Consider the following 69,488-nt stretch of genomic DNA (forward strand, 5'->3'; position numbering starts at 1 on the left):
TCGCAGTGCCCTCAATGTCCAGAGTTGCAAACACAACCGAGATACTAAACACCGAAACCACTTGATATTCTGTCTGCCCTTTGTCCTTGGGTATGTCCATTTTATTGTTCCTACTGAAAGGAGCGATATCATTCCTTTTAAGTTTGTTTTTCAAATTGGCCAAAGTCCTGCCGTTCCAGCGATAGGACTAAACTCTTCGTTGGGGTTGTTCTGTTTTGGACTAGCAACAGGTTGAGTGATAAGAGTAGAGGACAGAAGGAGAGATCATTGCATGACAGCTTGAGGAATGGGGAGAGAAGGAGGCAGCGACTGCGGCGCGGCGCAGGCTGGGAAGGGACCTGCAGAGCCATCCATCGGGCTTTAGGGGTCGTCTCCAAACCTTAGGAAGGAGGTCACACTGACGAAGCTACTTTAGATTTGACTCCGCCTTGTTGAATTTGGGACTAGGGTTGGAAGCTGAGAGAAGACCTTGGCGAGAGCCAGACCTAACAGAAGCGGGGCGGGGCGGGGCGGGGCGGGGCGGGGCGGGGCGGAGAAAGAGGGGGCAGGACCAAAAAGAGAGGGCTCATTACCAGTGCCGCTGCTTCTCACCTTGCGCACCAGCGTGCAGTCACAGTTTACACAGCTCCGCTGAAGCCAGAAAGCACCAGCACCATGCCCATGACACTGGGTTACTGGGATATCCGTGGGGTGAGAGCGGGGTCTGACAGCCGAGTGCGATGGGAACGTCGGGCGGGCGGGAATGTGCTGAGTAGTTGGCAGCCGGTCCAGGAAATGGATCCCCCTTGCTGGATTCCACAGCCTGTACTTCTCAGAGCTCTAGATGTTTGAGATTAGTCTCTCTCCCTCTCCCCGTCCCCACCGTGTGTGCGAACTGTAAGATCATGGGTAAGGATTAAAATATAGAGACATAGTCAGGGGTGTGCCTCTCTGATCAGCCGTATCTTCTAGTTGTGCCACGCCGTCCGCCTGTTCTTGGAATACACTGATTCAAGCTATGAGGAGAAGAGATACACCATGGGGAATGGTAATGACACCCTCTTAGACTCTTGCTTCTGATTGGTGGCACTCAGGAGTCCCTGTGCCTGGCCCCTTGTTGCCCAGATCTGTGGGCCTCTTTCAGTTAGAACTAGAGTTCAACTAGACCTTCAAAAAACCCTGAGTAGGCAGTCTGGTCTTAAAATGCAGAGCTATGACTTTTTCTCTATTTGTAAATTAGCATTTGTCTAAACTTCTTGTAAACCTTAGGCCTGCAAGGCCCACAGTTCCAGACACTCTTCCCTCCTGTTACCTTGGAATACACACTCAGTGTGAGGTTGCAGATTCCCTGCCTGGGGGTGGGGGTGGGGTGGGGGCTTGCCTGACTCCTATAGGAGGGTAGGAACTAGGGTGATTTCTTTTTCAACTCTTGCCACTACAGCTCCCGACTTTGACCGAAGCCAGTGGCTGAATGACAAATTCAAGCTGGGCCTGGACTTTCCCAATGTAGGTGCAGGGAAGGGAGGTTTGGGGAAGACATGGCGTCCTCACCTCATCTCTTTGCCTGGATGAGAGGGTTTGGGGTCAGAGCTTCTGCTCTCCTGCTCCCATTCCTGGTGGCTGCACAGGATGATGGGCTGTGTCCCAGCTCTTCCATTCAGTGTGCACTGTGCTCGTGGAGGGTTTCCCATGTCAGGCACACTGAGTGCCAGGTCCCATGTCTGTCCTCACCCAGAGAAGGAATGCCGGGTCCTCATATCCCACCTGACTGTCCCTGCTTGTCTTTTCAGCTGCCCTACTTAATTGATGGATCGACCAAGATCACTCAGAGCAACGCCATCCTGCGCTACATTGCCCGCAAGCACAACCTGTGTGAGTGGGGCCTCCCTGGGCTTGGCTGGCAGGTGTGTGTGTGTGTGCTGAGATTCGCTGTGTGTGCTGCAGGTGGGGAGACAGAGGAGGAGAGGATTCGTATTGACATTTTGGAGAACCAGGCCATGGACACCCGCTTCCAGCTTGCGATGGTCTGCTACAGCCCTGAGTTTGTGAGTCCCCAGTGGATGGGGAAGACAGGGTTTGGAGTTAAAGTCCTAAGTTCACATCTGTATCGGTCAAGGTCAGCATTTGAGTCTAGCAGTGCTGATTCTCTAAGCCCTTACTTATCCCAGCAACCAAGTGGCCTTCATGACTCCAGAATCTTGCCAAATAGCCACTGTGGGTCAGTTTCTACCACTTCTAGGATATGGCTTGGATTCCACAAGCTAGAAGTTCAGTTTTTAAACATTTGAGCATGTAGTGTTTTGCTTCTTTGATGGCACTGGCCATCCGAGTCCAGAGTGTGGCAGGTGTATGGGCACCTCCTAAGCACCTCTGAGTCTGATCCCCAGGATCTGATTTGGGCCATAAGTGTTGTATTTGTTATTCTTTTTAAAGTGGTGGGTGGGAGACCACGGTGGGCCAGAGGCCTCCGCTGGTCAGTGGGTGACCCCAAGCCTAGGCGGGTCTCCTTGGAGGGTAAGAGACACACAGATACACCATGCAGAGTTTGTGTATAGAATTTATTTAGTGGGTTATGGAAGGAAAGGGGAAGAGGGAGAGGGGGAGAGAAAAAAGAGAGGGGGGAGAAGAGAGAGAGGCAGCAGCCATCTCTTCAGAAGAGAAACAGAAAGGGGGAGTGGGCGGGGTTTGTCTCTTAAGGGGACAGGGTAACCAAGTGACAGGACAGGTCATGACAGTATTCCCATCTGACTTTTCATCCTCCAACACGTGGGACCTGGTGCCCAGAGGGCTCTGATCAGCAGAGATGAGCTCATTGAAAGTCAGGAAGCTGACTCAGGGCCAGTCTTGAGGGGGTGCATGCTCTCCCCTCCATTCCTGTGAAGTCAAACTCTTTGCCAGGGAGCCTGTATTGGAGGGTGGTGACCAGTTTTTACCCCCCCCCCCCCAACCCACTTCAGGAGAAACAGAGGCCAGAGTACTTAGCGGGTCTTCCTGAGAAGTTGAAGTTCTACTCGGAGTTCCTGGGCAAGCGGCCATGGTTTGCAGGGGACAAGGTAAAGAGAGGGAGGAGGGGGAAGGAGCTGCTTTCCTCCCAGGCTTCAGATCCTTTCTCACTGACTCTCAATTCCTGCAGATCACCTATGTGGATTTTCTCGCTTACGATATTCTTGACCAGCAACGACTGTTTGAGCCCAACTGCTTGGAAGCCTTCCCCAACCTGAAGGACTTTGTGGCCCGCTTTGAGGTGATGTCTTGATCCTCCTCTTTCTTAGATGTCTTTCCCTTCCCCCTTTCCAGGGTGATTTCCTAATCTTTTAATTTAAAAGAGTAATTAGCATTTTCTGAGCACTGGTTTTCTGTGAGGCTCTGTGCTCAACGCTTGATAGTTATAGGATCAAATGTATTACTATAAGATTCCTACAAGGTGGATAGAATTATCAGACCCCTAAGATGAACTGAGACTGGAGAGTAACTCACTTGCTCAAGGTCTCAACTCTGAGCCGTAGGGGCCTGTTCCATGTGGGCCCCTGACTTCTACGGGCAACACTGGCGACTCTTCCTGTCTTGTGATGAAAAGAAAAGTTTCAGGACTTTGTTCAACCAGGGTTTCCTGTCCGGGACCCTTTTGAGAAGTAGAAGGTGACAAAAGTGTGCAAACATCTGGCTTTAGGCATTTAAGAAGGCAAGGGACAGCGGGATTCATGTGCAGTCTCAGGACACAAAGAGTCTTCACAGCTGACCTGCAGAACACTTTGCTTCTCCCTTCCCCATTGTGGAGACTTGGAGAGCTCAGACTGTAGAAGGTGCTTGGATTGAGTAGACAAGTGAGCCCTTGTAAGAGGGTGACACCCGGGCCCCTGTGTTTGACACCCCCCCATCTACTTTATTGGAAGCATTAACTTAGTGTGTGTGTGTGTCTGTGTGTGATCTTTCTTTTTTCTTTTTTATTTCTTCTCTCTCTCTCTCTCTCTCTCTCTCTCTCTCTCTCTCTCTCTCTCTCTCTCCCTTCAGGCCTGGAATCTGTTTTCATTCTCCACTCTTTATTAAGTGATGTGTTTTCTCAGCTAGTTCCCATTAGCTCTGTTCTGGTCCAAGTTGAATAGCTCTGGGGATTATGTAAGAGCTGGCATCACCGTGGGGAAAGGGGGAAGGGAGAGTTAAAAGCTGCCGCCTCAGGCCTGGTGCTCTGGCTCATAGTAAACAGGTAGTCCTGGGCTTTAGAATTCCTCAGCACTTAGTTATCTGGGAACTGATTCTCGGTAAAATTCCTGCAGGGTGACCGAAATTTTACTCGGTCCCCCGTATTAGAGCTAGAGATATGTTTGATTGCGGTATAGTAATATTGGGCCCAGGTACCAGGTGGAGAAATTTAGACTGTCTTCTCTCTGGGAATGTATCAGACCCCTGCCTTGCTTTTTTCCTGGTGGGCCTCCCTCCATCTGAAATACTTCCATTCAGGGTTTTCTGTGTGCAATCTGGGCACTTTTCCAAGCTACTTTGGCATGCTCTGTGAACTCTTTTTTTTTTCTCTGGCAGCTCCTTCCTTGGTGTGCAAATGCAGGCAGAATCTTCCCTGTGGGGGAAAAAACAGGGCTGTGTATAGCAGGAAGTTGTTTAACCTCTCTGGAGTTCAGGTTCCCTCCTGATAAATGGTCAGTTAGGACGGATCTTGCAGGGTCATTGAGTGGTTTTTCCAAACCTATGGTGTACTGTCTAGAGGTCGCCAAGCCGTCAGGATAGAGCTGTTTCTCCACTCGATGCCCCTCTTGAAGTGGGACACTAGGGAAAGGAATTCGAAGAGATCCTTCTCCAGAGCTGAGGTTGACTGCTCTGCTCCAGATCTCAGGCCCACGTGGAGTTCATGGGGTGGAGCTGGTCAGCCCAGCGGGCCTACAGGCCTAAGCTTTGCTTTCTCCTCCCCACTCACAGGCCCTGAAGAAGATCTCTGCCTACATGAAGTCCAGCCGCTTCCTTGCAGGCCCCATGTATTTGAAGATAGCTGTGTGGGGTAACAAGTAGGACCCCTTACTACAAGGGAACTGTGCTTGCTGGTCCTTAGCACGGGTCACATATGGGCCCCTGCACCTCTGGGTCAGTCTTCCCATTCCTTCCCTTCTTCCTTCTCTTCTCCTCTGAAAGGCCCTAGCGGCTCTTCTTTTCCACTCAAGTCAAGCTTCTGTTAACTCCACCTCCCCTTTCCTTCACACTCCCTTCCTCCCCTTCCTTTCCTTTGTCCTAGATCCAAGTGGCCCTTAGCTTGGCTGGGGGTAATAAAGGGGTGCACTTGGCTCTGTGGCTCCCCAGCACCGCCAAAGAAACCAGTCCTGCCTGTACTCAAGTTCCCATCCTCAGTGTGGGGCTGATCAGCATTGCCAGAAAGACCAGTCCCTTAATCTGTAGACCCTCGTCCCTCGATATGGGACTGTCTAGCCCTGGTTGATCTCCAGTAAAGTCTAAACCACGTTTGCTCTGTGTCTTGTTGCCTGTGTCTCTCAGGACTGCGTTGACTTGCTTGGGCAGTCATTGTTCTGTGGAAGGGAGAGGTGTATGTGTGTGTGTGTGTGTGTGTGTGTGTGTGTGTGTGTGTGTGATCTTGATGGTCACACAAATGTAAGATCGTTTACAGTTCTTGATGTTCTGGTCATCAGTTCTGTGTTGCCCACTCTGGGATTCCTTAGGATGGTGCTGCTTCTGCTTCTGTGTTGGGGTTCCTTCACAGCGGCTCCTCCACAGAAATGTGCAGAGAGATTCCGGGCTCATGGGAGGGGGTGGGAAACACCTTTCATCTCTCCCAGAAGCTTTCCCTAAACTAGACACCTCTCCTCCTAGTCTCAGGATGTTTCCCCATAAACGTTCCCCACCGTTTGCAGCTTGTGTCTGGGCTATTTTTTTTTTCCTAACTTCATCCTAAGTTGATCAAAGGGAAGATGCGGGGCCTGTTGGACTTCACATCTCTTTGCGTAATGTGTGTGAGGGAGCCTGGCCCACCAGCACTGCTCTTGCAGTTGGGAAACTAAAGCACTGTGCTCAGCAATCCTTGTGCCAAGCTCTACAGCCCTTAGCACTTGGCACTCTGGGAATTTTTCTCTTAGCCTGAGGAGGTGCAGAACGAGGTTCCACATTCGGGCCTTACAGTCTGAACCAGAGTCTCTCCCCATCCCAGAATTCAAGAGGCCCCCCAGCCGCCCATGGAAGAGCACGGTCTGAGATGAGGCAGCCCAGCTTGCTGGGCCCCAGTGCCGCAGAGTACGAGCAGCCAAGTCGGGGGTATTTTGTACCAGATCATCCACAAAGGAGCTGGACTCATTGGAGAAGAATCTGCTGAACAGGTTCCCATGGCAGCTGCTAGACCATGGATTCTGACCTTGGTCGGCACTGCCTATAATAGAGAGTAGCTCTGGAGGAGGTCCCTTCTGGGCATTGTTTACATGCCAGCTGCCAGCGGTTACCTGCTACCATAAGGAACTAGGGACTGCCGGCAACTTGTGAGGGTTATTGTGAAATAAATGAGTCATTAATATGGAACTCTCCAACTAAGGGGGTGCACACACACCTTCAGTCCTAGAACTCACAATGACAGAGGCAGGGGAATCTGTGTGAGTTTAAGGACAGTTTTGTCTACCTAGTGAATTTTAAGCTGGTTGGGCTGCATAGAGTGATTTGGTCTCTTGTATCAAAAATAAGTAAATAAATAAATAGATAAATAATAAAAAAACAGCTAGTAAATGCTCGAAATTTGTGAAACTTGTAAGATCAAAATTAATTAGGCTAAGGGTCTATTATACTTTAGAGATAAATGAAATTGAAAAAGGAAACAGGATTAGGGTATAAGGCAGTAGTAGAACATTTACTTAGCATGCAAAAGGTAGATTCGAACTACAAGTTTCAAAAAATAAAATAAAATGGAAAAACACAATGAAGGTTAGGAGTGACGGTATAATAAAAGTTAAGTAAAAAGAATACAATATTAATCCAGACTGTAACTCTGAACCAACAGTCAGGGAGCTTGCATGGGACCGACCTAGGCCCTCGCATGTGTGTGGCAGTTTTGTAGCTTGGTCTGTTTGTAGGGCTCCTAGCAGTGAGATCAGGACCTGTCCCTGGTGATTAGCTGGCTTTTGGGAACCTGTCTCCTATGCTGAATTATCTCACCCTGCCTTGATGCAGGAACTTGGTCCTGTTTCAACTTGATATGGCATGCTTTATTCAAGCCCATGGGAGGCCTCCCCTCTCTGAACTGAGATGGAGGAGGAGTGGATGGAGAAGGGGTAAATGGGAGGTGGGGGGATGGATGGGAAGGAAAGGAGGGAGGGAAAACTGTGGTTGGTATGTAAAATAAATGTGAAAAAAATTAAATAAAAAAAGATATTCAAATGCCAGGAAACACTCAGAAAATCATGACTTGTTCATTATTAGAGAAAGGGACAGCTAAACAGTAATGAGGTTCTATTTCATGTACATTAGGATGGCTACTATGAAAATTCAAAAATTAAAATATTTGGTGAGGGTCGGGGGGCATTAATGCCTTTCCCATCATTGGCGGGTATATATAATGGTGGTTCCTCAAAAAATTAAAAGTAGAAGAATGCAAAATAAGTGGCCTGCCTAGTGTGACTCCTGCCTAGTGTGACTCCTGCCTAGTGTGACTCCTGCCTAGTGTGACTCCTGCCTATTATGACTCCCCAGGAGCCATCTTTCTGAAGACATATCTGTTGACAGGATGACACTGTTCACAGAGCTAAGAAAGCCAGGTGAGCCATGGCTATATCTATAATTTCAACACTTGGGAAGCTGAGACAGGAAGAGCCTAAGTTCCAAGCCAGCCTAAACTATATAACAAGACCCTTTCGGCCTCCTCACTCCCAGTCCCTGCCAAACAAGAACAAACAAACCAAAACCCCCAAAGAAACCAGAGTCAAGTGAGATGTCATAGTGACTGGTTTTATTATATGGAAAAGGAAAGATGTATTGAAAAAGATAGGAAGGATAGGGTTGTCACTGCCTTCCTCAGCTGACTCACCTACCCTGCCCCAAGGTCAGTATCTGCAGACTGAGCCACTGGAACCATATTAGCTAGGGTTCAAAGGGACCACCTTTGCCACGCTCCTTCAACTAAAGCAGAAAGGGAAGCAATGCTCCATTCTCTGGGGAGCAGGACACATGAAATTCTATATGACTTTGCCTTAGAGCTGTGTTGGACCTGTTCTGATGAGCCCTAGCAGTAGGCAAAAGCTGTAGGCCCCTAGCCCAGGCCATAGCTCCCAGACAGATTTTTCTGTGTCTACTCTGGCTCCCAACAGAAATCTGTGTGCTGGTGGATTAGGTAGTCTGGATCTGTGTCATTGGTAGTCTCAGGTCTCAGAGAGGCCCTAGGGAAACCTCTTCCCTAAGAGTGTGCAGATCACTGATCAGGTTAGACTGGTGGGGACCAGTTCAATGTCACCCTTGGAGGTCAAGGGACTTGTCTTCACCCTCATTACCCATACTCTATGATATGGAGCAAGACTCCAGTCTGTAGGGCTAGAATGAGATAGGAAGCATAGGACTTCATCTTGGAACGCAGTGCCAGGCTGGTGAAACCTAGCGTTGAACAGGTCCTACTGTCCCCCATCTCAGGATAGAGTTCATGGATAGAATTTCTGGAACAGCCTTGGTGTCGGGCATCACTCTTTGGACTTCTATCCTGGCCAGCATCATCTGTGGCTGTGGGGATCTTTAACCATTAGCTGACTTCAGCAATAATCAGTCCATAGTTGTGAAGACCTTTGTGCTCTTCTAGGGTTGTGTCCAGCCAGGTCTCAGCAGGCTGTGAGCTCACAGTGACACAGCACTGTGGCTTTGGTGGTGGCATATGGTATATGAGCCAGAGTCTAGACCATCTGTGGTGATTCTACCAGGCTGCACTAGAGCTAACTGATTGGAAGTCAGATGTACTGATTATACTAAGAAAGTATGATCCTCATCAATAAATGGATACATATAGGAATAGTCATACTACGTCTACGATTCATGCAGAATCATAGTATCTGACTATAGACTGTTGGCTCTGAACGAGAGAGGCATCTGGGTGGACCCTGGCCCCAGAAAGAGGCTCACGGGGCTATCCCAGACCCAAAAAGATGAACATGGGATGTACTCACTCATATTTGGTTTCTAGCCATAAATAAAGGACATTGAGCATTTGTGATCCTAGAGAAGCTAAATAAGAAGGTGAACCCAAAGAAAAACATATAGTCATCCGCCTGGGTATGGGAAGTAGACAAGATTGCCGGGCAAAAACCGGGAACTTGGGGGTGAGGTGGCATGGGGCTAAGGGGAATTGGGGTGAGAAATGTGAGAAGGGGAGGATTGGGGGAGCTTGGGGGAATGGGATGGTTGGGATAAAGGAAGGGTGGACACGGGAGCAGAGAAATATATATCCTAATTAAGGGAGCCACCTTAGGGTTGGCAAGAGACTTAACTCTAGAGGGGCTTGCAGGTGTCCAGGGAGATGTCCCCAGATAGTACCTTGGGCAACTGAGGAGAGGGAACCTGAAATGACCCTATCCTATAGCCATACTGATGAATATCTTGCATATCACCTTAGAACCTTCATCTGGCGATGGATGGAGATAGAGACAGAGACCCAAATAGGAGCACCGGACTGAGCTCTTAAGATCCAAATGAGGAGCAGAAGGAGGGAGAACATGAGCAAGGAAGTCAGGACCACGAGGGGTGCACCCACCCACTGTGACAGTGGAACTGATCTATTGGGAGCTCACCAAGTCCAGAGGGACTGGGACTGAATAAGCATGGGATGAAACCGAACTTTCTGAACATGGCAGACAATGAAGGCTGATGAGAAGCCAAGGACAATGGCACTAGGTTTCGATCCTAATACATGAACTGGCTTTGTGGGAGCCTAGCCTGTTTGGATGCTCACCCTCCTGGACCTGGATAGAAGTGGGAGGACCTTGGACTTCCCGCAGGGCAGGGGATCTGGACTGTTCTTCATTCTCGAGAGGGAGGGGGAATGGAGTAGGGGGGAGGGGGAGAGGGGGAGGGGAATGGGAGGAGGGGGCAATGTGTGGGAGGAGGGGGAGGGAAATGGGAAATGGGGAGGAGGCGGAAATTTTTTTTTCAACAACTAAAAAAAATAAACAAAAAAAAAAGAAAAAAAAAGAGGTTCACTGGGAAGGACTGTTCATTCCAAGAACTACTCTAACTCATGCTGAACACGTAAACTACAGATCTGGGGACAACCTAAACTTTGATCTTCCTCCAGTGGTCTACAAACAACAACACTTCAGTGGTGACCTCATAAAAAACCCTGAACTTTGTTACCGCTTATTGCTGAAATAACGGGAGTGTCTAACGGCTCAGAGTGGGCTGGGGAGAAACAGCCTGCTTAGAATTTCTGGAAAACTTGATGCAAACAAAGCCAGGTTTCAAACTCTAGAGCAAATACATAAACCCTTTAACGTCCAGAGGCTGCCACAGAGCAGCAAGCATCAAGAACATTTGGAAGCCATGATTCCACGAAACATTCAAGGAAGGGTCTAGAAACCAACCATATAGGAACTAGTATAAGGTAACTCTTGGATGGAAAATGTAAAACAGCCACATTAAGGTCACAAAATGAGCTTAAAGAGAACAAAGAGGGGGCTGGAGAGATGGCTCAGAGGTTAAGAGCACTGTCTGCTCTTCTAGAGGTCCTGAGTTCAATTCCCAGCAATCACATGGTGGCTCACAACCATCTATGATAAAATCTGGTGCTCTCTTCTGGTGTGCAAACATACATGAAGGCAAAATGCCGTATACATAATAAATAAATCTAAAAAAGAGAGAACAAAGAGAAATGATACTCTAAAAGAGAAATTTAACAAAAATGGAAGCAATAAATTCTACAAAGGTAATCTTTGAGCTTAAAAAAAGAGTCAATTTTTTTTTTGAGACAGGGTTTCTCTGTCGCTTTGGAGCCTGTCCTGGCACTAGCTCTTGTAGACCAGGCTGGTCTCGAACTCACAGAGATCCGCCTGCCTCTGCCTCCCGAGTGCTGGGATTAAAGGCGTGCGCCACCACCGTCCGGCTAAAAGAGTCAATTTTTACATACAGCAAAAGGCATCGATATTAGAACAGAACAAAGAGAAGAAAGTATTAGTGAGCTAAAGAGAACAAGAACAAGAAAATATGTATGGGGTCATTGGGATAACATTACAGGAGTACTTGAATTGTTGTGTTTCAAGAAGGGCTTAACAATTGCAAAGGTTTAGAAAGTTTATTGAAAGAGACAGTGGTATAAAATTTCCCAGACCTGAAGCAGAACGCACATACCCAGTAAGAGAAGGTCAGAGAGCACCTGTTGGAGCCACTGAGATAGCTCAGTGGGTCAGGGCACTTGCTGCTGAAACTGACAACCTGAGTTAGGTCCTGCAGGTCCCACATGGTGGAAGAAAACAGACTCACTCACCCTCTATTTGCGCCTTGTTCCCAGACAAGCAAACTTGAGAGAATACATCCCTCAGACTTGACCAGACTTGTCTAACCAGAAATAACATAGGGAGTTCTCCAAATTAAAAGGAAGACATGTTTATGAGCAAAAAGAAAACACTAGGAGATTGTGCTGGCTAGTTTATGTTAACCTGACACAAGCTAGAGTCATCCGAGAGAAGGGAGCCTCATTGAGAAAAATGCCTCCACAAGACTGGGCTACAGACAAGCCTGAAGGTCATTTTCTTAATTAGTGATTGATGTGGGAGAACCCAGCCCATTGTGTGTGGTGCCATCCCTGCGCTGGTGGTCCTGGGTTGTATAAGAAAGTAGGCTGAGCAAGCCGTGAGGAGCACGCCGGTAAGCAGCCCCCTTCATAACCTCTGCGTCAGCTCCTGCCTCCAGGTTCCTTCCCTGCGTGAGTTCCTGAGCTCACTGCTTTTGATGATGAACTGTTATATGGAACTGTGAGTGGAATAAACTCTCCCCCGCCCAAGTTGCTATTGGTCAACGTGTTTCATCACAGCTATAGTTACCCTGACTAAGACATAGATAAAAACAAACTAACAAAACCCCTCACTGGTAATAAGAACTACAAGGTGATTAGAGAGATGGCTCAGTGGTTAAAAACGCTTGTTACTCTTACACAGGACTTGGATTCAGTTCCCAGCACACACATGGCTGCTCACAACTGCCTGTGACTCAGTTTCAGAGAATCTGATGACCTAGTCTGGATTCTGTGGGCATCAGGCGTGTACATGGTACACACACACATATATGCACTGATGCACATGAAATAAAAATAAATCTTCAACAACAACAACCAATTTAAAAAGAATAACTATACAAATTAACCATATATCTGGTATATCTTCATATGAAATATCTAGTATATCTTTAACGCTTGTTACTCTTACACAGGACTTGGATTCAGTTCCCAGCACACACATGGCTGCTCACAACTGCCTGTGACTCAGTTTCAGAGAATCTGATGACCTAGTCTGGATTCTGTGGGCATCAGGCGTGTACATGGTACACACACACATATATGCACTGATGCACATGAAATAAAAATAAATCTTCAACAACAACAACCAATTTAAAAAGAATAACTATACAAATTAACCATATATCTGGTATATCTTCATATGAAATATCTAGTATATCTTTAATATGAAATGTAAAAAAGCAAGACAATAATAATTAGGCTACAACCCTATGTTAAAACATGAGAAATATAAAAAGATACAGAATGAGACATCAAAAATTCAAAGTGTGGGTGAATGGAATGCAAGTGTCTAACTTTTAAAAATCCTCCATTTCCTTTTGAGGTCTCTTTCCTTGTCTTTATGATCATGCTATGTTGGTATCATTTCAAATCAGCTATAATTTTTTAAAGGTGTTTTTGTAAGCCTCATGGTAGTCACAGGCAAAAATCCACCATAGACAAACTCAACAGGATATTCAAAGAATCAAAGCACAATACTAAAGTAAATCAGTTAACTACAAAGGAAGTGTGTGTGTGTGTGTGTGTGTGTGTGTGTGTGTGTGTGTGAGAGAGAGAGAGAGAGAGAGAGAGAGAGAGGTGAGAACTACAGTGAAAATAGAAATAAAGTTTTAAAAATTGCTATGGTAAGACTTTATTTATTTTTGTGCATGGTATGTATGCACACACGCACACACGCATGCCTCCATACATACACACACAGCAGAGGCTAGAGGAGAACATTGGGTACCTTCTTCCATCTCTCTCTGCCGCATTTCCTCAAGACAGGGTCTCTCATTGAACCTGAAACTCACAGCTCCATTTAGGCTGACTGGACAGCAATCTCCAGCCCACCCTTACACCTCATCACTGGGGTGATGGGCACATGAATCTCCAGGGGTCTGCCCACCCTTACAACTCATCACTGGGGTGAGGGACACATGAATCTCCAGGGGTCTTCCCATCTTACACCTCATCACTGGGGTGATGGGCACATGAATCTCCAGGGGTCTGCCCACCCTTACAACTCATCACTGGGGTGATGGGCACATGAATCTCCAGGGGTCTGCCCACCCTTACACCTCATCACTGGGGTGATGGGCACATGAATCTCCAGGGGTCTGCCCACCTTTACACCTCATCACTGGCTGACAGGCACATGGATCCATGCATAGCTTTTATCTTGATGCTAGATATTAAAACTCAAGTCTTCATGCTTGCAGAGAAAGCAGTCTTACCCAGGAAACCATCTTCTCAGCTGTTTATCTGTGTATAATCATCTTAACCGTATGACTAAAATTCTCCAGGTAAATGACAGAGAAACTGCCGCCGTCCTGCTGCTGTCTGGACTCAGGTCTGGAGATGGGGAAGGGGCAACAGCGTGAAGAAATGAAGAGTCCAACCACCAGATGAGTTTCACACGAGTGGCCAGCCCCGAATAGATTCTCTGTCTTTATTTATACATCAGAAACAAGTGTATTTTTCCATACTAACAAACAAGTTTTTTCCCATCCTCTAACGTTAACCTCCTGCAAAAACAAATATGTCAAATATGATTTTTCCCAACTTTTACAGCAAAATATCTTTAAACAAACAAACAAAAACCCTTATCATTTTGCTACCTTGGCCAAATATCGAACCAGGTACATCCTGTCTTCGCAAAACTAAAAGGTGATTGACATAGGCACACCTCAAGAACAACAATCTTGTTCAAAACATATTTACAGAAACAGAGGTGATCTGCCGCCAATCCTGTCAGCGCTGAATCAGAACCGCTCCCGGAGTCTGGCATCCTCAGACAGGAAACCTGAGAAGCTTCAGCTCACAAAGAATTTTAGGGGAAAATATTTGAGAAAACACGGGGTTTCTGGGAATGAGCACATCTTTCCTATGTGTGACAAAGTGGCACTAAAAACTGCCAAGAGAATCATCAGTGTTATGAGAGAGAAGAGAGTGTGCAGGCCATGTGGTCCCAGAGTGGTCTGCACTGCCCCAATGTCCACTGGTCCTCGCCGAGTGAGACTGTCCCCGTGGGCTTTTGCCTCATCTGGAGACCCATTGAACAAGCACTCATAACTCATAAACTGGTCCAAAACTAGGCCACAAGGCTCCCAACAAGAAACTAGTGCTGGAGAGATGGTTCCATCAGTGAAATATTTGTCTTACAAACAAACATGAGGGCTTGGATCTAACCCCCTAGAGCCCAAATTAAAAAACCTAAAGGTTTACATAGGATGGAAACATGAGGATGGGCAACTAAAACTAAGTATTGTGAAAAGGTGTTCTGAAACTCTGCTAGTTTGTAGGTAGTTAATTTTTTTTTTTAAGAAGAGGAGTTTGAAAGAAGTACCCCATATGCTTGGATAGTGCAGTTTCTAGAAGACAAGGGTTATTGAGTGAAAGTCCACGTTACTTCTATCTGAGTTATTAGTAGGGAGACCTACAGGCACCCCAAACAATGCAAACTATTGCCGTTGCTCTTGGTTGCTTTCCTTCACTAGACTGTAAGAGCCTATGCTGCAAATACCACAGGTGTTGGTTTTAGTGCACAGAGGAAGCAGTGGTGACCCGAGCACAAACTCTCCTGGCTAGCTAGACATCATAGTGAGGGAAGGTGCTATAAAGATAGACGGAGGGAAAAAGGCAGCAACTGTCTTGTCTGGATCGTGCATGCTATAGTACCTGCCAGAGAAGACATATGCATGGATACAATAGTTGGCAAGACTGTTTGTGGGGTAACACTCTCTTTATCGGATCTGAGCCTGTTCCACAGGAGGGAACCAATGCCAGGTGCTAAAAACATGGTCAAAATACACGGCTAGGGAAGTGACAGGCCCTGCAGGAAGATTTACTGATGTGGGTTTTCTAAGTGGTCATATTGTCAAACTGCCTTCTAAATATCTAGATTTATACCCATAGATTTGTGCTGCTCCTAACCTTAGCCAGAAAAGCTTCTTTGTGTAATGAGTAGAGGCAAATGGAGAGACGGATGATGGTCAAAGTACTGAGACTACGCAACCACGAGTGGTCAGCCGTAGACGGGACATCTGCATCAAACCCTTTCCCAGTCAAGCCTCCAGGGAAGAGCCCACGGCAGCCGTGGCTACCTATGGACACAGCCCTGGTTTCCTATGCAGGGTCTGAACAAGATGCTGTAGATGAAAATCTTCAGAATGTAGCAGGAAGGGACTCTGGAGGACCTCAACAAAATACAAGCTGAATCCAACCTCATGTTCAAAAGATTATTCTCCTAGAGCAAGTGGGATCTGTCTGAGGGGTGTAGGCGTGGGTCAACGAATGCACCAAGGCTAGAACACACCAAGAGAATGAAAAATCGAGGTGATCATTGCAATAGATGCAGAAAAAGAATTTAAAAAAATCTAACATTCCTTTGGGATTGAAAATGCTCAACAAATTAGGTACAGAAAAAAATGCACCTCAAAATAATAAGGACATTTATAATAGATCAACAGCCAGTTCCATACTGAAGGGGGAGAAGCTAAGTGCCTTAATTTTAAGATCTGGAACAAGGTTAAAAAAAAACAAACAAACCCATTTTCACCTTTTATTTTCCCCTGCTCTCTTCAGCGACTGCTCTAGTAGCCAGCTCTGCCCAGGGAGGGGGAGTAGCCACTCCTGGGGGGTGTAATCTGTTCTACCCCCTCACACATACGAATGGCTCCGGCTATGGGGCCTTCTGGAGGCGCTTATCTTGGGCAGAGGCACCCCTGGTGGGCCCAATACCCAAAGTTTCCCTTTCTCACTCGTTCATGGTTAATGTTACCTTTTCAATCAATAATCTGTATAATCGGAAAGCTCAGAACCCACCGTGCTCTGAAAAGCCTGAGGCTCTTAGTAGCTTTCTGGAAACAGTCTTTTATGCCCACCAGCTGACCTGGTATGACTGTCAATAGCTCCTGGCTACTCTCTTCGCGGCTGAGGAGCCAGACAGAACCTATCTTGAGAGTAGAAACACCACCCTGAGGTCTGGTGGGGGATGGGTGCCTGACACCCTATTGCTTTCCACTTTACTTTTTGAGAGAGGGGATCTCTCTGAACTTGAAACATACTGTCTAGACTGGCTGGCAGCAAGCTCCAGGGACTTACCTGTCTCTGTGCCCCACAGTGTCCTGCTGTGTGTGTGTGTGTGGGGGGGGGTGTTTCCATGGGTGCTGGGGATTTGAACCCAGGTCCTCATGCTTGCATGCAATTAGTTTACCAGCTGAGCCGCAGATTGCTATTATTACACTTCAAAACAGAACAAGTTTCTGGAACAAGTTACATTGTGAGATAGTCCCATAGTCTCCCCCAAAGCGTGATCCACTTGAGAGGCCTTAGGGTCCATTGCATTACCTATACTTCTCATGTGAACTGTGCTTTAGGAAGGAAGCAGAGGTGATTTCAATCTCATTTGAAAAAGCATATCAGGTTTCCAGACACCTGCAGTCTGGAGAGGGTGAGGCAGCAGAATCACCACCATGGATTTGAGGTAACTTGGCTATATATGAGACCTAATCTGAAACAACCAGAGAGAATATTTGGTAACATAATTGGAAATTGTATACCTTAATAAAAATAGATATATCTAATAATTCTAATTCATTTCAAACTTGCAACCCTATGAACATAATACCTGTTTGTGTTACTCCTATTTTATTGAAGATATTTCCTTCTAATAACACAGCAGTATCGACTTAAGAGTCAAATACATACTCCTATTTAATCTTTTCTTCCGGATTTAAGTCTCATGTAACACGTCACCTATAATTTTTCCCATTGAAAATCTCATAGGCCCATCCTTGTCTGTTTTCAAAAGTATTTCATTCCATTTTGGCCTAAGCGGGGAGTGAGTCAGGCTATGGTATCAAATAACCCATTCCCAGGGCCCAGAGCTCCTCTGTCCTCATGGACCTCCGCAAAGTTGAACTTCTGTCCGAACTCTGAGCATTTCTGTCTGAATTACTTGCATTTATTTTAGGAACAAGCAGTCCTGGGACTCTGTGTTCTGCCTTCAGGCAGAACGGGGAGAGCTCCACAGAGCATGGGCCGATGTGGGAACTTGGGCACTGGCTCTTCAAGTTACTCCTTGGGAAATGTGTAGAATTTCTATTGTGTTTAACGGGCCAAAGTGGGTGACGAGTCCACATTTAGGATTGAGAGCTTTCTCAAGGGGAAGCGGTGGCTTCCACAGGCCTCCGCAGGTGTCAGTTCTAGGCTGGAGGAGAAGAATGGCATTGGGCTAGACAATGGCGCTGCAGAGAAAGTGAAGGACAACCCGATATGTCAGAAGCAAAAAAAAAAAAAAAAGAAAAAAAGAAAGAAAGAAAGAAAGAAAGAAAACATGGTGCTTCATGGAGTTTAGATTTGTAAGTCTGTATAATATTTATAATATTGATCTCCCGGTGTTCTAGGAATACTGACTTAATGCTCAGAACAATCTGGGTAGCAGTTCACTTATTGGAGAAGACCTGTGCACAGGAGGCTGCCACTGGTGGGGGCCTGGAAGAGTCCGCGTGGGTACCCAGGCTGCGGCTAGCTAGAGTCCAACCTGTGCTCCACAGGGAGTTCAGCGAGGTCGAACCCAGCAGCAAAGTGATGGGGGCTGTTGCCCACTAGAAAAAGCACTGACTACATACACTCCAACCTTTTCTCTTCCCCTTCGCCATCCAGCTCAGTCATTCTTACTCAGCATGGTCATTTAAGGGATCTATCCCGCAGTGGAGAAACAGGAATGTGTAATTTCCATAGAGAGGCCAGGTGTTCTCATAAGCCCTCTTAAGCTGGCTTTCCAGGCAGATCCAGACCTAGGGTATCAGTGTCCCTGCTCCGCCCACTGCAACAGGAAGCAGCTCTACCATGAATTGTCTTTTAATCGCCTAAGCTGGTTTCCATTTGATTGGGAAATGCTTTAAGCTGGAGGCTAAAGCTTCAACAACAAAACCAGCCAACCTCCCTAAGACTTTCGGGGAACTGCTCCACCAAACCGAAGGCATTGATAAGGCCTTTTTACCTATTGAGGTGGCTCATATAAATTCATCACTAATTTATCAGTATTTGCACCCCTCTGTCTTTTTGAGATGATAGGCTATCTTCACTAGAACCAACCAAAAGGGGGCCGTTGGTACGCATTATTTTCTTGAACTGTGTTAGAATTAAAAGTTCAAGACTGACTGGGGACTGGAGAGCCACCTCTCTTCCTTTGGAGGTACTCACTGCTTTTTGGACCATATAAAAATGACCATCAATATAATGCCCAGAAAAAAATAGATATGATTTATTCATAATCTGAATGTCTGGAATTCATAGTCATCTGTAGATGAAGTGTGTTGTGTGCTTTCTTATGTCTCCTTAGAATTTATACTAGAAGATGGAAGGCTAATTTTTCTATTTCCTTGCCTTCTGCCTTGCAGTGAGTAAACTCTGAGCTGGCTTCTACATCCCCAATGTGTGTCCCTTGTGTACTGCCCTCCCCTTGAGTGGCTGATTTCCCTCCAATTGAATGTGAATTTTCTGCCTCTGTGACAAATACCCCGGATAAATCAGCTTTAAAGGGGGAAGGATTTATTCTGACTCAGAATGTCAGAAACTGCAATCCCTGGCCCTGTTGCTTTGGATCTGCAGTAGCACAGTTCCTCGCGATGAGAGCATGTGCCTCTTAACCTGTGATAGTCAGGAAACAAGAGACAAGAGGCTGGGAGGGGAAAGAGACAGGAAGGAAGGAAGACAGGTTGGGAGAGACAGAAGGACCAGAGTCTCACTTTCCCCCATGGACCCCTTTTCTTAAAGGGTCTACCACCCCCCAGAAGTGCCACCAGCTGAAGGACAAGCCTTTAACATCGGCTTTCGGAGGGCTTTCAGTGTTCAAACCGTAACAGGACAGAGACACGGGATGCAAGTGCCAAGGTTGTGTTACACATGATTACATCTTTCTTCCCAGGACATTCTTTTACTGACTTAGCCATATTTTGGCAAGGTCTTGTTTACAAGGAAGAGACGGTGGCCTCTAGCTGTCACCCATCAAGAAACTGAGGTCGCTGTCTAGAAGGGCAATTATTCAATTAATAGAAATTGAATTCTATTAACATAAGCTTGGAAGCAGATCCTTATCTAATTGGGCCTTGAGATGTGATCATGACCCTTACTCACATTGAATACGGCTTTCATGAGAACTGAGCTGAATCTCAGTAAAGCTGAGGCCAGACCTTGAGAAACCATGGTCCAGGAGGCATGTGCTATATTGGGCTGATAAATTTGTAATATTGATACGCAGCAATGAATAGCGTATTGCTATTTGTTTTCTAGTCGTCTTGTCCATCTGGTTACAGGAGTGCCCTAAGCCTCTCTGTCCTTGTCAAATCCCTGAAGTCTTAGCAGGGCACACCACACCCTCATGCTGGAAATTCATGTCCCACAGCCGAGACATTGACCTCAACACCTAACTACTGCTGGCAGGAATTCTGAAGAGTGGCAGTTGAGCCACGAGCCTAAGATCTTGCATCTCCACTGTTCTGAGGAGGCCCTCCAGATGGCACTGGGTTTCAGGCCATTCCGACTGTGTCCCTTACTGGTGAGCTCTTTGGTGTCTGATCTCCAGGTCATTCTCTGGGGAGTGAAAAGTTTCATAAAAATTGTGTTCTGGAATGGAGAGCAATGCCAATTCAGTCTCTATAGGACTTTAAGTTTGCTTCCTTTACTTAAAACTAGTTATGCACGAACACATTCTCATAGTTAAAAGGGGTATTCTTAGCTTATCTCGGAAATTGCCTTTAAGTCCTACTCTGGAAACTGGGTCATTTTAGCTTCACCTGAAGTCAGCCTCCTAGTCAGCTTGGTCACGTCCCCCTATGCTCTTAGGCATTCGCTTATGTGTGTCTGTGGGATAAGGGATGCTTTAAATCATTAAAGAGGTGAGCTGTACTTCCTTATTTGTAAACTAGTTTGGGGACTCAAGTATCTTGGGGATCCTTCCATGCTGATTCCTGTAGTCCCTTCTGTGTGCACTTAGCTGTACATGCATGCGTGTGTTCACATGTGGAAGCCAGACCTCAGGAAGCCATCCATCTTTCTCCCTGGTCAGGAACCCATTACTTGGCTAGACTTGGGCAGGAATCTGCTTGTCTCTGCCTCCCTAACATTGGCATTACGAGTGTTTGCCACCACACTCACCTTTCATTCTCCTTTATGCCATACGTTATTCCCTAGCGCTGCTGAGCATTTATGTGGCATCTACTTGTTCCTTTATGATACAATTTACCTCTTAGGGTATACACGTTTTCAGTGAGCTCATAGGGGAAGAACGGCTGGGCCACGGGATAGGATTTGAATTTGAAACTGGTGGATTCTCAGGTGCCTGTATCAATCCTCAGGTTCACCAGCTGTCCATCACCTAGCATGAGGTTTAGGGCTAATGTTTAATTAGTAACCGACTATTCCAATTCTACTGACAAGCCCGCAGTTAAAATGCCACCTTTATCACATTAAATGCTCTCCCGTGTCCAACATAGGCCATTTGTGAGTTCCAGCTCTGTTGAGCCTATCAGCACCACACACTTTGACTTGATTATCTTCCTGGCTCCATAAGAGCCCCATGTCTGTTTAAAGCAGCTTCCCCCTGACATGGGGCAACACCTCTATTTCCAGTGTCCACTCCAGCTTGGGAAAACGTCTTGCCCTTGAACTCGGCTGGGAAGTAAGGGAATGTCATTCTTATCATCACCTCACCCCTCCTCCTTTGGTCTTTACCCCTACAAGAAATCCGCCCAGACATCAGCTAATGTAACTGCTGTTTATTAGAAAGAGCAGAAGAGACAGAACGCAGGCCCTTGGGATGGAACGGCCAAGCGAGCAGCAGGAGCAGCGTCCCTGGCTCAGCATAAGCACTTGTTGCCCCATTTGGCCATTTTGTTGTTGATTGGCATTTTGAAGAAGCGGTCACACTGCAGGAATGCAGCAATTTTCTCCAAAGCCTGAAGGAACAGCATACCAGGCCTCATTAGGACTCCACTCCCGCCTAGCAGACCCACACCGAGAAACAGTGGCATTCACATGCTGCCTTCACTTAGTTCTTTCAGCTGTTGCTTAGCAACCCAGAGGCACCTACTGACTCCTTTAGGCAGAAGTACAATGGGGCCTGTGCTTTTTCTGTGAGAAAGGGACATGGAAATCACCTCAAAACGGCACATGAAAGCCTTCAGATTTGGGAACTCATCCAGGCACTTGGGCTCAAACATCCGGTTCTGGTCCAGGACATCATAGGTGAGGAAGTCCACAAAGGTAAGCTAGAAGGAGGACAATGAGATGTCAGGCCTGAGGAATGAATCAGGACCTGCAGAGACAGGCGGGCTCCTCTCCTGTGTCCCCTTCCTACCTTTTCCCCTGCAAACCATGAGCACTTCCCCAGGAACAAGGAGAATTGCTTCAGCTGTGCAGGGAGCTGCTCCAAGTACTGAGGCTTCAGGCTTTCCTAGGAGGGGAAAGAACAATGCTGTTCTTGGATGGATACGATGGTTCGACGGGGGTGACCAGAGTTTGATTTCCAGGTCCACATTAATGCTGTCTTTGGACTCTGGACACATTGTGTTCATTCTCTCTCTCTCTCTCTCTCTCTCTCTCTCTCTCTCTCTCTCTCTCTCTCTCTCTCTCTCACACATACACACACACACACACACACACACACAAATAGCTGACAGCTGTAGTCGGGGCCTGGCCCAGTGATGGACATAGCGGACCTTTCTCTAGGCAGTTTCTTACCGCCTTTACTTGGAGGAGGCAGGATGGGGAGCTACCTTTGGAAAGGAAGAGACACTAATAATGCCGGAATTACACAACAAAACAAACCAAAAAATAAAACCTGTTTCTAATCCTTACAGATTGGGTCAATGAAAAGATGGCGACCACAGAAGGGAGCCGAGCCAGTTCTTAGCACATTTGCCTGAAACCCAGCACGGCTGATTCCTGGTAAAGCAACTCACGTGGTCAGAATTGTAGCAGAGCCGAACCAGCTGCATGCGGAAGTCCATTATCTGGTTCTCCATGATGTCCACTCTTATCTTCTCTTCTTCAGTCTCCCCACCTGTAGGTCAGACGACAACAAGTCACCCTCGGGATTACCCACCTCGGGCCTCGGCCTCGGCTCTCTCACATCAGCGCTGGGCCACTCACACATGTTGTGCTTGCGCGCGATGTACCGCAAGATGGCGTTACTCTGGGTGATCTTGTTCTTCCCGTCCATAAGGTAGGGCAGCTGGAAGGAAACCGGGACATAGTTCCACTCTTCAGGAACAGAGACTTGCAAGGCAGTAAACATGAGATAACAGAAGCTCGGAGAAAGAAAATAGCTAGCTAGCACTCGGTCCCCAGCTGATTCTAGACTTCTAGACAAGCGCGTGAGATTCTGTGTGTCAGTGAGAATGTATGCGTGGCATGTCGACTTTCTCGGAATACTTTTTATAAGCAAACTGTAAATATTTTATATTTTAAAGTAAAACTAAGAGTAGTGTGTTTATGGATACATTAAAGAGCATTTAACAACCATGACACTTAAGAAGATACTGGGACAGATCGAGGAGATTTCTATCAGTGACAAAGTCACACCCCTGGGCTAAGTAATTAATGTCTCTTATAGCCTGTCTTTTTGAGAGAGAAAAATGTTAGTGTTTGATAGTCGTTCGTGGGAGTTAAAATGTTGCTCTCCCCCTGTTCAATGGTCTTTGAATTCTATCCATTCTCTCCATCTGAAAAGCCTCTATTCTAGATTCTCCCAAACCAGAGACGAAGTAAAAGACTGATAGGCAGGTGGCCTTCCCTTCTGCCCACTCCTCCAAAGCCACCTACGTTAGGAAAATCCAGATCTAGCTTGAATTTCACGTCCAGCCATTGGCTCCTATCATAGTCGGGAGCTGTAAGAGAAAAGTGGAACCCAACTCCCTTACCAGCCAAGCCGAGAAATGACTTAGTCCTGATACCTCAAGTTCCCAATCCCCAAAACCTACGTATTAAGATTTGATTGGGCAGCAAGAGAAAATCCCATGACTGAGCTTCTCTTGACACAGTTCCCAGTTGACTGGAGCAGGGGACCCATACCACCTCGGTGTAGTGTTCCTCCCTGGGTGAAAGACAACTGGAGGGCCACCCTGGCCCAGTGCAGGGAGCCACCGGCACCCACAGACATTACCTTCCCCACACGTATACCGTTTCTCCTCATAGCTGGTATCAGTATACTCCAGGAGCATGCGGATGGCATGAGCCAGCTAAAGGTGGGGAGGGGGAGGATGGAGAAGGTCCCCGGTCAGCGCGCCTGCGCGGTTGCCACTCGCTCCCAACCCCCGCCCGTCAACGTTCCCAGCCCAACGCTGCGAAGTCCCTGTAACGTGTTAAAAGTTGTAGGGCGGGGAAAGTTGTCGTTAAACAGCCCCTTCGCTCTGGCCCCGAAATGTCCGGTCTCCTCCTCTCCCCACGGGCCTGGGGACCCCACAGGCTGGCCGGAGGTAGGCCTCGGAGGGCAGCTCAGCTGATCCTGGTCACAGCTGGGAGGCCCCCTCCGCACTGGCTGCAGCCCACCGACACCGCCAGCATCTCTGTCCCAGCAGCTGGGCTGGCGAGGAGCCACTCACCCCGCGGATATCCCAGTAACCCAGAACCATAGACGATTTAGTCGACATGTTGAAAGATCTGAGCCCCTGCGAGGATTTGCGAAGGCTTGCGGGCGCCCAACTTTATACTAGACGCTGTGGGCGGGGCCACTGTGATCGGACTGGCTCCTCCTTCCTCGCCCCCCTGCTCCACCCGCCTTTCGCGTGGTCGCGAGGGCCACTGGCGCGCACGCGCAACTGAGGGTTGTTGCGAACTTCCTCCCCGGCTGCTGACGCGTCCCCACCCCGGCAGAGGGGACCTGGACCCTAGTTACGCGGGGAGCGTGAGAGTCATGCCGCATAATGAGCTGGCATTGGTCAGCGGGAGTCGGAATTCTGAGCACAAGGGGACCGCTGTCTTTGGCTCTTTGGAGGGACATGTGAAGGGCTAAGAAGGAAAACACAACAAGAACTAATAAATCACGTAGACACATAAAACTGTGAGGTAGGAAATGATTTGGGTATAAGGCAATACCTAAAAGTTCTCTGGGGGTAGAACTATCTATCCTCTACCCAAGATACACAGTGGCTCTGTCAGTTCTGGGCAGGCAAGAGGATTTGTGGGCTATTGTGGAGGAGAAATTTAGGGGAGTCCAGAGTTGTTCTGCTCACCTTCCACAGCACAGCTATCCAGGGCTCCCAACATTTACTCCTCGAGCCTGGGTGGTGGGAAATCGTGCTTTTCCATAGTTTAGCTGAATCAAGCTTCAGACTTTGTAAAAAGATGTTGTACTAAAAAAAGAAGAAATCGGTATAGAGACACGCGGCTTTATAATCCCCCCCAAGAAAACAAAAGCCATTGACAAACTAACCTGAAGCATTAGACTAAATCGCATCCCCGCGAATAGAGCATCCCAGCGTGCCAGGCAATGGTCGGGGTGTTTCGCTTGTAGTTATATAGTCCAATTCAGGCTGTGTGCAGGCGTGTTCTGCCTTTTTTCTGGAAAAAGGAGTGGAGGCCTAGAGAAGATGGGTGAGCCCATCAAGTTCCCCTGGTGATCCAGGATTCAGATTGAGGATGGTCTAATACTTTTATTGGTTCCACTGTGCTCGGCTAGTTGTATAGCCTCTTATCTTGCTATCATCTTTAATATGAAGTCAGGGGAACACTCCAGGTTTTCCCTGGTTTTTAGCTCTGAGAAGCCAAGGCCGATGGGTTAGTATCTCCTTCCATTTTAAGACCTTAGCTTTTCTGATTAAGTTTGCCCTTGATAAGACTCCGAAGGCCTTTCCTCCTCCTCCTCCTCCTCCTCCTCCTCCTCCTCCTCCTCCTCCTCCTCCTCCTTCTCCTCCTCTTCCTCCTTCTCCTCCTCCTCCTTTAAGATTTTGCTTTCTTAGTTTGTGTTCCTAACTACAAGAGATGCTCTCATGAGGCCAGGGAAGTTGAGGGAATTGGTAGAGACATCTGAAAATAAGGTACTCTGCTCTGGATGATGTTGTGGGCTTGGATAAATTCAGCCAAAAAAAGATTTCCTGGACCTTCTTAAGACCCTACAAGGGGATCTTAAATCCATGAGAACATCAAACCTTACCCATAGAGTATATCAACGAAAGCATAGTTTCTCTTCTGTGGAGAAGAGTTCATTTCATGAGTTTTGAGACTGAAAGACAGGAGATGCCACAGACAACCAAACACACACTTAACCTGAGGACAGAGGTCCAGAGGGTGGACCGATTTGCCTGAGTTTGCACAGTGGACCTGAGGACTTGCCCCTCCCAGGTAATATGCCTGTGTTCTGCCAGTAACGAAACAGGCAGGGGGAAGCTCATGATTGACCCATCTAACAAACAGTAGTTGAAGTGGAAGTTCCCAGGAAGAGCGTGTGGTAGGTACCTCACCTCTTCACGCTCCTCTGAATCACCAGCCAGCGTGAGCAAAGCCCACAGCCGTCAGCAGCAGCTTCTCTGCTGCTGTGAGTGCCATGCCTTCAGCTGTACCAAGAGCTTTGGATTAGACCGAGAGCCATGTTCATAGGAGGATAGCAATGATGAGCATTGCTCATTTGGGAGTTTGTTTAGAGAGGAGAAAGAGAATGGACCACAGTCCCCAGAGGCTGATGCTCAGCTCCAGCTTGTAGTAAGTTCTCTCTTTAGCCCAGTCTGACCAGTAGAGGTTGTAGGGTTGTGGCTGCTTCATACCCAGTATCCCGGCTCCCTGCTTCCTCCCTTTGGTTCCCATCAGGCCCAGAACAAACGGCAAGGGAGAGGCATATAACAGGCTTAAAGATGCTTTTTATTGGAAAGGAGTCAGAACAAGAGATTAGGAACAAGTATGCCAAGCTCAGGATAGGGGTAAAATAAATAGTAACCGGAGAGGAGTTTCAACCCAACAAGGGTACCATTTGCCTCAAAGTCTGGATCTATTCATCTTCTTTGCTGTGTGATCTGGGATATGTAGAAAGAGGACTTCTGAGGGCTCTAACTGGGTACCAAACACTCCATCTTGGATATGAGAGGTCTTTGGTCTTGGAGGTATTTGAGCTGGTATCTAATGACTCATCTAAAGGAAGAAAATAATTCAGATGCAGCTGGCTCCAAGTGAGGGATCCCCAGAGATCGTACCACCAATATGATTAGAGCTTCCAGACAGCTGAGTGGAGAAGCTGAGTCCCCAGAGGAATGTCCCACACCTAGTGTTCCCAGTTCTCCCTTTCTCAGCCCGAGAGGATATAAAACCTCTGGGCAAGAGTCAGGACCTCACCCCCAGCATCCTTCTAACAGCATCCAGCCGGGCCTGGATCCGTGGGGCCTCCTGTGGGCACAGCATCTGCAGCTCTCCAGGTCTCATGTGAAGTAGCTGGTTCCCCATCAGGGACCCCAGAGTCCTTACGGTGCTGTAAATAACAACAGTAAAATCCATCAGAAGTGGGGCGGAAGGATGCTCGGCCTCAGTATTTGTGTAGAGAAGGCAAGTTGGGGGTTACAGGAATTAGGTATCTGCAGGTGCAGGAATAAGTCAGTTACAGAACTCCTAGGTTTGAGGGCACAGCACTTTAGAAGAGAATGTTCTGGAAGGGAGGGGTGGTGAAAGTGACAGGCCAGGTTCTTCCAGAATTCACTACCCTTGACTCTTGCTCTCTCATTACATGTGGTGCCCTACCCTGGGCTCAGACAAGCAACCTTCTCCTGTCCTCTTTCGCTGAGCAAAGAAAGCCTAAGATGGAATCATCATGCACAATGGAAGCTAGGTTGCGTGTTAAGGTCTCTGAGGGGGAAGGGGCCTGTGGTTCTCACTTGAGCCCTTTATGAGGCTCTCCCCTCATCCCCCCTCCCCCCATGAGACTGGGCACTCACATGGTAGAGAAGTTCTCCGCTTGTAGCCAAGCTGTGACTTCATCGGGCTTTGAGCTAAGACGAAGCATTGGAGCCTAGAATGAAGGATACTTGAAGTCAGAGGTCATCCCTTTCACGGCCGTGCATCCCTTCTACTGAGATCCATCAAGCTCCTTATCGTACCTTCTGGTTTTCTGGTTTGGCAGGGACCCTGACTTAATTTTTGTTCAGACCCTCCCATGAACTAGCATGAACCCAGGAAGCATGCAGTGATAGCAATGCAACGGGACTATGACCATCTCCGTTTGTCACCTCATCCTCCCTCAGGACTCAGGGCTCCCTCGGCTGAGTGGTACCCTAAAGGATGGTTGTCTGTGGCTTCTAGGGCCTCCAGCAGGCAGGGGCTCCAGGATGTTGCTGGGAATGTAACCGGTCCGTCCTGCTTCATTCTTCACCAGCCACCAACGCTTGCTCTGGTCCAGGACCTGCCGAGAATCGCCACGTCAGCCACCAGAACCTCTGTCCCCAAGGCTTTGTCCTTCCCTGGTCTTTCCCACTTTCCTTTTCTCTCTGTAAGTTACCCACTCCAGGCGAGCTGGACCTCCCACCAACTACCTCTTTTTCTGGCTTCAAGCATAGGCCTCACCTCCAGAATCTCCCCCTCGGCCACAGTCAGTTCCCGTGCATTCCTGGCTTCAAACTCATACAGGACTTGCATTTTCAGGGTGGAGTCGGCAGGTATGGGACTGGAGGATGGGAGGTTTGAGTCCTCGCTATGGTTGTATGGCTCATCCGGAGGGAAGTGCAGACTGCTCCTCATCCTAGAACCTCTGAGTTGAGGCGAGAGACAGAGTCGGGATGGCTTGACAGAAGGGAGCTGTGCCCCTGGCCCAGCCAGCAGAGCTCCAGATAGCTCCTAGTTACAGTCTGTTGGTGACTTTTTGGGGTTTCCATAGGATTTGATGTCTCTAGTGTTAGGTGGGGATTCAGGTGCAAGGTTTTGCAGACAGGGGTGGGGGAGGGCTCTGAAATGTCATTTATCTCTGAGAACATTTCTAGAAGTGGGGTTTTCTGGATCTTGATTCTGCTTTGAGCACTTTATGCCTGAGCTTTGGGGGCTCAGAGGCTACAAGAAGAAGTCAGAGACTGGGAGGTAAGAAACTGCTTTTTTCACCCAAGGTAGAGGAGAGAGATCCTCCACATGTCCATATCCAGCTAAGAGTTAAGTAAAATGGTCTCTGGGATATAATGGTCCATGGGTATGAAGGCTCTGCTCTCTACCTCCTTCCCTGTAACTGTGAGCATCCACTAAACCTGTGACATACCGGAAGGAAATAGAATCCTGGTTTCTTAGGAGTTCCTATAAGAAACAAAACCAGAGTGGGTTAGAACAGGAGGTACCCAGTAGAGTGACGAGGAGGGCCGCCCAACCATTACAGGCCTGCAACCCCTGCCTCTTGTTCATTGTCTGCCTCCCCATCAGGTACCCGTACCACCCACCCCTTAGTTGTCGTGTGGTTTTGATCTGGACTGGGGGAGCTTTGTGTAGGTCTCCGTGCTAAGCAACCCTTACCATGAAGTAGGGCTCTGGAATCTGCCAGCCATCGGAGAATGTGGGTCGGTAGGGTGATGGTTCATCGCCTATCCAGTCAGCCCTGAGGGGAGAACAAAGCTGAGTCTAGGACCACTGTGTGCCAGGCTGTGGGATGTGGGGAGGGAGCGATGAGTAGGCCTAGCCTCAGGGATCTGTGGCTAATGGGGACATGGTGAATGTATGCTTATGACAGGCTACAGAGAACCCACAAAGGAGCAAGTGGCTAAGCAGGGACAAGACTAACAGTGTTAAGTATCTGGGGGCAGCTTCACCTTGGTCCCAAAGCTACAGCCTTGTCACCTCCCTAGGAACACGGGGACGCTCAGTCACCCTCATTAAAGTTTAGAATTAAAGTGGTGTAATCTAGAGTATTGGGGCTGGAAGATTCCTTTGGGGACTTTCAAAGAGCAACCCTACCCCCTTTTATTTATTTATATTTAAAATAGATTTTTTTCATAAAATACATTCTGATTATGGTTTCTTCTCCCCCAACCCCTCCTAGATCCTTCCCTACTCCCCAAGCAACCAAATCCACACCCTTTCTTTTTCTCTCTCACTGGAATACAAACAGGCATCTAAAATAACAAAATAAAATGAGGTAAAACAAATAAACCAGAGTAGGAGATAAACAAACAAATGGAAGAAAAAGAGCCAAAGAAAAGGCTCTGGAAGCACATATAGATGTAGTGATACACATGTGCACACACAGAGACAACCCATAAAAACACAAAAGTGGACACAACACCTATAAGGTAAAAGAAGAGGAGGTGGAGAAGAGAAGAAGAGGAGGAGGAGGAAGAGGAGAAGGAGGAGGAGAAGGAGGAGGAGGAAGAGGAAGAAGAAGAAGAACCCTTACAAAGCATTATGTGACAATGAATCTTCAAAAAATGCCATTGATTTCATTTTGTGTTACTGCTGCTTGGCCTGGAGCCTGGCCTTCAGAGTAGTTTGTACACCCAATGAGACTCCATTTGGGAAAAACAATTTTTCATTTGTGAACAGTTATCAATGGGAGACAGCTTCTAGGTTACAGATGGAGGCTCGTGTCCACTTCCCCTCTCAGCACTGGGACCCTATCTGGCCCAGACCTGTGCAGGCCCTGTGCACACTGCCACTGTCTCCATCCCACCCCTTTTAAAACACTTTTATTTTTGAGACAGTATTCACTGAGTTGTGCAAGCCTAGAACTCACTGTGTAGCTCTTGCTGACCTTGAACTTGCAATCCTCCTGCCTCAGCCTCCAGGGTAGTGAGATTACAGGTCTGTGCCCCACGCCTGGCCCATTCAGTATTTTTCTAACCTGTTTGCCATGTCCCCACAGCAGCTCTCTGTCCTTCTGGCTAAGCAGCATGAAGAACTTCCATCACAGAAGACACATGACAGCGGGGCTGCTCTGCCTGATGCCAGGATGGGCTCCTACTTGCCTCTCGCCTCCCCCTTGCCCACAGCCCAGGACCTCTCCATTTCTAGACTCCAGGTTTATCTGCCTGAGAATGCTCACTTGCCTCTCGAAGTTCCTCTCCTCGCCTCACTGGGGCAGCAAGAAAAGTACCCTCTAAAGTTAGACAAATGTGTGGGAGTTTCCTTCCCAAGCCCCAGACTGTCAAATGACTTGTCTCCCTGCTGATAGCTCTGGGCTCTTAATATTTTCTTCTTATTTTGATTACCTCTGCTCTTTGCCTCCTCTTTTTAGATCTCTCTCTCTCTCTCTCTCTCTCTCTCTCTCTCTCTCTCTCTCTCTCTCTCTCTCTCCTCTCTCTCCTCTCTCTCCTCTCTCTCCTCTCTCTCTCCTCTTTCTGGACAGGGTTTTTCTGTGTTGCCCTAGCTGTCCTGGAACTCACTTTGTAGACCAGGTTAGCTTTGAACTCACAGAGGTCCACCTGCCTTTGCCTCCAGCTTCCCAAGTGCTCGGCTTAAAAGCATTCTTCACCATGCCCAGCATTTCTGTGATTCCCTTTTGCCTTCTTCCTACTTTCCTTCTGCTTCTCAGAGCCCTACCTTCTGTTACCAACCACACTTGAGGAAGCAAGGTCAGGGGCTCCCAGATGATCCCTCACAGGCCTCTCACTGTGGCTACCTGCCACACTGAGACTGACCTATCCCATAGTTGGGACCTCTCAGCTGGGGACCCAGATGTGTGGCCTCTGTAGACTCTTCCTGGGACATGTTAGTCTAGGTTTCCAAGTGAGTCTCCTTCCCAATCCCCAGGTTCTCTAACTGGCCCTATGCCCACCCTTTCAGCCACAGCACCTTGGCTTGTTGGGTCAAGTTTTGGATGTTACATCTGTGACATCCCTTTTGTCAGACATTTGTAAATTCTGAGCTGGACTAAGGTCAAGTTTTCACTTGGTCTCTGGTGAAAATGAACATACATTTTAGTAGAAGGTTGGCATTTTTCCCCCCTGAAGTAATGTGTTTCTTCACTGGGTAAAGGCAGTGTTTAGTAAAAAAAGTTGGGAACTCCGTGTAGAGTCCCCCACGTTCTCAATATGTCTCTGGTTTATGATAGCATACCACCAGGCCACACACCCTGTCCTGCTTTGGTTCCTCCACACCCGTTGTCTTCACTTACCGGCTGGTGGTCCAGGCTGTGCCTAGCGACTTCCAGAGAGTATTTTCGGGTGGGCTTAGACAGGACTGCAGCAGGTTTATGGCTTTGGGGGTGAGGAGTGGTGAGATCACTTTAGGCGCAAGGTCATCTTCAGGGGACTGTTCAAGAATCTTGAGGAGCAGTGTAAAGAGAGTTTCAGAAAGGAGTAGGAATTGTCCAAAGACCCCTTAGCTCTGTCTCCTCGCTTAGTGCCCATCCCCTGGCTTCCTGTCTGTCCCCCACTTCCTACCTGTCCCCCCAAATACTGGTGTCCTTGACTCTGTTACCAGCCCCTCAGGTCTGCTGGGGGGTTTTGTCTTGAGTGGTATTCTGGCATGAAGATGCATGTTGAAGAAAGGGCAGGTCCCACAGTTCCCTCTGCCCTGGTACTTCCCCCTGCCTCTGTTCCTTCCTCTGCTCCTCCTTGGCTTTACCTTGTCCCCTTTGCCACCCCATCTGCCCTCCACTCACGAATCTCAGGGTTTCAAAGAGGAGGTTCACGAACTCAGGGGCACTTGTTTCCTGCAGCCTTAAGGCCAGCTTCCCCTGAAGACACAGCTCAATGTTGGTATCCATCCAGCATTTCCCTTTACCAGAACCCTAGCCCCCCATAAGTATGTTGTGCCCTTCAAAAGTCCCCAGCGAAGGAGAAAGCTGGAGCAAGGAAAAGTTTAGGTGGCTGACATCAGAGAGAGGGGGAGTTAGGGGAGGAGGGCCCAGAGCTGGTCAGAGCCACTAACCAGGAGGTTGAAGCTGAACTTGATCTTTTGGAAACAGTCAATGTACTGTGCTGGTGTTATCTCTGTGGGAGAAGGAATAAAGGTGAGGTTTCCAGGTCCTGCCAAGACACCCCTGCTCCTCTCCCTTGGCATGAAGTGCTTACTGCTTTGAGCCTTCTTCTTTTTCCTTCCAAGTTTTCTCTTCTTACGGCTGTCCTTTGCCTTGGCCTCCTTCAGCCTTCCGGCGAACAGCTCAATGTCAGCCAGGAGATGGTTCAGCACCTCCTGGACCCCCAACAACACATAGCCTTGAGTGGACAATCATGAAATCCCAGAAACTCCCCTCCCTGGCCCTGCTATCATCCCACCGGAAGTCCCAGCCTCAATCCCAGCCCTGCCCTGTCTATCCTGGGCATCTGGATTCCTGAGGATTGGTCCTCCCTTCTCCCAAGCCCAGGAAGCCCCAGCAAGCCTCCAACCACCTTAAGCTACCTCATCGATCTCCAGGTCCTCAGGAGATGGAGCACGCCTTGGGGGAGGAGGCAGAGTGAAGTCACTTGGTTCTCGGGCACTTGGGTAGTGTGCCAGGGACCTTGGGGATGGTGGGATGCCTGCAATGGATGGGGAGAGGGGGACCATGACCCTAGAACTTCTTTGACTTGATCCAAACCTTTTCTTCCACTTGCCTTCAGACACAAACTTACTTCGTTCTGGGGTCATGTGGTGTGGCTGTTCTGGAGGAAACCTCTGCTCTGGAGGAAACCTCTGCTCCGGAGGGGACCTCCGTTCTGGAGAGTACCTCTGCTCCAGAGGGGACCTCCGTTCTGGAGAGTACCTCTGCTCCAAAGGGGGTGCTGGTTGTATAGGGAACGACCTTTCCGGAGAATACCCCTTCCATCTGTCCTGACCTGGATGAAGGGCTCCATATCGAGGTCTGCTGAGGGCATGGGGAAAGATACAACTTTGATAAAGTTCTTGAGAGAGATACCTAAGCCCACACTTCTGCCTCAGTGCCAATGGACACCACCCTCTCTCCCTAGGAACCCTACTCCTGTTCCTTTGTCTCTACTTGAGCCTTCGCTGACTCCACCATGCTTCACCTGCCTGGTTCCTGGGCCTCCCTGGGTTCTATAACAGCTTCTGGGCACAGTATCCAACACACTCAATACATTCCCAACACCCTCCATTGGACTAAGCCTTTATTAGTCCTTGGCATGTGTTTGTTAGGTCCCAGGATCATGAGTTCTCCACATGAGTAGCCAGGATATGGTCCTCAGGTCTGAGCTAGGAAGTCCTGGATGTTGCTGAGCAGAAGCAGCCTACCTTTCTTCTAGTTCTTCCTCCAGGGCCTTCTGCAGGCTTGTCCTCAGTTGCTCTGCCTGGAGGAAGCAGCAGTCATTGTGTGTGTGAGTGTGTGTGAATGTGAGTGTGTGTGTGATGGTCACCAAACTCCACCCCTGGCCACTCTACCCAGTCACTCACCCCTACTTCCTGGCACTGGAAGAGCAAAGTGCTGGTGCCTGGCAGGCCAGACTCCTGCACAGTGACTGACAGGATAGAGTTGTAGGAGCAGGTGTTGAGCGCTACATCCATGGCCTTGATGCTGTCCAGGCGGTAAGAATCCAGGTTCTCCTAAGGCAGGTGGAAAGGCCAAATGTGGGGGGGTCACGGAGAGCCCCTGAGACTGAGAAAAGGCCATCCCTGTTCTCTGGTGGGGTGGGTAGAGTCTCTACCCCGATTCTTATGCCTCTGTCCCCAGACCTTACCCTGCCTCTCCCTGGTTTGGGATGTGTATTGAACGTGGAGAGGCCCTGAGGGGAGGTGGAGAGCCTGGAGCTTGCTCCTTAGCATCCTAGGTTAGCCAGGGCCCACAGCTGGGTTTGTCGAGAAGGCTGACCTTAGTCTCAATGTCCAGCAGCTGGAGCCAGCCATCTCTGACCTGCAGGAGCAGGTCTTGGCTCCACACTCGCCCCTGCGCATCCATCTCCTGCAGCTTCTGCAGGGCATCCTTCGGTTCCCGGACTCTCTGTGTCCCCAGCTTACATGTCATCAGATGCTAAGGGGACAGGAAGAGAATGGCATTGGGAGAAGGTTTGGAGAGAGGATCCCAGATGGCAGCAGTCAGGGAAAGGGAAGGGGAGGAGGAAGGTGTGTCTTTGGCTCCCCCTGTGGGGAGGTCATGCTTTTCAATAAAGCAAGAGCCTCAAGAAGTGGACTTCTTGACGAGGCTTCCAGTTCTAGGGCTAAGGGGTTCTGGGACTCCAAAGGAAACATCATTAAGGTGACTGGGTGGTCGGGGCGTGGGTTCCAATCATCCAACAGTCATTCGTGTTCCTCTGTGTGTTCTACAGGACCTTTCTGCTTCCCTTCGCTGCCCTCAGGTTGCCCCACCACCACTTGCTGACCTCACACGTCTGACCCCTGCCTTTTTCCATACTCTTGCCCATACCCAGATGTCTTTCCAGCTGTGCCAACCCAGTGTTTCGGGACTCTCAGGAAGATCCTCTTTCTGAGTCTTGCACAGAAAGAGCCCTAGCCATTTCTGGCTCCCAGGTCCTTGCCTTCTCCTGGTCCCATTGTTTGGCAGCTTTTCCCTGGGCCACCCTCTTCTAGAAATCCCTCGCCTCAGCCAAGTGTTGCCTTCCTGAGTCATCCGCCACTTTCTCCAGTCTTCTGCTGGAGAGAAGCCTTCTACCTCCTGCCCCTGGACCCTCCATCCTCCCTTCTGCCAGGGTGCGGCCCTCTCACTGCGTCCACACCGCCAGGACCTCAACAGAGCCTACGGGCCAGTTGCCTTGAATGCACCTCCTCTTGCTCTTGCCTGAAGGGCCTCAGTGAAGCCAGTTCCCAGCCTCGCTCTACAGAGATGCTGAACAATTACTGGGGAGCCCCTTCTCTATTGCACTCTAGGTGTCCTACATGTCTCTCAGTACCTGAAGCTACCGGGGTGGGTGTGAGTTCTGTGCCCCCTCCCGTGCACTGTGGCCTCTTCCACGTCCCTAGTTGAGCAGCTCTCTGACCACATCCTTGAAGTTTAAAAGCCAATTCAAATGACCAGATCTCAGAGTGCCAGCTATCCATTTGGGTGGGGCCAGAGACTCCATTGCAGCGGCTCAGCCTGGCCTGGGAGTACAAGCCAACTCTCCCTCTCTGTGACACTGTCCCTTACAGCTGCCTCACACCGTCTTCCCCACAGCCATAAGCAGTCCTGAACAAAGTACAGGAGGTGGGTCGGAAAATGGAAGGGTTGGTAGGCTGGCTTTCTATGGGTCTTGACTATTTACTTTGTCACTTCTGTCTAGGGACCCAGTATCCACTCCCACCACCTCCAGCCGGGCCTGCTCTCCTCACCCTGGGACCGCTCTCTACTCCCCTGAACTTGGCAGGTGTTCAGGCCTCAGGCTTTCTGAGTCTGACTGCACAGAGTTCGGTCAGGTTGAGCCGTTGCGTCAGGGTCAGGTGTACCTATGTTCTGGTAAGGCAAGACACGCCGGAACTCGTAGCTTTGCTCAGAAACTGCCTGGGACCCAGGGGTACTCACCTCCACCCTGTGCTGTAGGAGGGTAGGTTCTGAGGCCATGCTCTGGGAATACTCCTTCCGGTGCACTGTGGGTACAGAGCCAAGGGCAGGGGCAGCAGAAACGAGGTTAGGCTTGGACAATTGCAGGGGCAGTGGAGAAGAAGGGGTTTAGGGAGCTTGGCCCAGAGGGGAGCTGAGCAGGGGAGGGGAGGCAGAACGCTTACAGTAGATGGCTCTGCTGCTGGGCCGCGACATGTCGACACTGATGAGGACAGCTTCCTAGAATCACAATGAACCAGGGATAGTCGTTAGACGAAGGAACAGAAATACAAGGCCCAGGTGCTGCTGCTCTGACCTGAAGACCCTGTGACCAGATCTGAAGCCCTTAGCTCCAGGGGACCTACTCAGAATCTTCTGCATCTAATAATACCCTGCCCAAGAAGCCTGTCTTGTTAGGCTTGGAGGTCACGGGCCAGGGAAGAAAGCGTCGCGGTCAGAGAACACAACATGAATGGCCTCCCATGATTTGAATCTGGGTTCGGATCTTACTCCAGGACTAGATGTGAAAGATGGTACAAATGAGTCGCTTCTGTGGGGAGGGCAGAGGGCTCACTTGCTCTCCCTGCCATAGCTAGCCTCCTGTCCAGGCCTGCTTTAACAGCGAGGAAGGTCCCACTAACGACCGTGCCAGGAAGAATGTATTTAAGTGTGAGACTCCCTCTCTCTCTCTCTCTCCCTCCCCGCCACCTCTCAGATACAGAGATAGAGGACGGACAGACAGGCATATATGGGAGGGGGTGCTGTGTGGAACTTGCCGGGTCCTACATTCATCTGGTTCCTGACCGCCACTCCTCCTTCTTTTCCCTCTGGTGTTCCAGATTCTCCCCCAGGTACCCCCTCTCCAACTCTATAAATCCAGCTCACAGTCAACTGACTGTTAAACACTTCTTTAACCACCCCCTTCCCAGAGCGTTCCCAAATGCTATTTTCAACACTGCGCGTTCCTCTCTAACAACAGGAGTGGTCACGGTAGTCCTGCGGCACCCTGAGCCTGCTGCCAAGCCCTCCGGACCCCACCTCATCTAGTCTCCCCCACTATCTGTCCACCGTACTTATACAGTTCCAAATGGCAAGCACCACTCTAAGGATTTTGCCTTCAGTGACCCAGCAAGTATTCAAAACAATGCCAGATGCTGGGCGGTGCTGGCGCTCGCCTTTAATCCCAGCACTCGGGAGGCAGAGGCAGGTGGATCTCTGTGAGTTCGAGACCAGCCTGGTCTACCAGAGCTAGTTCCAGGACAAGCTCCAAAGCTACAGAAAAACCCTGTCTTGAAAAACCAAAATAAATAAATAAATAAATACATAAAAAATAAAAAAAACCAACAACCAAAAAACACCAGAGCCAGAACCATTACCCCCACTTCTCAGAAGAGGACTCTCATGTTCAAAACGGACAGCAGGCTAGGGGCTATTTAATAGGGAAATGGTGTCTGCCTTACAAATGTGTCCCTGTCACTAGACGGTGGACCATAGAGGGGGCGCAGAAACATCTTTTGAAGTGGAGTGGAGTTAAATGCCATGAATTTGTATGTGTCGGGTATATGCAGGAGTCGAGGGAATGTGTTATTTGTACGCATTTGTAGTGATTTCGTGAATCCCCATGCATCTACCTGCTTGGGGCACGTCAGTTGCATGTCCCCGGCCAAAGTGTACGGAAGCGCCTATACCTGTTTATTGGACTGTTATGAAAATGACGGGGATCTGTTACGGTGACTCACAGATGGAAAAAACGATTTGCCAGCAGGCGTCATGGGAACAGAGGAGGCAGCTGGTCTCTGTTCCCCCCCCAACACACTGGGGCTGGGGAGAACCCCTTTCCTAGATCAGAGCAAGTGCTGGAAGCCTGACCCTTCCCTCTGCCCCCTCATCTCCCCGGCCTGTGGCATTCAATTCCTGCTTCTAAATGGAAGAAAAAAAGAGCCCTGTTCTGCTCAGCCCTGCCTGCTCTTTCACACGCTATGGTTTCTCTATGCCACCAAGGGTTCCTGTGGGCTGACAGAGGTAGTTCAACAGCTACTGCTAAAGACCCTGCACCGCAGGGCTGAGGTGCTGTTTGCCCTGCCTGGCCCCTTTAGCAGCAGGGATTGGTCTTTGCTTTCCCTTGTGTAGGTGTATAGAACAAGGTAGGGGTATCTACATCACTGACCCTAGGGGAAGACTTCCGGAGCCCCTTGCTCTTTCTGGTCTCCAGCCAGAAGTTCCTAGGGCTAGTCCTTCCTCCTAAACCTGAGACGAGGCTGCCAGATACCCCAACCCTGGGAAACCACAAGAGTGCCCACGTTGGCCCCAAGCTCTTCCATCCTTGCTATCCGCTGGAAATTGGCTCTTACCTGAGTACCAGTGTAGCCGGATGTCTGGTCCCCCAGGAGGCTGATTGTTGAGACAGTGGTCCAGTGCCGTTGGCGGGAGAACCGTTTGGCCTCTCTGCCAGCTGCCTCAGGCAGAGACCTACTGATGATCAGGTGGCCTGTGAGGAAGCAGGCTTTGAAGAAGCCACACCTGTGGTCTTTGGACTCTGGAGGGTGGGGAGGCCTCTCAGGCCGCCAACCACCCAGCACTGAAGTGGACCTGAGGAAGTGTCAGTGGTGACAGGTGTCAGAGCTTGACCAGAGACCCCTGCTTCCCAAGCTTCCTCCTTGTTGACCTCTGGCCTTAGGTGTGGCCTCTCATCTCCCGGCTTTTCCCATACCTCCTCTGGGGCCCCGGGTTAGCATTAGGTACTGGGGGTCACAAACAAAAGGCACATACGATCTCATGAGTCTGTTTTCTGTGTGAGGGGAAGGCCGCAGATGGAGCCGAGGCTCAAGAAAAGTTTTGGATTGGCATGTGTGTTTTATGTTGACGTACTGCACCCCACGGGCGTGTGACCGTATGTACCCAGGTCATGCCTGTGAACAGGACATTGCCTGTCAGAGAAGACAGGGTGGGGCCCAAGCCACTTGGGCATGACACATAGGGCTGAGGCTTCTTTCAGGGCTCATTCTGGTCATGTCTATCTCCCGTCCCCTGTCACCCAGGAGGGGCCCTCCCCTCTGTCACCCTTGTTCCTCATTCTTTCTTTCCTCACCCTATCCCATGCCCCAGGCCCTAATGGATGCCTTCAGTAAGGCCACCTTCTGTCACTATTCAAGAAGCTGCCTGGACCCTGCAAGTTGCTTTATTTAAAAACCTCCTGTGATACCCCCTTGCCTTCTGAGAACTCACAACTCAGTGTAGGAAACCGGCAATAAATAGACGTCGAAGGACTAAGGCAGAGGGAGAAGGACAGGGAATGGACAGGGAAGGTGATGTGGGAGCTGAGCCTCCTGGTCTCAGGCCCTGCTGGGGTTAGGATCTGTGCTGGAGACTTCTTTGGAGCACAGAACTATAGTCTGCAGTCAGAACTCTGCCCTTGGCTTCCCCAAGACCCACCGAGATATGTTGGCTTGCTTCCCACCACTCATCCTCACACCGTCCCAATGGCCTAGATCCAGGGGTTCAGGGGTCAGACCCAGGGAGGGGTCTTTTCCACCCAAATTAGTGTGGGACCCCAGGAAAGTCCATCGGGCAGCCATTTTCTGGGTAGTAGAGGTGAAACTGCCTGCTGGATCAGCAGCTAGCCATGATTTTGTGTGAACTGGCCCTCTAGACCTCCCTGGACCTGTGATTCTCCGAGTCTCAGCCACAGGGACCCCTTTCGGGTTTGAAGAGCCTGTTTTTCATTGCCTTCCCAGGCGCAGCTCCATCAAGGTCACAGTCTTGTTCCATTCTCACCCCTGGCTTGGGTGGCCAGCCAGGTCCTCATTCTTTCCAGCTCAGACCAGATGCTCCCTGTGGGCCTCTCTGCAAGTCACTGTGATCACAGCAGGGATTCCCATAGGAGACCCAGAGACAGGGTTGGGCAGACTCAACCCATAACAGAGTCCTGGCTGACATCTTTGGGCAAAGAAGAATGAGTGAGTGTCACTAGGCACTCTCAGCATTGTGAACTCCATGGGATCCTTTGGGTGTCCCTAGACACTTCAGATTTCATTGGACAGGAGCCTGGAAGGTTAGAGTCCAGGACTGGGACTTTTTCGTGTCAGGCGTTGTAGAAATTGGCTAGAGTAGGCCGCAGACGGAGGAGACATTATGAAGCACAGAGAGGCCAGGCCACTCACTTGTAGGGATGGATAATAGGACTTCTTCAGGAGGACAGTTCTGGGTACCAAGCTGTGGGATGAGTAGCTGGGGCTTGGGTGGGAAGGAAACAGAACTCAGAGAACATTTCCTTGAAACTCTGAGGCTACAGAGCCTGGGGGACCTCACTTTATTCTTCCATTGATTCTTTTATTCCTCTGCTTCCTGCCGCACACTGTGCCGGGTGCGAGAACACACTTGAGGGTCACAGACACCCCAGGATGTACCTTTAGTTCGTCACAAACATCTTAACCTCTTCTGCCGTATGTATGCCCACTTCTGTATGCCCCGGGATGGGGGCAGGGTATGACGTCACTGCTTAGTCCTCCTCGGTGCCTACATCAGTCCCATCACCTCTTGTGTGGGTCCTACCTCCACGCCTGGCAGACCATCTCTCCTCTCCCACTCTGTGACTATCCCCTTCAGCTCCTGTCAGATTTTCTGCCTCTGACGACAATAGTCCCCCAACTCGAAACCTTGCATCCACCCTTGTTCTTCTGAACCACACCCCCTCTTGGCTGTGGATGGATGAGGCTCTTCCTCAAGTGGGAATCTGATTATCCATTTTCGAACCCAAACCACTTCGGTGTGAGGATGAAGCCCCAACTCCCATCGCAGCAGGCAAGGCCCTTCTTGCCGTCCAGGCTCCTTATCTCCCACCTTCCGCTGGCCCTTGCACTTTACCCCTTACTCTGAGGACATCTTGTAATTCCATTTGAGTCACAGCTCAGCATCTGATCAAGTGTTCTCTCTGACGGGATGCCTGCTGGAACCGCCTGCCTGCTCTTCGAATGGCCCTTGGGGCTGTGATGATTCTGGCACTTGGCTCCCAGATACCTGCTGCATGCGCCATTCTGTAACTGCCTGTCTCACGTCAAGGGCCATGTCCCCATCTCTGAGCCTCTGCGAAGATCCAGATGAGAAGAGAAGGCACCGATGGCCATGCTTTGTTTGAGTGCATCAGAAAGACACTCCTAAGGAGGAGCAGATGGGGTCAACCCTTCAAGCCAGATAGCAGTTCAGTCAAGAGGGAGGGCGAAGGGAATGTCAGGTAGAGGCTATGCCGATTCTTTGGGATGGAGAGGTGAAATGCTTGGTGAGAAGCTGGCTGTGACCACAACCCAACCCTTTCCCCTCCATCCATCCCTTCCTCCCTCCTTCCCTCCCTCCCCCTTTCCTCTCTCTCTTTCCTTCTCCCCTTCCTCCTCCCTCCCCTTCCCTCCCCCTTTCTCTCTCTCCATCTCTGTCTCTTTCTGTTTCTCCATCTCTCTCTGTCTCTCTGTCTCTGTCTCTGTCTCTCTCTCTCTCTGTGTGTGTGTGTGTGTGTGCATGCAGTGGCAGATGATGGGGCATGTGTATGCCTTCATCACTTATTAATGAGTAGATTCTTGAGGTGACTTCCGCTGTAGCCCTGGGAGGCCTTGCCATTTTGGGGAACTCAGCATGTACATAGGTTTTAGAATAAAGGGACCAAGGAGCCCCCTCTGAGCCATCCAACTTTAAGGAAGCAAACCTGGGTCCTTTAGAAGTGCCAAAACAGGCTCTGCTCAGAGGAGAACGCTAAGGACTCTGGGGGAGAAATCTTTTTACTACAGGTGGGGGGATGGGGCAGGGGCAAGTCACTTCTCTGAGCAAACAAAGGAGTGGGCAGGAGAGGTGAGGTTCCTGAATGTTTCTGAGGTAGAAGAGGCAAATTCACACGTTGATAATAACCACAGTTATTAAGTGGAGGAAGGCAAGAAGGTGGGGAGGGGGCATGGAGGAGACTGCTAGTGTGGGGCGTTTGGGAAGTGGCTGGGGTGGTGGCCTCAGAGAAGAACTCTGGGAAGAGGGAGTTGAGTTTCATGAGACAAAGCAGTGGGCAAGAGCCAGAGAAGGGGATCAGCTAGGCAAAGGTCGTGTGGCTAGGAATGAAGCCAGGGCTGTTGTAGACCGGGTAATGGGAGTGGCAGCCTGCGCTGGTAGGCAGCAGCCAGAACACAGGGCCCATCAGCCCGGCAGGAGTCAGTCCACTCTGAAGTGGAGGAGTGGCATGCTCTGGTCGATTTTATAGTCTTTACCTTTCTCGGCCTGGGCTGGGGATGATGCGTTGTGATGCGGGTGGGTTGGGGGGCAGACCAGGGAAAACCATGAACAGCTGGGACCTGGACGATAAGTGGGCAGTGGAGATGGAGATGGGGTGCAGGCATGTCGGAGACAGATATGCTCTGGTGTGGTGACTAGAGGGTGGGGGGTCAGCCTGAGGAACTGGGTGCAGACTTGGAACGCTGCAGGAGTTTGGGAGGCGGCTGAGCAAAGCAGTCAGGCTCATCTCAGTGGCGGTCACTTCCGTCTACCAGTCCCTTGGCTCTCCAGGGGCAAGACTGAGAGGGGATGTGCACCACACAGCAACCCCAAAACACCAGGTCACAGCGGGTACCCATGGCCTGAGTTCAATCGCTAGAACCCGAATGGTGAAAGGAGGGAGTTGATTCCTGTACTTTGTTCTCTGGCCTCCACAGCTCCCATATACATGAGCACATGCATGTGTGTGTGCGCGCGCGCACACACACACACATACACACACACCACACATACACACAAACACACACACACATACATACACACACGCCACACATACACACACACACATACATACACACACACCACACATACACACAAACACACATACATACACACAAACACACATACATACACACACACACACCACACATACACACAAACACACACACACATACACACACACCACACATACACACACATACATACACACACACCACACATACATACAAACACACAAACACATACATACATACACACACACAAACAAACACACATACATACACACACATACACACACATATATACACACACAGTGTAAAAAATGTATTTTTTTCTAAAAGAAATAATACTGTTTCAAACAAACAGATGAGAGCAAAACAAAACCCAAAAAATACCTACTAAAAACCCACTAATTTTTGCTAAGGGTCACACTGCTGAGAACTGCATTCTGTTTCTCCCTGGCATGGCTGTCGATAGTGCCTCTGTCACAAGGGTTGTGGTGATGACATTTGCCTTAGTTAGTTTCAGGGACTTGGAAACAACTTCTGTGGAGCTGAAGATGGCACAGTGGCTAAGAGCACTGCGTGTTCTTCCAGAGGACCTGGGTTCGATACCCAGCACCCTCTGAGGGCACCATACTTGCACCTGAGTAAAATAGATAAATAAATCTTATAAAGTGGATTTTATAAATAAATAAAATCTTTTTAAAAAGCATTGACTGTCCACCTGGGCTGGCAGACGGTGACAGGAGCCTGAACTGTGGTAAAAGGCTTGACATTTCTATCTTTACCTCACGACTGAGTCATTTATTACCCAAACATTGGTATCTTAGGGTTTTTATTGCTGTGGTGAAACACCACGGACCAAAACGTTGGGGAGGAAAAGTTTGTTTGGCTTACTCTTCCTTATCTGTTTATCATCAAGGAAGTCAACACTGGAACCCAAACATGGCAGGAACCTGGAGGCAGGAGCTGATACGGAGGCCATGCAAGGGTGTTGCTTACTGGCTTGCTCATCATGGCTTGCTCAGCCTGCTTTCTTGTAGACCCCACGAGCACCAGCCCAGGGATGGCACCACCCACAATGGGCCGGGCCCTCCCCCACTGATCACTAATTAAGAAAATAACCTACAGACTCCTCTACAGCCTGATCTGAAGAGGCATTTTCTCAATGGACGCTTTGGCGCTCCCTCCTCTCTGGTGACTCTAATTTGTGTCAAGCTGACATAAAACTAAGCAGTACAGTTGAGGCCAGATTGGTTCTGCTCAACTGACCTGGAGTCATGTTCAATTTGGGCAACCTTGGTCCAGAACTGTATAACTCAGGGTTCTTCTGAAATGGTCCTAATCTATCTCCCCTGGGGCTGGACGCTGAGGACACCAGCGTAAGATTTTCAGGGCATCAAGTGGCTTCACTGTCCGCAGTTGCACTCCGCTCCCTGGATTAGCACCCACAAGTGTCTGGTCATTTGTCTTTTCCTAACACAAACCCCTTCTCTCCCCATTGCCTAAAAAGCAAAAGGAACTTGCTGAAGGCTAAGTGAAGATGGACCTTCTGGTGTAGAACTCCATCCTGCCAATGCTTTCTTTGCTTGCTCTTGACAATCTGTCCTTTTTTCCCTCCATGTAACAGCCTTGGCTGTCCTGGAACTCATCCTGTAGACCAGGCTGGTCTTGAACTCACAGAGATCCGCCTGTCTCTGCCTCCTGAGTGCTGGGATTAAAGGCATCCGCCACCACTGCTCTGCAACAATCTGTGCTTTTTTGGGCAATGGGTAAAAAGAGTTAGGTTCAGAGCAGGCCTTCAGGTGCTCTTAGAAGCCACTGGCTAGGGACAGGAAATAGGGATCTCAGAGGTACCTCATTTCCTAGTTCACTCCCAAGTTCCTAAGTCTCTAACCCCTCAAGCTAGAAGCCTCTGCTGAGAACTAGCTCTTATCATGTGGATCATGGGTGGCATGTCTGGACCCCGCTTCCCTGTCACCACACCTAACTCCCAAGGGTACCTCCCTTCTGCTTCCCAAGGCTCAGTATCCCGACTTTCATCTACATAGGAGATGTCTGAGTTCAGAATTCCTCTGTCACCCTGACAACCCTGGAGTTTATTTAGGTCCTCAGAGGCCTGGACCTTGAACTATGAGTCAGTGCAGACATCTCAGGAGGCCTCACAGGAGAGGAGGTTCTAGAAGTTGGGAAAGGGCCAATTCCGGGAAGGAAAAAGAAAACGTCAGTGATCCCTGGGGTGGGATGTACCTGTCCCGCCCAACCTGTGTGGGGCAGGTGGAGAGGGTGATACCGTAATCACATGGACAGTGCCTGGCTGCCACTAGTGATGATGAAGTGGCTGGCTTGTGGCCTCTCCCTGGGCATGGCCAGCTGCCACGGGTATGGAAGGAACAAGGTTTGGTCACTGTTGTGCCCTTACCCCAGTGTTTTAGCTCATCTCCCCCAATGGCAAACCGGCCAAGTCGGTATAATGCAGCCATTCCTATCCCTGTGGTAAAAGAATGCTCGAGGGTGTGAGGAAAAGTTCGCCAAGTGACAGTAAAGTGGGAAAGGCAGGCTATAAACATGAGAACCATGTTTTGTAAAACAAACACGGAAACAAGTAAAAGAACCTGAATCATATACATTTGAACATTAAAAAAAAAAGTCAAAACAAAATCCGTAATCAAAGAAACCTAAATTGTTGAGGCAGAGGCAGGTGGATCTCTGTATTTGAGAACAGCCTGGTTTACAGAGTGAGGTCCAGGACAGCCAGGGCTGTTACACAGAAAAAAACCCTGTCTTGAAAAAAAAAACAATAAATAAATAATAAATAAACCCAAATTGAACATGGCTATTATGCAAAATCTAAACAGGTTTAGCCACATGAAAGTTTTTTCAGTGTCTGCTCTAAGACATGAACTCATCTAAATGCTTCATAGAAGGCCTTCGAAATAGATGTTGTGGTGAGTTTCCTCTTCAGTTTACAAATGAAGAAACTGAGGCACAGAAATGTCAGTACTGGTCCAGGGTCCCAGCCGATAAATACCTGGAGTACAATTTGATCCTCATCGGTGGGCTTGCCTTCGGAAGAAGGAACAAAATTACCTCAAGATCTGAGAGGGAGGGATGTTTACTTGGCTCATGCTTTTCCGTATTTCCACCCTTTTACTAAGGTAGTTTTTAAATAATCAGTGCTTCTTCACCCTTATCCCACCCCAAACAAAACAAATAAAGTTTAAAGTAGCAAAATGAGCGTGTGTGTGTGTGTGTGTGTGTGTGTGTGTGTGTGTTACAGTCCCTACAGAGAAGCCTAGCAGGTTTTCCTGATTCCTTAGCCCTAAACCTCCACAATCTCATTTCCACAAGAGCCAGCCCTACCTGTTGCTGGAGCACTCTGCAGCTCGCCCTAGATGCTGCTGGAGCACTCCACAGCCAGCCCTAGCTGTTGCTGGAGCACTCCACAGCCAGCCCTAGCTGTTGCTGGAGCACTCCACAGCCAGCCCTAGCTGTTGCTGGAGCACTCCACAGCCGGCCCTGGATGCTGCTGGAGCACTCCACAGCCAGCCCTAGCTGTTGCTGGAGCACTCCACAGCCAGCCCTAGCTGTTGCTGGAGCACTCCACAGCCAGCCCTAGCTGTTGCTGGAGCACTCCACAGCCGGCCTTGGATGCTGCTGGAGCACTCCACAGCCAGCCCTAGCTGTTGCTGGAGCACTCCACAGCCAGCCCTAGCTGTTGCTGGAGCACTCCACAGCCAGCCCTAGCTGTTGCTGGAGCACTCCACAGCCGGCCCTGGATGCTGCTGGAGCACTCCACAGCCAGCCCTAGCTGTTGCTGGAGCACTCCACAGCCAGCCCTGGATGCTGCTGGAGCACTCCACAGCCAGCCCTACCTGTTGCTGGAGCACTCCACAGCTGGCCCTAGATGCTGCTGGAGCACTCCACAGCCAGCCCTAGCTGTTGCTGGAGCACTCCACAGCCGGCCCTGGATGCTGCTGGAGCACTCTGCAGCTCGCCCTAGCTGTTGCTGGAGCACTCAGTGGAAGTTCACCCTCCTTCCCCAAACGGGGAGGCCTGCTGGGGACACCGAGGCAGGACCCTGCTCTGGCTGCAGTTCTGTGGCCTTGGAACTTCAGTTCTTTGAGCTTGAGGTTTGTTGTTGAAAGGGCTGATGGAGGTCACACTCTGGAGCAGAAGAAGGGGACTCCACAGATACCTCAGAAGTTCTTCCTGCTGCGGCTGCTCTAGGCTCTCCCTGTGGAGCCACAGTGGGACAGGAACAGACCTACTCACCCTGTGCCTCTCCTCCAGGCAATCTCTCCTGGGCTCCTTCAGCTGCCCAGCACACAAGCAGGCTGGAGCAGTTTCTCACTCCCTGGGAGGCCTGGGTAAAAGGCAAACTGCAGTTCCTTCTCCTGAAAAATCTGCCTCAGGGATGAGAAAGGAATCCAGTTTTTTCCAGCTCCCTGAGGGTTCTGATGGGAGCTGAGCTCTATCACCTAGAGCCTCACCTCAAACTTTCCGTCAGAGTTAGCCAAAGCCAGGGTAGAGCCAGACTAGCTTAGCTCTGAGAGGGGTCCTGGCCAGTCTCCTGGGGGATGCTGGTACCACAGACATGTGGTCTACTCCAGGCTTGCTTGCTCTGTGGGATTGTAATTCTGAAGTTAAACCGTGTTGAGTCAAGGAGCTCTGACCTCCCCAACTTTATCCTAAGTGGCTTCTGCACCCATAAAACTCCGTCATATAGAGGCCTGCGGGGCTCTTAGAATGAATAGGACAGCGTGGGCTGTAGCGGTTCCTCCACAGCCTGGTGTTACAAACCTCTAAAGAGTACACGGAACCTGGGTCATGGAAAACCCTTCTCCGGGAGCCTACGCAGGATTCCCAGGCCAGGCCCGAAGAAAGGCGGCAGCTGCTGAACACAGGGGCGGGGTGCTCTGGGGTCTGTCACCCTGAGGCTGAACTCCTAAGATAAAGTGGGCAGCTGTGGCACTGAGAGGAGCCCAGCTGTGGAAGGGTCATGGCCTCTGAGACTTAGAGGGGGCTGCTGGCCTTTTGGCATTACCCGATGTGGCCATGGGCTGGAGAGGGCATTAGGGAGCCCATTAGTCTTCTGTCTCTGACTCCTCACAATGCTCTCTCAGATAGGGTGCTCAGAGAGCAAAGGTGGGCACCCGGGTTCAGAGGAACACTCAGAACCTGTGACCTTCCTTACAGAACATGGACAGGCGTGGCTACTGCTCACTCACTGATTGTGTGACCTGACAAAGCTCTGTAACTAAGCTGGTCACACCTGCACAGCCCGGGGAACTACTAGGAGGTGTGGCCTTGTTGGAGGAAGTGTGTCAATGAGGGCGGGCTTTGGGCTTCAAATGCCCAAGCTCCCAGGCCCAGCTTCTCTCTCTCTCTCTCTCTCTCTCTCTCTCTCTCCCTCCCTCCCTCCCTCCCTCTCTCCCTCCCTCCTCTCTGCCTGCTTTCTGCAGATCCAGGTGTGTACTCTCATCTACTCCCCAGCACCATGTCTACCTACGTTCTACCATGCTCCCCCACATGATGACAATGGACTAAACCTCTGAACTGTAAGTCAGCCCCAAGTAAATGCTTTCTTTAAAAGAGTTGTTGTGGTCATGGTGTCTCTCTGCAGCAACAGAACTTTGACTAAGAACCTGCTTAAAAATATTTATTATTTTTATTTTTATGGATTTTATGTGTGAGAGTGTTTTGCGTAAATGTATGTATGTATACCACATGTGCGCTTGGTGATTGACAATATCAGAAGGCAGCATCCTGAAACCAGAGCTACAGATGCTTGTGAGCACTAGGGAATCAAACTCGGTTCTCTGCGAGAACAGCAAATTCTCTTAACGGCTGAGCCATCTCTCCAGGCCCTCAATCCTCTGCTTTTAAACCCTTCCGTTATTCTCATTGCTTAAAACAAACATTTTCATGTTGCCCACATCACTGAGCTCTGTCTCGGCCCCCACACTGGTCCACACCTTCCCCAGCCCAGCTTCACTGTCAGAAGCTCCCTGCAGACCTGAGCAGCAGCCTCCACTCCTCCTTCCTTGTTCCCGCCTCCCACCCTCCTTTCCTGCTTCTCCTTTCCACAAAGGCTCCTGGGCCCACCCCACCCCTCAGCTGGACCAGGGGCTGTGATTTGAGACAGCGTACCTCTCCTGTCCTGGACACCTTTGTTGGTGAACTGCTGTGAAGACAGGCTTTGCTGTCTTTTCTGGGTGATAGCTGCAGCCGAGCCAGTCCTTGATGTCTACTCAGTGATTGCTGAGGGAAGGAAGGACGGATGGACAGATAGAGAAAGGAAGGAGGAAAAAGGGGGGAGGAGGGCAGGAGAGAAGGAGGGAGGCTGCCTCTCAGGGGATTTACCCTGCCTCTGCCAGCCAGTAACTAACTATTCTTGTAAGGTCGAGGTCTAGGCACGTTCAGAAACTTACGCCACAATGGTGCCACCTCTCTCAGAAGGACCCTATCAGGCTGCACAATAAGGCCACTCAGGGGCTGGTCGGGGGTGGGGCTGGAATATGGTTTCCCTTCCCAACTGGGGCAGGTTCTAAAGCATGCTCAGACCTGAGCCTATCTAAACACGCTCCGACACCACACTAGCCTTCGATCTAGTTGGGATCAAGGCTGGAGAAGAGTTGAAACCAGAAACAGTCTCACACGTGGAGTAAAGACCAACACTTTACTCCTGGCAGAGAGTTGTTGCGGAGAGGCTGGGATCAGGCTTCAGGAACCAGCATGCTCAGGAGTAGTTCCAGAAAGGGGCCTTGGCTCTAGCTCCTGGAGAAATTTTCCAGGTCATGGAGTTCAAACTTGGTCCAATAAGATCAAAATGATAGCCACAGACAATGTGCTGGGGTTGGGTGGGTTCTCTTGGACAATCAATCACAAGAGGACAAGCAGGCATTAAGGAAAGGGCAGCTTCCAGCAGTGGCCAGCAGAGGGCAGCTCTAACTCACATTTCCTTAGTCCACACAGCTAAGGTCCTGTGTGAGGCCTGGTCCTTTGGAGAGTGGAGAAAAGTACAAGTGGTGAAAGGAACAGGCCAGCTGTGCACAGCTGGAGAAGAGAGATGCTGGCCATTTATGGTCAGCGAAGTGAGGTCCGGTGATGCACCCCAAACAGCTTACTTCCTTCTCAGCTGTCTTTGTTACCCTCAGCAGCCCTTTGGTGTCTGAACTGAGCCCCTGGGGGCTTTTAGCCTCATTGGAATCACAGCAAACAGAAGAATGCTTGTGGCTAAGGAGAAAGAAGTACAGGGCCTTTGATCTCTCCTTCCCTAAGAAGGTTGGAGACATTGTCAGGAGGAGGGGAAGGCGTTCTGTCCTATGGGCATATCACAGGTGTTTATCCAGCCAGCTCTATGCTAGGGACAGACTATCAGGTGAGTATCCCCCAATACAGCTCCTGCCCAAACCCTCTGGTCCACAGAGCTCCTGACCCAGCTGATAAGGGTGGAAGGTGCCATGGAGGCAGGGCTGGGTAAGAGGAGAAAGGACTGCTCCTCCTCCACAGGGAGGTAGAGGTTTTGAGGGAGGAGGACACAGCAGGAGACCTTGGAATGTGGGAAGGGTTTTACCAGCTGGGAAGGAAGAACAAGCCTACGAGACCCTCATGAGCAGGGGTTCCAGGCTGATGCTGACTTCAGAGAGCACTGGGGACCACAAGTGACCATAGGTGCTTTGAAATCGTCTTTGGGGCTACGGCCTATATTCTCATTCTCAAACCACCATGAGGCATCTTCACCCCCACTTCACAGGCAATGAGACTGGGGGGTCAGAGAAGTAAAGTAGCTGTCCTGGTAAGGAGCCCCGAAGCTGACATCCCTGTTCTGGCCCATGTGACCCCCATGGTGCATCTGAAGTTAGGGGCCTATGAGATGTGTATAGAAGAGAGCTGGAAGTCTTTCTGTCCCGGGGGTTGCAGTCTTCGACTTTATCCTGTATGGAACTGTAAGATCTGCCTAGAGACCTGTTCTCAAACATCTACCATGCACATATTTCTCTCTCTCTCTCTCTCTCTCTCTCTCTCTCTCTCTCTCTCTCTCTCTCTCTCTCTCCTTTACCTTTTTAGAAAATTTCTTGTGTGAATGTGTTCTTGTGGGCCAGAGTTTTGGGTGTCTTGTCTGTTTTCAGGTAATGTCAATGGAGGAACTGCCTGGACCAGATTATCCCGTGGGCAAGTCTTAATAACCGATATGGGAAGAAGGTCCCATCCCCCCGTGGGCAGTGGCATCCCCTAGGCAGGTGGTCTCGAGCTGTATGAAAAGCCACGAGCCACGGAGAGCAAGCCAGTAAGCAGCTTTCCTCCATCTTTCCTGCCTCTGTTCCTATTTGAGTTCCTGCCCGACTTCCCTTGATGACAGGTTCTGCAAGCCAAATAAACAAACCCTTTCCTTTCCAAGTTCCTTTTGAACATAGTGTTTATCATAGCAAAGAAAAACTATTACAGCCCCCTTTTCCAGGAGCCATGTCTGCCTGCCTGTGTGTCTAGGTGCTGAGAAGACAGATCTCCCTATGGAGCCCCTTCTCTAGGCTTATTCCGCTGGGGCTTCCCTCCCCTGCAGAGCACCTTCCGGGCCCTCTAAGTGCTGAGACATTGCTGCTCCATCCATCCCTTCTGGGGTTTGGTGGGGGCAAGGCCACACGCAGCCCATATTAGTCTGTTCAGGCTCCCACAGCCTGGGCAGCCTGTGAACAGGACACATATGTTTCTCTAGATGCTGGAAACTGAGAAGTCTGCAGTCGAATTTACTGTCCGATGAGGGCTGCTCTCTGGGTCACAGGTGAAGCCTTCATGCTGGGTCCACACACAGCGTGCTCTAGTTCCTTGGAGTCTTGTTTATAAAAGCACCTTGTCCCCTCACGAAAACCCCGCTTCCTGATGCCACCACCTATGAAGCTAGAATTTTAAGATGTAAATGTGGGGATAGCGAAAATAATCAAGTCAGAGAGCTTTTGACCCCCAAGAACTCCTAAATGTATTTCATTCTCATGTACAAAATACATTCATTTTATCTTAATAGCCTGGAACATCTTAACTAATCCTAGTAGTGTTATTGGTTTGGTTTTTTTTAAACTCTTGACCCTTTTACTCTTTTGACCCTTTGTTCTTTTGGGGGTCCCGCTACCCAGCTCCCACATAAATCACACACAGAGCCTTATTCTTTCTTATAATTGCCTGGCTTAGCTTAGCTTGTTTCTTGTCAGTTTTTCTTAAATTATCTCAGCTACATTTTGCCTCTGGACTTTTACCTTTTTCTATTTCTGTATATCTTTCTTTACTTCTTTTTCCATGGCTTGCTGTGTAGCTGAGAGGCTAGCTCCTGGTGTCCTCCTCTCCTTGTTCTGCCTTGCTCCTCGTTCTTGTCACGCCTCCTATTTATCCTCTCTGCCTGCAAGCCCCACCTATCCTTACTCCTGTCTCACTATTGGCCGTTCAGCTCTTTATTAGACCATCAGGTGGTTTAGACAGGCCAAGAACCACAGCTTCACAGAGTTAAACAAATGCAGCAGAAACAAAAGCAACACATCTTTGCATTATTAAGCAAATGTTCCATAGCATAAAGAGAAGTGACACACCTTAAAATAATATTCTACAGCCCAGCAGCAACCTTAAAGACTAAGTCCCAAGCTTTAGTCAATCAGATTTAAGTGACACTCGGGTATAATCATCCTGAAGCAAAATGCCTTCCAGCTGCTAGCTGTGAAGCCAAGCAAGTTCTGTGCTTCTAAGACAGCAGTGGGCCAGGCAGGGGACAGACATCTGCCTCACCAAAAGGAGTCATGGACACAAAGACAGTAGGGGGAGGTCTTAAATTCCAGAACCGAACCTCATTCAATCTCAGGATTTGAGAATAATTTTCCTCAAAAACTAAAATAAAAATGAAGGGAGGTTGGAGAGATGGCTCAGAGTTAAAAGTGCTCAGCGCTCTTCCAGAGGACACAGATCAGTTCTAAGCACTCAGTCCAAGTGTGCCACAACTGCCTGTTCACTCCAGCTCCAGGGCATCAATACCCTCTTCTGGCATCTGGGGATACTCAGTTATATATGGCACACACACGCACACACGCATGCACGCGCACAAACACATACACACAGTGTAACAAGAGGTAATATTCTTGCCTTGACTGTGCCCCCAAAGGCATTGGTCTCTATTGCTTTGGGGACTCTTTCTTTCCAAGTTCGTTGACCATTGCCCATGTTGTGCTCCCACTGAGTTGTAGCTGGGAGGCTGTGGCTCTCCTGAACTTGAATTGCATCTTGATAGCTCCCTACTCTGAGATCGTGGGTATTGCCCCCAACCTCGTGACTCCACTAGACATTACCCTAGCGAAGATTGCCTGGGTAAACAAAAATGATTACAATCATGGTAAATAATACAACAGAAAGAGACGTATGTAAAAATTCAGAGCATCCTTTGCCTTTATCCTACTTTACCCCTCATAGGATCATGCCTCCAACCTCCCTTCCCTTTTATCATGCCATCTCTATATTAACAGGTATATATAGCTACTTGCCAATATATGTGCTCTTTAAATATATATATATTAAGGATCACCAAAAACATCCTCAGTTACATCAAGTCACGGTCACGTTGATAACAGCAAACCTGCCCATTCTTGCGTAGTGACTTTGAAGTCTACTGTGGAGATACGAGTGAACAGATTTTTGTTTTCTGCACTTGGTAGGTTGAGAATTTTCACCTTTCGGTTAGTTAAAGGGAACGCTTTTAGACCTCCCCATCCCATCCCCAAACTGCCAGCATCATATGTGGGACCCTTTGCAGCCATTAGTAGTAAACTAAGTTACTAAACACATCACTGCCATACCGCAACTGTTGGTTTGGTGGCCAAGATAGTCAGCAAGCGATTAGCAGGTGAACGGCACATACACCATGGGCGTGTTGTACACAGAGATGACTCACAGCCTGGACAGGATTGCTTGGTTGGCGCACGGCTCCACTGAACAACTTAGAACAGAGTACAATTTCAAACTTCCAGATACTGTTTATTTCTGGAAATGTCTATTTAATACTCTTGGATTGTGGCTGGCCACAGGCAACCAAAACCTTGGAAAGAGAAATACATCGATAAGAGAGACTACTGTATTTGTGGACTATCTGAGCTCTTTCCCTCCCGCTCTGTGAGGCCCATATTGCTGGCCATTTGGGGGATATGTTAGCCTTTTCCTTTTTTGTTTGTAGGGGTTTTAGATGAGACAAATAAGCCTCTAAAACGGACTTGACTATTTCCGTCCCTACAGACAGAGTCCATGTTTGGTAAGATTCTGTCCAACTGCAGTTTCGGTTATTACCGCTTTCTTCATTTGCTCCATCTGACCCATGTACACTTCCCTCCGATGTTTATCAGCCCAAGACAGCCAGTGTCTCTGCGTTGGATTGTATAATAATTCCAGCCAAAAGCAAAGGCTGGAATTTTTGTTAATCCCAGAAAACTTGCCCTGTCTGAATGCAGAACAAGCACTGGCTTTCTCAGAATGCTAAGTGGCTTGAGAAACCCCAGTGATCTGGGGCCAGTGAGTGGGAGCTATGACCTTGGATTTGACCTTTTCGCTCTGACTGCCTTGGAGCAGCCCAGCTCATGCAGACCAGTAGTGTCGTCTGTACCTGTGTGAAACCCTTGTCCAGCTGTGGTTCCTTCTGCTCTGGAGAGTGGTCCAGAAAATATGTTTACATATTTCCCCCCTTTTGTTTATAGGCACATGTGGTTGTGGGTCCCTCTTGCTGAGGCTGGGCGGAATCTGCTTGTGGCCGCTCAATGGGGCTTTATGGGGTTCTGAGCCCTGGGAACTGAGGGGGACATACAGGCGGAGAGGGGCAGGAAGATGCTCACCCTGGGAGACACAAACTGGCCCCAAGCCCTTCTCCTCCCCCATCATGGCCTTTTTCCTTGGCAGGGAGTTGGGGGGCTCTCTAGAACTAAACCAGTCCACTAGACATTGGGTAAACGCTTTGGGGCAAGTCAGGTTTGCTGAGTGCCCGACTGGGGAGAAAGGAACTGGGCAGCAAAAATGGACCTGAGGAGGCAAGGTGTCAAAGCTGCGGTAGAATGGGAGCAGGCTGGAGGAGGGATGATTTCCGGTTTCCATCAACCTCTTCTCATTCTCGAGGCAATGCAGTTAAGTATACTAGGATCAAGCGGGAAGGGCCTGCAGCCCAGACTTTGCTACTGGCGTGTGACTTCTGCCTGTCGTGGGAGGGGAGGAACGCACAGGTCCTGAGTGGGGGTGTCACCGGGTCACAGGTTACCACCGTGGTGGCATTCTAGGAACAGAGACAGACACAGAGGGCAGCTAGGAAGCTGGCGGACACGCTTCACTCCTACCCGGTGGTTTGATAAATATTTATTAAGCGCGCACTGCGTGCCAGGCACTATTCTAGGAAGACACTATTTTCGGAAGCTCGGCCTCACTGGTCCTACCTCCAGGACAAGGTCCAGGCTCACTCTGCCATTTCTTCTCAGCATCCTGCCCATTAGTTGTGGTTTCGATGCCACAGATCACAGCACTGGTTCAGACCATCCCCTGCCTGCAGGGCCCTTGAACCCGGCTGTAGCCCCTTCTCTGGAATTTGTTCTCTTATGTTCACATCTCTTCCTCTTGTGGAGTTATGTTCTCCCTCCCTCCTCCCTCCCTCCCTTCCTCCCTCCCTCTCTTTCTCTCCTGCCCCCTCCCCCATGTCCTACACACTTACCTCCAGGTCATGGGACCCATCTTTCAGCTTCCATGGTCTTGCCACCAATAGGAAACCGACAGAGCGTTTGTTCTGGCCTGAGCACTTTGCCTGGGCCTGGGCTAGCCTGGGAGCACTGAAGGATGGATGCAAGGGTCCTTGTTCCTAAAGCAATCACAGGTCAAAAGGAGCAAACACTGCCCACCACCAAAAGCCTCCTGGTGTCCGAAAGATGGTCCCTGTGAACGACTGGAGGCCCTGGGAACACGGAGCCCTGATTCTTCGCATTAGCCACTCAGTCTTCCTGGAAGCCTCACCACCGCCAGCCAAGTCCATTTCTGTTATTGTCTGTTTCTAGATGAGACCCGTGGCTCAGAGTGGCGTGTACCTGTCTGACTGCCTAGCCGTCACAAGCAGCACTTGGGACGACCCCAGGATGGCTGGCTGCAAGGCCTACTCCTATCAGAGGAGAACACACTCTTCCCCGGGGCTTGGAAGACCCAGTCTGAGGTTATGGTCCAGGGGGAGTTCCTCCAGCCTCCCTTTCTCCATGTTCATATGTGTTCATTTCAAGAATGGGGTGTGAGAGCTGGGGAAGTACCACAATAGCGGGCACCTGTCTGCCCCTCCCTGGGGCCAGGTTTATTATATAGAGTTGTGGACACCCTGGCTGCCATGCAGGCTTCTGCAGTGCCCGCACCCTCATCTGGCCCCCCCACTCTACCCTTCTCTCTGGTTTCAGAGCCTATAGCACAGCCCTCTTCTCTGCCAGCCTGTTCTTCCCTCAGTGAAGAATTATGGCGCCTGGGACACTGGCTCACTCGTGACCTGACTCTGAGCCTGTATAATGGATATACACACCCACTGCACCCTAAAGAGCTGATGGAGACCAAATGACTGAAAAGGACGCATAGGAACTGCCAGAAAATTGATGAAGCATGGATCATTTGCTCATTCCACAAGGATCCATTGCGGATAGACTGTGGCGCGCTCTGTGAGGAATTCTGGGGTACAGTCCGGAGGAAGACAGACATACATGCATGAGGCTTGCCGTCTATGGAGAGATGCAGACAGTACGAAGTTGTAGCCATTCTAAACTACAGGGCTAGAGATATGTCTCCGTGGTAGAGCACATGTTAGCAAAGCCCTGGGTTCAATTCCCAATACCAGAAAACAACAACAGGAACCCCCAAAATAACTACAAGCCTGCTTGCATCCAGCAAGACTGTTTAACAGAGACCAAAAGTCGGGTCTGGAGAGGCTCCTGAAGAAGAAGGATTTAAGCTGAAAGATGAGGGTTCGTTGGGTAGGGCAGAGAAAAAACCCTAGGGCGGGGGTGCCAAGTTCTCAAAGGGGAGCAAGCCAGAGGATTGTAACAGGGTGGGAAGCAGGTAGGGGGCTTGGCTGGAGATATGTTAGCTTTCTCTCTCCGCAACAAAGCACCTGCTATAATCCTCTGAGAAAGAGAAAAGTTTGGTTTGAGCTCAGTTTTAGAACCTCGATCCTCCCCCCCCCCCCAATTGTGGTCCACCTGTGTTGGAGTAAGGCAGGAGAGTGTGGTGGAGAGAAAACATTCACCTTATCACACAACAGGGTGCAAAAAAGAGGAGGAGGGATCAAGGGTCCCATACTCCATCATGATCCGAAGACCCCCACTGCCATCAGATCTACCCTTAAAGGCGCACCACTTCCCGTTAGCACCTCTCTGGGATCAAGACTTCCACACACCGAGTGCTGGAGCACGGGGCCGAACTGGCTATGGCCCCGCATTAAATAGTTATTGAAGAATTGGGTTTGCAACTCCACAAACCTCTCTCAGGTGGTTCCTGGGCGTCTGCCTGCTTTCTTTATCCTCAGCATCCATTCTGTGCGAAGGGAAGCTGGGCCTGCTGAAGAGGTCGTCCCACCCCCCCTTCCAGGGCTGAGGGGCAGCTGATTGGAAACAGATGGCAGGCCCTGGTGGGGCTCCATGGGAGTGGCAAGGCCGTGGTGGGCCCGACTCCCCGCTGCTGACCTCAGACCTGCACCACTGGCATGTCCAGGCCGCAGACTCTCTGTCAGCAAAGCCGCATCCGTCCTGCAGAGAGATGGTCACTGTGGCTGCCCACACCCTCACCCGGCAATTTCCCTGCCACGGTGAGAAACCTTCTGCATTCCAACTGGGTCTTCAGCCTGGCTAGGGAAGGAGAGATGCCAACTAGGTTCTTGGAAAGTCACAAGGCTTACAGAGATCTCCGTCATCTTGCCTGGCTCTTCTGTGGACCTGCACCAGTACAGTGCTATGTAAAGACACCAGGGTCCCATTTGCTGTACTGGCTGAGCGCTGAAGTCTTGCCACTTACTCCTAACTAATAACTCCATGAGCTCCAGCTAGTAGGAAGATGTGAGGCTCAGAGAGGGGGCCTTGTCACTGGCTGCTAAGTGCAGGACTGGGGCCCTGGTCCTCTGTGGTGACTGTTGCACCTGTCTCTCTCAAACACTCCCTGTACCCATTGCTCCTGATGGAATGCAGCTTCTGCCTTGGGAACCCCTGAAAACCTGTGACCAGTGCACCACAGGGGATGCAGAGTGCCGAGCAGTCTCAGGGGCTGAGTGGGACTGAGAGCTCTGTGCAGTGTGCTTGTTGTTGGTTGGCTTTGGCCCTACCCAGGGCCCTCTACAGAGGGAGTTCTGCTTGTGGTCTCTGAATATCCTGGGAAGCCAACTCCCATGTGGTGCCTCATCTTGACCCATGCTTGCACAAGGCCTTGCCTTCACAGCCCTAAGCCCCACTGGCACCTGGAAGGTCCATCAGCTTCCAAGGGTCATCCCTCCTGTGTCCTTCAGCAGCTCCTGAAGCCACTTCCCTGACCACCATTTCTTGGACCACCTAGGAAGTCATCTCCTGTCCCGAATTCCTCTTGATTATCCCATCCCTGACTGCTTGTCCAGGAGTTCAGAAATGTACTTCCTGCTTCTCGAGCATAAAGAGAAAAGGTAGCTCTCAAGTGCTGGGCCCTCTCTCTGCCTTGCCTTGCTATCCTTGCTATCTATCTTAGGGTGCCCCATTGGAGATGGCCTCTTCTCTGTTCTGAACCAGGGCTGCTTTGATGGTCCATGGTCAGGTGGACGAACACTGGGGTTGACCATCAAGGGCAGGATCTGGGGGCATCAGATGTGGACAGCTCTCTAAGGACGGGGAGGCCATTGTGTTGTGTGGGATCTGGAAAGGAGATGCAGCCCCACCTCAGCATGAGGGATGAAAATGGACCAAGCTCTAATGCAGTCTGCAGGAGTCCTAGCAAGCTCAGCACTGGTAGCATGGGCAGTCTTGGGTGTGAGTGACGGCACTGGGAGTAGCTGAGAAAATAGGAAACCTCTGTCATCCTCGGCCATCTTTGGAGCCATTGACAAGATTCCCACAGCTGTGTGGTGCACTAGTCGGCACAGGGCCCACTTCCTCCTCTGACCGTGTGTGGCTCTCTCAGTAAGAGCAGGACTTCATTCCAGTTCTCTAAGCAGAGGCACCAAAGCTGGGCTCCCCACCTCTCTTTTTTGAGCACACAGACCTAGGTATTCTTGAGCACTCAAAGAGAAACAGCTTTGAGAAGAAAATGCATTCTTTTGACTATATAGTTGCCTCTTGACTTACGGTGGGCCTGAGTTCCAGTAGGTATATCCTACATTGAAATTGTCATTAAAGATTTAGTTCATACACCCAGTCCCCCCAGATCATGGCTTAGCAATTCAATATACTGCAGGGTCTCAGTGTTGCCCCTTCCGATCACATGGCCCATGGGGAGCTGTGGCTGGCTGTTGATGCCCCAGCCTCACGAGAGAGGATCAGACTACATATCCATAGCCACAGAAAAGATCCAAATTCGAAGCTTTGTTTCTGTTGAGTACACATTGTTTACGTGCCACTAAGCCATACAGTCATTGTAAATTTGGAACCAAATGTATTAGACTAGATAGTTTCTTATTTTTCTTTTTTCTTTCTTTTGTTTTTTCGAGACGGTTCCTCTATGTCACTTTGTTGCCTGCCCTGGAACTAGCTCTTGTAGACCAGGCTGGCCTCGAACTCACAGAGATCCTCCCGCTTCTGCCTCCCAAGTGCTGGGATTAAAGGCGTGCTCCACCACCTCCTGGCTAGACTGGATAGTTTTTAATTAAATTACAAGTCAAAGGCATGCAAAAATATTCACTTCTCAGATGTTTGCCCCTTCTTATGGTTACTGAGACAACTGGTCCTGCTGGGAACAGACTGTGTGCCAGGTACTTACAAAATCTCCCATCTCTGTTCTCTTAATGTTCATGATGTAGTTGCTTTGGGGGGGGGGTCGCCATTTTAAAGGGGATGAAACCAAAACACAGAGAGGCTAAGCGTCTTTCCCAAAGACAGCTGGGAAAGAGCCTTCCGGTCCCATCTCCCTCCTCCCAAAGGCCTTCAACAACACATTCCTCTCTCTAGCAGCAGCTGGGATGTACACAGGCAGAGCCTAGGATCCAGGCTTGCACGGAGGAGCTCTAGAAGACGCAGGCCTAAGCAGATGGTAGCTTCCATCAGATACACTTCTCCTATCCCAGCTAGGTACCATGGCAGAGGACGCACTAGGGAAGCAAGCGATCGGGTGACCACAGCCCGTGACCCCCAGTGGCCCTCAAGTTTCCACTACCCACCAGCAGGTTTCACAAGCCTACTGACGTTGACAGGGTGTCCTAAATGGAGCGAGCAGGAAGCTTTGGGCCTGTGGTCTGCCAGCATTGCTCAGAGTTTCCTGGGCTGAGCCTTTCTGTGGGGCCTCCTCTGGGCTCTGCCAATGCCCCCATCCTGAGGCTTTGTGGGTCCCGTCTGGCTCTGAAAGACATGTTCTGCTTGCTACAAACCAGAAGGTCCTGGGTCTGGGTGCTATTTCCCAGGGTTCTCCAGGGCTGCTAATGGTCTTAGGGTGTCTGACGGTTTATAGGGACCAGTTGTACAAAGGACAATGCTACTGCCAATCAATAGATCCGAGTCCTCCTCTCACAGTCAACACTACTGGCATTGTAGCCCTGGGCAGGAGTCTTATCTCCCACACTCCTGTCCTCATCCACGTTCCATGAGAGCAGAGAACCCTCAGCAATGGAGAGATGCCCCAAGAGCTGGTGGCTCTCAGAACCCCAGTCTGCCCCCAAACATGCCCCAAGTCACTCTTCCTTATGAAAACTCCTAAGATGGATTTCTGGGTCTCTGCAAAAGAGAGAAAGGGCATTCCAGGGAGGACAGTACCCAAGGAGAGAGAGAGAGAGAGAGAGAGAGAGAGAGAGAGAGAGAGAGAGAGAGGAGAGAGAGAGTTAGCTCACGCTCATGCTATCGGTACACTACGATTTCTCTCATAATGTGACTCTGCTTCAATCTCTATGAGGTAGGGATCCTTACACCCATTTTATAGAAGAGGCAACAGGGTCCATGGCACTGAAACACCTTGCTCACTGTTACATAGCTAGGAAATCTGAGATGAGGGAATGAAAGGAGGCAGCCAGGGTGGTAACACTGGGAAGGATGGGAGAGGTGGCAGAGGCTGGACACATCCATCCTGCCTACTGCTGCAGGGCGGTGCAGGGCTTGGCACACTGTGGGTATTTTCTCATGCATCTCCATTACTGGCTGGAGACACATCTCCCTCAGAAAAGGGATGCTGGCGTTGCTTGGTTGGACGTCTGTCTGGGTCTAGGGATAAGGACAGCTGCACAGCTGTTGTGAGGGAGCTAGACTCTTTCCCGGTGTGGTTCCCAATCCCACAGGCAGAACCCAGAGGAAAGTCAGGGCTGGTTTTGTTTGTTTGTGGTATGTTTAGGGTGTGGATGGTATGTGTGTTCATGTGCAGGGAATGCATGCACACATGTATGAACCTGTGTGTGGAAGCCAGATGTCTATGACTGTGTCTCCCTTCAGCACTCTCCACCTTATTGTTGGAGGCAGTCTCTCACTGGGCCAGAAGAGCGCTGATTTGAATCCAGGGATCCTCCTGTCTCTGCCTCCTCACTTCTAGGGACACAGGTAGACACCACCACACCTTTTAGTACATGGGCACTGGGCATCTGAACTCAGGTCCTCATATTTGGACAGCAAACACTTTATGAACCAAGGTATCTCCCAGCCCCAGCCAAGGTTTTTATTCTATTTTTTGAATTACATTTATGTATGCATGTGTGTCCACGTGTGTATGCCGTGACACACGTGGGAAGATCAGTGGACAACTTTCAAGGGTCAGTTCTCTCTTTCTCCCATGTGGGTTCCCAGGATGAAGCGCAGGTTGTTAGGTTTGGCGGCAAGTGCTCTTACCCGTCTTACCGCTAAGCCACTGGCTGCCCTTCCACCTTCACTCTGGTAAAATTGTAAACAGTGTCCCCATCTCCCTGGGACCTGCTCCCTATAGCCCAGCCTCTCCTCCCCACCCAGAACACTGCCTTTATTCCCTCCCTCCACAGGAGAGCTGGGTCCCAGAGTACCAGATGCTGCAGAACCGGGACAAAGGTTGGAGGTGAATGCTCTGCTTACAGCCAGCAGAGGTTACTGAGAAACCAGCTTGTCCCGGGACTGCAGTGCTGGGGACGGGTAAGAGAGGATGCTTCCGTTCTCTGCGGCATTTCGACCCCACCAGGAATGTGGCTTTGGGCCAGGATCCCTCTGGACAAGAAAGGATGACTCTGCAGAAACAGTGTCCCGGCCCCGGGGATGAGTGGAGCCACTATGTTGGAGGTGGGAGCCAATTGGCCTTGGAAGAATTAATGACCACCCGGCCTTCAGCCCCACCCTCCCTTCCTAGTAGTCCCCCCTCCTTTAGAAGTGTCCTCTGGGCTGAGGTTTTAAGACCCTCAGTGGCAAGAGTTGAGACATGTGGGAGGGGCCCAGAGGAGGAATTGATAACAGTGACTGGGGGAGAAGTTGGCAGCCTAATTTAAAACTTGCAGGCCTGGGCCCGAGGAGTGAGCCTGGGCAGGCTGCTCGTGGGGAATTCCAGCCTTGGCCAGCCGCTTGGATGCACATGTGTTTGGCCAAGCACAGAAAGCCACAAAGCAGCTTCTTCATCCTTCCAGGCCCGCTTCTGAAAACTAGGGATCAGGAACCTTGGGAAATGTCTCTGTTACCAGAAGCGCCTCATGCATGGCACCATCCCGACACCACCAGGGTTATACTGTCCCTGCGGTAGCACCAGCCTTCTGCACACATGTAGACCACTTAGCAGATCCAGATGAGGATGGAGGGGTAAGAATGACCATCCCATGGCTGGGCTGGTAATGGCTTCTGGCGTTTGTTGAGTGTTCCCCACACACCCTCCTAACCACTATAACTAATGTCAAGCATTCCTCCCAACGGTCCCAAAAGGGAAGTAAGAAACCGCACAGCAGGTGAAATACTCTGTCCAGTCCCCGGGGCCAGATAAATTCTAAGCCCGCTTGGCATGTGCCCTCCTGCCCCTACCCTGGGAAAAGGGTAGGAGGATAGATAGCGTTCCCACAGCCTTGCCCCCTCCTCCACGGCTCACACAGTGACTGAAGGTCACCAGGGTCAGTCTATGGAAACTCTGACCCCTGCCTAGGAAGCATTGCAACATCTGAGTGTCCAGTGTCACACATCACAAGGTGCTTGGCGCTCTCAAACTGCCAAGACTGGGACCTAAGGCGAGGTGACGTGAGCCGGTCTCCTGACTTACTGTCGGGTGACTTAGACTCTGGTCTCTCTCCCCAGTTCTGGGCCCCACCCCTGAAAAAAGAGAGCGGACTGTGAGTGTTCTCTGTCACCTACAAGATGGAAATGGCACATGAGGTCCCTGCAGCCAGGGACCTGGCCAGAAGGCTAGCAGAGCACGGTGGCAGACAGCGGGGTGGTGCGGAGGCTGGGAGAACTCAGCAAGTCCAAGGCTGGCATCGTGCTGCTGGGGTGCCAATTCAAGAGAGAGGCCAGCGTAGAAGAGGGGACAGCTCCTTTCCTCTAGTCAGTCCGCGTGACTGAGACCACTTAGGGGCGGCCTAAAAGGCTTCCTTTGGTGAGGCCGAAAGCAGCGGAATGGCTGTGTCTTCCCAGGAAAACCGCGTGCGCAAATGTGGTAGGCTGGCATCACGTGACCGCCCGTCCCGTCAAGTGTGGTAGGCTGGCGTCATGTGACTGCCTGCCCCGGCAAGTGTCCTGTTTGCCGGCTTCCTTCTGTTCTGCTCTAACTTGGATTCTGCTGGTTGATTGGTTCCTGTTGCCCCAGTAACGAAGCAATAACGGAGGTGGCTGGGAATGGCTGCGTGAAGTCACTTGATTATCACAAACAGGCCCAGGGCCAATCAAGGGTGGTTACAGCTTGGTAGACTTAGTCACTCCCGAAACCAAATATGGCCTCGAGATGGTCATAAATACAAGCAAAACAATGGACCTCCGAAAGACACACCTTGGTTAATTAAAGAACCTTTGAAAGGGTGAAGGTATTATCCTACCGCCAAGCTGATTTTATTATATTCTACTGGCAAGCCTGTGATGTGTACAGTTGGGCTACTTCCCAGTTACTCCATTCCCAAACTCTTTTATAGAGTTTATCAACAACACAAGTCCATTCTGTTTGGGCCGCTGCTGTGGCTCCGATCTGGAACATCCTGTAAGTGGTTTTTCTTTTTGGAAAGATCATGCCTCCTAACCTCTTAGTAACAGGACTTTGAGGGCTAACGGCCGATGTATTATCCCAACAAATTATTATGACTCGTGGGCAAGCAAGCCCGCAGCAGCCAACCGAGAGCACCCTCTGATTACTGGTTTATTACTTTAGGTCATTGAACGTCACGGCAGCCACCACCGGCCACACTTGCTTTGTTAGATGCCTGCGAGGATTTTTCCCAATAGCCACACAGCCAAGGCCTGGGGAGACTTTTAGAGTCATCCAGTCCTCAAGGTTCTCAAAACATTGTTTCCTTTTTTGTTTCCTGGAAGCCCCTGGAGTGTGTGTTGACTTCCTCCTGCTCTGAAGCACCCTGCAAGCTACCTGATTGCACCTTCAGAGCCCCCTTGGGCAACACTGGTCAGGTTATTGATCTGTCAGGCTGCAAGTGAAGTAACAGCAGCTCCAACAGCGTGTCCTTGGTTGCAGTCCCAGGCTGTTACCAACAGAGCAGGAATTGAACCCAGGCCTGCTGGAGCCTGCAACATCTGCTGTTCTTACTGGTTGCACTCAAGCATCGGTGCAGAGAAGCAGTTGCATCTCGCAGGGATTTTTGGTCTCTACAAGGTTGTGCTTTGGAGCAGAGCACATGAGGGTCATGGACACAGATACACAGGTCCAAAGCCAAAGACTGTGTATCTATCTGGCGCCGCTAAGGCCAGCAGTTACGGCCATGTGGGGCTTGCCTGTCGTTCCCTTTGGATTCTAGTCCTTTCTGATCCTGAAGTTGAGGCTTGTGGCTCTCCATCTGTGTGGGATAGGAACAAAATGTTTAAAAACAGATATTTATTCCTAAGAGTCAGTCACACATGTTACTTCTATGTCTTTATTCACACCTTAAAAACATAAGGATGTGATATTGTTCTCGCTTACAAATCAGGAAACTGAGGGTTGGCATAGTGGCCTCTCGCTCTACATCACACAAATAGGTTCTTACTGACACCTACCTGCCGTCTACTTCCCATAGCACTATTGCCCACAAAGGGACCCTGGAGCCCGTGCTGGAAGGCACCAGCTGACACTGGTCCCTTCTGATGGAGATTTCTTCAGACTGTAACACCTCTTCATAAAATTTGCAAGTATATGATTTTTTTTAAAATATTCTTTTTCTAAAGGGGAGCTATTCTAGAACGTAGAACCCCCAGAGTCCTCTGGGGATCTTGATTCATCCTACTCAGATAAACGCCCTACGTAAAACTGACTGCCCTCCTCTATTTCCTCCCAACTTCCGCTTCCTTCTCCTTAGCGTCTCCACTAATGTATCATATGCCTCATGTACTAACCACCTTATCTGTTACACATCGCCAGCCTTGCTCAGCACATTTTCTGTTGGTGAATAGATGTGGCCCTTATTCGTGCTCTTCTAGCAGCTGTGTAGTAAACGGAACTGTTATTATTTCCATATTCTGGACAAGTCATGTGTTCAGAAGAAGCCACTACTTCCCATTTGCTGTGCTGCCTTTGAACTTGGCTCTGGCCAGGCTTTCTCCAGCTACAGCATCGTAATCTATCAGAGCAGACATCATGTTCCTGATGCCTCAGCCCTGATTCTTCTACCCCTCAGCAAGCTTCCCTGGTGACTCAGACTTTACCAGTTCCCTTCTTAATAGCTCCCCAAATTAATCACTTCGGTGACAGATTTATTTTCAGAGCAGGGCACATTAATATGTGTCTGTTGAAAAGAATACCTGGCCCCTCAGCATCTAGAATTGATTCTCAATGGATCAAAGATTCCAAACGTTAAAAAAAAAAAGGCAAAAGACAAAGGAAAATGTAAGATTCTAGGGGGAAAGAGTAGGGGCATACAGTTCACAGAAGACAAACCAAAGGCCAGCAATGGAACAAGATCTTGAAGGTGCGGGGAGAATAAAACTCCCCTGTGCTCTAGATAGGTGTCCAAGTTGGTCATTTTTAGAAGGCAAAACTGGCAATTCTTTCAAGATGGCAAATGTTCAGTCTACTTTTCTCCAGAAGCTCCACTTCTGGGTATGTGTCCTACAGCAAGCAGAATCCCCACGAGCAAACAGAAGGGCATGGAAAAGTGCTCTGCGGGCTCGTTTGGAACAGCACACTGACTGGAAACCACCTAGGTGCCTGCCCATGGAGACAGTAAATAAAATGGAACCCCGGGCAGATGTTTAGGAGACTGTTGTACATTTACTAATATTCAAATGGAGAGATGTCAAAAAACGCCGACAAACTGCGAGAAAATGTCAAGTTGAAGAACAGTATTGTAGAGCAACCCTAGTTTTGTTAAGAAAGCAAGACAGCATCATTTATTAAGATTGAGGAGAACCTGAAACACATGAGATGGCACAGAGAGAGGCCAGAAGTGGGGGACGGAGAGGGAGAAGAGGAGGGGGAGAAGGAGGAATTAAAAGAGCTGGATAGCAGGTAATCATATTTCCTGTCATTTTCTGGGCATTTGAGATACTCCACAACTTCCAAAAGGTGTTTAAAAAGAAGGATTCACTCCACATAGCAAGATTAAACAAATACAGAGACAATCAACGGAAAATACAGACGGTAAAACAAACACCCTCAAGTCCACCCCCACATCAGATGTGGTAGATAATCATCTTGCAAGTCACTCGAAACATTTCATCACGGCCTTGTTGGAGACAGGGAAATGGAAAGTTTCCCATTTTCAGCTCTAGAATGCAAAGAGCCGAGATGAGTTAGTGTCTATACAATACCCCTGCTCAGAGGTCGCATAGCAGTGTGGCAAGGTTCAGAAATGAGACCAGGGCTCTGTACCTGAGCAGTACAGGGACAGGGAGGCTGGACCGCATTGGCTTCAAGTGCTCTCAGTTTCTCTAGGCAGAGAGGACACCAGATAAGGGCGGGGTACTAGTTACTCTTATCAAATACCTTTGGGTAACCATGGCCCTCCACGCTGGAGCCTTTCAAAACACAGAGAGCAGCTCCCCAGTACACACACACACACATCCCTTGACCTGTCTGCCCCTGGGCAAGTTCCTGTAGCGCTTGCACAGTTTGGGCAAGCCCTTCCCTTCATAGCTAGGGCCTTAATCTGCTGCACCTTACACCTCTTCCCGCCCTTCTGGTTTCCTCTCTCTTGAAAAAAAAAAACAACAAAAAACCGCTACCACAGTGCAGTTCTGACTCTGAGGTTTTGAAACCCTCATCCTGTGAACTCTGATGTGGGCGATAAGCAGCAAAGAGAAGAGGCCTGTGGGTCTCACGTCTCACAGAGGGGCCTTTGTTCTGGGCACTGGAAGATTAGAGGTGGGTGAGGTCTGATGAGACTCTGAGGGTGTTAAACCTCTGCGTTGGAGACCCCTAGGTTATCTGGGGCAGGCTGTGACTTTCTAATAATCCGCTGTCCAGCGGCCTCAGGTACCCATGGGGCCGTGAGCTCCTTATTTATACATGTTCGAGTCTAAGATGCAGGAGTGTGGGAACTCAAGAGGGGCTCTGTGCTGCCAAAGGTCTTTATAGCTGAACCCATGCTGGTCTCCATTCCTTCATCCAATTCACACCTCCCCTAAGGGCCAGCCCTGGGTTTCTGGGCATCAGGCTGTTCTCTGAAGGACCAGGAGACGATGCACCCTTCTGTAGCTTCAGGCCTGGACACACATGTGGAGAGAGGGCCTCTAGTACTAGTCTTGCTAAAGATGCTGAGCCAGGCTGTCATTCATACGTGGCTGGTTCTCTTGCTTAGCTTCCGCGGCTGGCATCTGACTTCTCAGTGGTCCAGATCTTGCTTTCCTGATGCTCTTAGCAAATGCTCGCTCTCAGCCCTATGCATTCCAAGGTCCATCTGGGATGCTTAAGTACATGAACTCATTTCAAATGTGGAAAGCGAAAACTCAAGGACATTCACCATTCCTTTAACAGAGAAGGAAACTGAGGCCTGAGAAAGTTGAGTGCGTTGTCTGGCGTCCTTAACCGAGAACAAAGTTAAAAGTGGGTCCCTCTTCCTCTTTCTTCTCCTTCTCATCTCCATCCTCTTCCTCTTCTTCTTTTTCTGCAATAAACCACAAATACATTTAGTTTAAAATAATTTTGTATACATACAATTTTACCACTTACTGAAGATAAAAAGAAAATTTCCATATTATCTGTATATGTATCTGTTTGTTTTTTTACATTAAAAATGTAAATCTTGACTTAATATTTGACCTTTCAGGGCATGAGGCATCTTGAATGTTTTTCAGAGTTGACCAATATTTTGTCAATACTGAGAATGCCTCTTCACATAACAATACAGCTCAAAGTGGCCGAGAGATGTTCAAGGTCATTTTAGAATTTGTTAGGAAATCTATCTTAATCCCAAGTGGCCTTTCATGGGCTCCTACAGCAGGGTCTTGTGCACCGGTGTTCACCATCTAGAGCATTGGTTCTCAACCTTCCTATGTTGTGGTGACCCCCAACCATAAAATTATTATTGTTGCTGTTTCAACACTATAATTTCACTACTACTCTGAATAGTAATGTAAATATTTTTGGAGATAGAGCTTTGCTAAAGGGGTTGAGACCCACAGGTTGAGAACCTCTGATCTGGAGCATGAAAAGAACATCCCAAAAAGAAAAGAAAAAATTTTTTTTCCTCTTGTAGTGCTGGACAAATACTTCGCCACAATCTGCCTCCAACTTTGCTCTGCTCCTTTCCACAGAAGGCTGCCCGGAGGGGGCTGTGCCAGCAGGTGCCTTCTGCAGGTGCCTTCTGACCCATGGGTACACTCAGCCTGTTGGAGGCAGAAAGCCCGGCAAGGGCAGGACACAGGACACCTCCTTCAGGGTGCCACAACCTGGCTGTCCGCCCGAGTGGAGGCACAGTCCTGTCTGGTGCTCCGTCTGCTCATTTCAAGCTCCCTGCTGTCTGATATCCTCTGTTGCTTGGTAAGACAGTGGGATAGGTTGCTGATCTTGGTCAAGGTTCTTCCGATCTTTTGTATATCCGCCAAGACCTCTAACAATAGTCTCTTTATGGAATGTTCTTTCAATGGCCAATTTGCGTGTGCTGTCTGCTTCCTGGTAGGAACTTGCCTGGTCCATACTAGCCAGCCAGCTCATTGGCAAAGACCTCTGAAGCTGCTGAGTCACCATAGGCCGAAACTTGGCACATGGAGGTCACCTCTAATGCCTGCCCTTTGCTCTGGCTCTGTTCATCAGCCCCTGATTCATCCCCCACTTTCCCTCATACTTCCCTCCCCCTGTTGTCCCCCCCCCCCCACACCTCCAGATGTCTGGAGAATAAGAGCCTAGCTGCACAGGCTCATGACAACTGTAGCCACCTGTGATGCACGCAGAAGTGTTATTCAGTGAACCCGAATGTCTTTGAGCATCACTAGTTAGTCACAGGGGTCTGGGATCCTTGGACCATGCATCTTAGAAGCAGGGTGATCTCACTTTGCAGGGAGATTCCTTTTCTCTGGCAATCTTTGACCAGTAAAACTTATTCATTTACCTACTCACTTATAAAAAATGTAGAGGGGCTGGCTCCCTAGCAGGCCCACCTTCCAAAGAACTGGATATCACTTACCTAGGGGGTCTGTCCCTGGACCCGGGCCAAGGATGCTTCCATTTCATCCCATCCACTTGTATTTTACAAGCTTCATCATAAGTA

At 49.6% G+C, this 69,488-nt stretch overlaps 3 protein-coding genes across 5 annotated transcripts; 1 reads left to right on the top strand and 2 right to left on the bottom strand.

Moving 5' to 3' along the window:
* The first annotated feature begins 550 nt into the window (after positions 1-550).
* LOC142855042 (glutathione S-transferase Mu 2-like) lies at positions 551-5,445 on the top strand. 2 transcript variants are annotated; one of them, XM_075981626.1, is made up of 8 exons: positions 551-690; positions 952-1,027; positions 1,421-1,498; positions 1,768-1,851; positions 1,924-2,024; positions 2,937-3,032; positions 3,113-3,223; positions 4,909-5,445. In XM_075981626.1, the coding sequence occupies exons 1-8, from the start codon at positions 655-657 to the stop codon at positions 4,996-4,998; spliced, it is 672 nt and encodes a 223-aa protein (XP_075837741.1). In that variant the 5' UTR covers positions 551-654; the 3' UTR covers positions 4,999-5,445. The 2 variants fall into 2 exon arrangements, with proteins under 2 accessions (XP_075837741.1, XP_075837742.1); XM_075981627.1 differs by having other exon boundaries at positions 1,421-1,485; positions 1,770-1,851.
* Positions 5,446-21,204: 15,759 nt separating this feature from the next.
* On the bottom strand, positions 21,205-24,263 carry Gstm3 (glutathione S-transferase mu 3). Its single transcript, XM_075981636.1, has 8 exons — positions 24,046-24,263; positions 23,607-23,682; positions 23,267-23,331; positions 22,595-22,676; positions 22,405-22,505; positions 21,801-21,896; positions 21,601-21,711; positions 21,205-21,399 (listed from the first exon to the last, which is right to left on the bottom strand). The coding sequence occupies exons 1-8, from the start codon at positions 24,091-24,093 to the stop codon at positions 21,301-21,303; spliced, it is 678 nt and encodes a 225-aa protein (XP_075837751.1). The 5' UTR covers positions 24,094-24,263; the 3' UTR covers positions 21,205-21,300.
* A 2,012-nt stretch (positions 24,264-26,275) lies between these two features.
* Positions 26,276-38,300, bottom strand: Eps8l3 (EPS8 signaling adaptor L3). Of its 2 annotated transcripts, none has more exons than XM_075979023.1 (19): positions 38,150-38,300; positions 35,984-36,038; positions 35,781-35,845; positions 34,137-34,295; positions 33,722-33,871; positions 33,563-33,618; positions 32,944-33,173; positions 32,732-32,850; positions 32,404-32,524; positions 32,261-32,322; positions 31,992-32,066; positions 31,503-31,651; positions 28,910-28,991; positions 28,662-28,696; positions 27,983-28,166; positions 27,693-27,821; positions 27,358-27,431; positions 26,765-26,897; positions 26,276-26,563 (listed from the first exon to the last, which is right to left on the bottom strand). In XM_075979023.1, the coding sequence occupies exons 2-19, from the start codon at positions 36,012-36,014 to the stop codon at positions 26,552-26,554; spliced, it is 1,866 nt and encodes a 621-aa protein (XP_075835138.1). In that variant the 5' UTR covers positions 36,015-36,038; positions 38,150-38,300; the 3' UTR covers positions 26,276-26,551. The 2 variants fall into 2 exon arrangements, with proteins under 2 accessions (XP_075835138.1, XP_075835137.1); XM_075979022.1 differs by having other exon boundaries at positions 32,944-33,176.
* Between the last annotated feature and the right edge of the window lie 31,188 nt (positions 38,301-69,488).

Source organism: Microtus pennsylvanicus, chromosome 7, assembly GCF_037038515.1.
Source record: "Microtus pennsylvanicus isolate mMicPen1 chromosome 7, mMicPen1.hap1, whole genome shotgun sequence".
Lineage (NCBI taxonomy): Eukaryota > Metazoa > Chordata > Mammalia > Rodentia > Cricetidae > Microtus > Microtus pennsylvanicus.

Coding starts and splice junctions, on each gene's coding strand:
- LOC142855042 (XM_075981626.1), top strand. CDS start 655: ATGCCCATGACACTGGGTTACTGGGATATCCGTGGG. Junction 1,499..1,767: donor TCCCAATGTAGGTGCAGGGA/AGGGAGGTTTGG, acceptor GCTTGTCTTTTC/AGCTGCCCTACTTAATTGAT. Junction 3,224..4,908: donor ACTTTGTGGCCCGCTTTGAG/GTGATGTCTTGA, acceptor CCCCACTCACAG/GCCCTGAAGAAGATCTCTGC.
- Gstm3 (XM_075981636.1), bottom strand. CDS start 24,093: ATGTCGACTAAATCGTCTATGGTTCTGGGTTACTGGGATATCCGCGGG. Junction 21,712..21,800: donor CATGGTTTGCAGGGGAAAAG/GTAGGAAGGGGA, acceptor TCCTCCTTCTAG/CTTACCTTTGTGGACTTCCT. Junction 21,400..21,600: donor CTTTCATGTGCCGTTTTGAG/GTGATTTCCATG, acceptor CTGTTCCTTCAG/GCTTTGGAGAAAATTGCTGC.
- Eps8l3 (XM_075979022.1), bottom strand. CDS start 36,014: ATGTCGCGGCCCAGCAGCAGAGCCATCTACT. Junction 33,872..34,136: donor TGCTGGACATTGAGACTAAG/GTCAGCCTTCTC, acceptor CACCTGCCTTAG/GAGAACCTGGATTCTTACCG. Junction 31,652..31,991: donor TCTTTGAAACCCTGAGATTC/GTGAGTGGAGGG, acceptor CTGCTCCTCAAG/ATTCTTGAACAGTCCCCTGA.